At 44.6% G+C, this 72,089-nt stretch overlaps 2 protein-coding genes and 2 pseudogenes across 4 annotated transcripts in view; 2 read left to right on the top strand and 2 right to left on the bottom strand.

The window, feature by feature from the left end:
• The window catches only part of cacna1c (calcium channel, voltage-dependent, L type, alpha 1C subunit), a gene marked incomplete at both ends in the record, with an annotated part of 493,392 nt that extends 485,907 nt beyond the window's left edge, over positions 1-7,485 (top strand). Inside the window, 3 exons of the mRNA XM_083660058.1 lie at positions 582-690; positions 6,205-6,379; positions 7,021-7,485. Of these exons, the coding sequence (XP_083516184.1) occupies positions 582-690; positions 6,205-6,379; positions 7,021-7,485 (749 nt within the window). The remainder of the gene's footprint in view (positions 1-581; positions 691-6,204; positions 6,380-7,020) is intronic.
• Positions 7,486-26,848: 19,363 nt separating this feature from the next.
• LOC310799650 (radial spoke head 1 homolog pseudogene) lies at positions 26,849-27,574 on the top strand (annotated as a pseudogene). The gene has a single exon. The product of its transcript is annotated as a radial spoke head 1 homolog pseudogene (transcript).
• A 2,583-nt stretch (positions 27,575-30,157) lies between these two features.
• Positions 30,158-32,845, bottom strand: LOC310792319 (exocyst complex component 1 pseudogene; annotated as a pseudogene). The gene has a single exon. The product of its transcript is annotated as an exocyst complex component 1 pseudogene (transcript).
• Positions 32,846-36,451: 3,606 nt separating this feature from the next.
• Positions 36,452-53,558, bottom strand: LOC310797665 (uncharacterized protein). Its single transcript, XM_083660079.1, has 8 exons — positions 53,483-53,558; positions 51,514-51,716; positions 50,395-50,505; positions 48,314-48,409; positions 48,005-48,115; positions 47,028-47,148; positions 45,932-46,123; positions 36,452-38,798 (listed from the first exon to the last, which is right to left on the bottom strand). The coding sequence occupies exons 1-8, from the start codon at positions 53,505-53,507 to the stop codon at positions 37,723-37,725; spliced, it is 1,935 nt and encodes a 644-aa protein (XP_083516205.1). The 5' UTR covers positions 53,508-53,558; the 3' UTR covers positions 36,452-37,722.
• Between the last annotated feature and the right edge of the window lie 18,531 nt (positions 53,559-72,089).

Below are 72,089 nucleotides of genomic sequence, written 5' to 3'. Positions count from 1 at the left end.
TATACGTTGCTCTCAATGTACCCACACAGAAAAAAGGTATGCATGCATACAAGCTAAAACATTTAAACAAATGGACTGCTATTTATAAGCATATGTAAACCACACTTAATTGTATACAAGGCTATAAATCAGATATTGTTATTTACCGATCGATATGAGCAAATTGTGTGTGTGTGTGTCTGTGTGTGTGTGCGCGTGCGTGTGCGCGTGTGTGTGTGTGTTTGTTTGTTTTGGGGGTAATTGTGTACATGAGGTAGGTCCTACAGGTTGCTACACAGGGATATTTCTGTTACTGGTTTTAAGTGATCAAACAGTTAAAGTGATTCAAGTGTTCAGTGAAATGTTCCAGTGAGGTGATCAAGTGACTGGTAAGAAGGTATGAAGACAAATAGTGCTGGTCACGACTGAATGTATTGTTGTTGTTGTTGTTGTTGTTCCAGCCACGCCTCCTACAAATGAACGCTGTTATGTTACAGCTTTGTTGTTTATATTTGTTGAGATAGTTTTCTTTTCTGAATGACTGTTGCTGTTGTGATTGTTGTTCCACTGAATGACTGTTGCTGTTGTGATTGTTGTTCCAGCCCATGGCGGCCATGCCTCCTACCAGCGTGTGCCCTCCCTGAGGCTAGATGGCTCCAGCTCCCACGAAAAGCTCAATAGCAGCTTGCCCTCTGTCAACTGTGGGCCATGGTAAGAACAAAGCAGATGATTAAAATCTATACATTAAAATTAAATTAATTGAATTGTACATGCTGCGATTATTATTTTTTACTTACAACTACCTAATATAATGCTTTGAAATGTTTAGAAATCTTTAAGCAGTTATCTTAAAAACATAAGATCCATGGCACATTGAGTTTAACCTGGCTTTACTGTGGAGTTACTTTTTTCCCCTCATTTTCTCCACATGTGTACTTGGCAAATTTCCCCCTGCTGCCCCGGTCGCTGCTCCACCCTCTGCCGATCTGGGGAGAGCCATAGACTAGCACCATGCTTCCTCCAACACATGCACAGTTGCCAGCCGCTTCTTTTCACCTGACAGTGGGGAGCTTCACCGGCAGGACATAGCACGTGGGAGGATCACGCATTCCCACCAGTTCCCTTCTGCCCCAAACATGTGCCCCAACCGACCAGAGGAGGCGCTAGTGCAGCGACCAGGACACATACCCCCAATCTGGCTTCCCACCTGCAGACACAGCTAATCGTGCCTGTATGGACGCCCAACCAAGCCAGAGGTAACACGGGGGCGCATCCCTGCGACCCTCGTGTTGGTAGGCAGGGAATCTACCGCTACACTACCAGGGCACCCAGTGTGGAGTTACTTGTTTATTGCAATTCAGTCAGGAACACTCTGGTGGATCCGCTGTTTACAGAAGATGCCCCCTGGATTAGCCAAGCAGCATGCAATCAGGAAGTGCAATGCAGAATCCCTCATGGGTATACAGGAGTGAGAGGTGTAGCAAAGATCAGTGTAGAAGGGAGCCATATTTAAATGGACCGCCTTGTTGTGAGAATGGATGTTCAAGATTCAAGATTCAAGATTCAAGATTTTTATTGTCACTCCATGGTACAAGTATCACGTGTGAAATTCTTGTGCTGTGGACTCCGTTTACAACATAGTGCAAATAGTACAAATATAACAGGGCATATGGGTGCAAAAACAACAAGAGACACAACAAGCAATAAGGCAGTATAGTGATAAGACAAGTCAGAGACAGTGGCATATTCACTGCACATAGGTGCACGTGTCGGGTGCATACTTTAGACGTGCTTAAACATTTTAAATTCTGCGTATTTGACATACAGGTGCAAATAACATATTCCTTATTAAACATACAATTAAACTCGGCATTTTAAATTTGGCGTATTTGACATACAGGTGCAAATAGCATATTCCTTATTAACTCATTCACCGCCAATGACGTCTTTGACGTGTTATCAGAAATAGCCCTCCCCGCCAATGACGTGTTTGACGTGTTTTTGTTTTTATGAGTGCAGCGCATAGTTGAAACACTTACCCAGCCTGTGACATAGTTTCGGGTCCCTAACCTCAAAGTGAAGCCGACAGCACGTTATCAAACACATACCGCAGCTGTTGTTTGAAATTAGGAAGAAGGTGGAAAGGAAACGCGCTTCCTTGTTGCAGAGGAGAAACGCCATTGAAATGCCCCCTCGCCGCGCTGCAGAGCTGATCGACTTGCTGACATCGAAACCGCGGTAGTCAAACCCGTGACCAACATGATCGATCCTGGTCCCTGGACCCCGTTCCTATGTGCCAGCCTTGCTGCAGGGCGAACCTGGATTGCCTAGTCAAACCCGTGACGAACATGATAGATCCGGTAACAGCAGCGCCTGGTCCCAAAGCCTGTGTCGTGTCGCAGCATTCCTCCCAGCGAGAGGAGGGAAACGCTGATGGGGAAGGAGGGGGAAGGAGGTGCGATCCAGCAGCAGCTGTGGAGAGAACTCTCTCTCTCTCTGTGTGTGTGTGTGTGTGTGTGTGTGTGTGTGTGTGTGTGTGTGTGTGTGTGTGTGTGTGTGTGTGTGTGTGTGTGTGCGTGCGTGCGTGCGTGTGTGTGTGTGTGTCTGTGTGTGTCTGTCTGTCTGTCTGTCTGTCTGTCTGTCTGTGTGTCTGTCTGTACACTCACTCACACTGAGCAAACTGTATTGTTGAATGTAAAAAAAGCACTTCATATATATATATATATATTCTTTTTTTTGTCATTTGTGTCATAATGAATAATATTTACATGTCTGATGTCAATACAGTTCAAAATAAAAGAATTGAGAGCGAGTTCTGCCTGATATTGTGTGCTGTGTACATAAATGCCATTTTCTGCAATTTCTTTTCTCACAGAGACTTTTTGGGTGAAAACAGGGTGTATATAAATGGCTATAAGTAGAGTACAGAACATGCTAAAAGCTAACTTTTTTTTCCCTGGTGAACCCAGAGACGTACATCTTCATTTTGAGGTATTGCAAATCACTCTGGTGCTAATAGATAATTTACTGTGGGTCTTGAAAGATGACCAACAATTATGAAAATCTTTGGCCTGTGCTAAATATTGGCAGTCCTAAACTGGCGGTGAATGAGTTAAACATACAATTAAACGTTAGACATACGTAATGGTAGCAGCTACAGTACGGTACAGTGCGGCTACTACACTATTTGTGTATGTTAAGGAGTCTCGTGGCCTGCGGGAAGAAACTGTTCCTCAAGCGATTTGTGCGTGCTTTCGGAACCCTGTATCTTCTCCCTGAGGGTAGCAGGGAGAACAGGCTGTTGTGGGGATGGTTTGTGTCTTTGATGATCTTCAGGGACCTCCTGAGGCACCGCTGTTTATACAGTTCATGCAGATCTGGCAACTCACATTCTGTTACGTGCTGTGCCGCGCGTCTCACTCTCTGTAGCGCCCTGCGGTCCATGGTGGTACAGTTCCCGTACCAGGTGGTGAAGCCGCCAGTCAGCAGGCTTTCAATGGTGCCTCTGTAGAAGTCCCTGAGGATTTCTTTCCTTAGCCCAAATTTCTTCAGGCGCTTGAGTCCGTGTATTCGCTGTTGGGCCTTTTTGACGACAGTGGCGGTGTGGCCGGCCCAAGTCAGGTCCTGGTGGATATTGACTCCCAGGTACTTGAAGCTGTCCACCCTTTCCACCACTGTGCCGTTGATGGTGATTGGGGGGTGTGCGCCCCCCCCCCCCCCCTCCTGTAGTCTACAATGATCTCCTTGGTCTTGGAGACGTTCAGAGAGAGGTGGTTGTCCTGGCACCATTGTTCCAGGGCCCCTGGAATTCACCAATGTGATTGGTGAATGATTAGAAATGCTGATCCAATCAGCAGGCTGTTTGCTGATTACAGCTGGGGCGTAGCATGATATACCATATACCAGGGGTGCCCACACTTTTTCAGCTTGGGAGCTACTTTTAAAATGACCAAGTCAAAGTGATCTACCAAACATATTTATTTATATATATATACAAACTTGGCTGCCACAGCGAGATCTGACTGGCGCACCTGTACGTCAATCAAGTGGCAAATTCCATAGTGAGGATGGATGATAGGCTGCTAACTTTTGCATGTGCAGTATAGATGAGATCTGACTGGCTACCTGTACGTCAATCAAGTGGCAAATGGGCCTATTAGCCTATCATCCATCCTCACTACGGCACTATGTAATTTTTTTTTTTCTTTTTTTTTGCCCCTCAATGCCATGCGATCTACCACACTACCGATCGACGTATTGGGCACCCCTGCCATATACCATGTTAGAACACGGCTCTCTTGAATACTCGATTCTGATTGGTCAATCAACAAGATTCACCGGTCACTATTTCTCGACAACCGACCACTGCTCTGCCACACCTGGATTAATCAGTTGATAAGAGCTTTTTGTCAGCAGACACTACTAATTAGGCCAACCAGTTGCAGCTGTGGTGTCTTGTGTGCCAATTACGAATGAAACCGCTTTGTCGTTGAAAACGCTATTAACACATTCACTGCCAGCCGTTTTTTTTTTACTGTAGGTAGGTTCTGCCAGAGGGTTTTTTTAAGGATTCTGGCTCATCTTTCAAGACCCGAGGATTATTTTCTGCTAAGATTTTGTGAACACACAATATCTCAAAAGAACTAATAGAATGTGTGCTTTCTCTGTCTAAAATAGTTAGTTTGTAGAGTTAGTAGTTATGTAAGCATTAGCAGTTGAATACAGCATGGGTTCAGCGTCTGAAAAATTATTTTGAGATAAACGGCTTTTTGTGAAATTCGATAGAACAGTCACTTTAACCATTCATTTTTGGCATCAGTAAGACGTCAGACATCTAAACAATAGTTTTGAACAGTAATTTCCTCCATAACAGCAGGAAACACCCCTCTCATTCAAACTCCTCCCTCCGTGTGTGTTCTCCTCCTGCCTCCGTGGCTGCAGCGGGTGTGTGACAAGCGAGTTGCTGTCTATGCTGCCTGTCTGCTGGCGGCCGCTGTGCAAGTCTGGATCGGCTCGCTCGTTTCTTGTGGTTTGTGTTGAGAGCTTTGATGAAGCTTTTGCGATTCTGGTCTTATTTATGCTGCGTGTTTCAAAGTGTGTTCCACCCGTAATCTATTATGCAAATTTGCAATCCCGCACCGCCAGCAATCAGCGCGAAAACGAAAGCGTTTTCCCCCATCCATTTTCATGAGAATGGCTTCCTCACACATGCTTTTTGCTTGCCTTCCTCTAGTCTGGGAGAGCACTGTCGCCACTTAGTGGGTCGGTGGAATGGGTTGTACATGTTTGGTGGCTCCAATAATTATATAAGAGATGTAAAAGGGTTAGATGCACATCCCACGGTCAAAATTTTTTTTTTTCATTTTTTTGACGTAAAAACACGTCATTGGCAGTCAACCGTTGGATTTAGTTTGACGTAAAAACACGTCATTGGCAGTGAACGTGTTAAAAAATCTATTTGAATAATTATTTTTGTCAGATTATTGAATGATTTAGTTGTAGGCCGTGTTCTAAGCAGGATAATGTATATTGAGGCGGTGATTACTGGGAAATAATGACCTTCAGGTGAATGATTAAAGCCCCATTCAGTAAGTTTTCCAAGTTTTGCTATTGGGGAAACTGCGCCCTCTGGGTCCAATAGTATCGATAACGATATCGCCGTTCAAAGTCAACAAAACACAGCGCCAGAAAGCTCTATGTACATGTTGTGACATCGGGTACTCACCACGTGATGAAATAATAATCCATAGTTCCGTGAAACATCATTTTCGTAGCAAATCCGAATCGAGTTACTTCCTTGTTTTCCTGAAGACAGCGCTTCCGCTGTACAGCGCATGCGCGCACCCTTTTCTTTTTTCTTTTTTATTGACACGGGACGTGTCAGAGAAACTGCTGAGTCCCAGTGCTGGCCAATGGAGGGCGGTGTGGGATAAATAAAGACGACAGTCTCCCTATTACAAGTCAATCTACCATGTCATATGACTAAAAAGCTCTTATATTACAGTAAAAAATTTCAAAAATCTTACTGATTGGGGCTTTAATCATCATTCACCTGTCGGTCATTATTTCCGCCGTAATCACCGCCTCAATATACATTATCCCTTACATATACCATGCTTCATTTGTGGGGAGGTTGACTATTTTGTCTTTCATTCAGATGTATCTAAATTAAACTTGCAGTCATACTGTATACTGTAATTTAACTTTAAACGTTATTGTCCCTAGGTACAGTGACAGTAATGGGAACAGCCGGGTGCCCAGCCCTAGCCCTAGCCCCACCCCCAGCGTGTCAATGTCCAATCGGAGAGCGCCTCGGCCGGTGTCACTCACAGTGCCCTTGCTACAGCGCAGAGAGAGCACTTCACTGTCTCACGGTAGCGCAGGCAGTCTGGTGGAGGCGGTGAGTGTGTGTGTGTGTGTGTGTGTGTGTGTGTAGAGTGGAGAAGGTTACTTTCTTACTGTTACAGAGCTGACCAAAATGCTTCAAAGCTTCAACCATTAATTCACTGGACGTTTCCGTCCTGTACTGTACATCTCAGCACACGTGTAGGAGAATGCACTGTATCCAGACATGTCTGGCAACGTGCCAGCCGTCACACATCCATAATTCCCCGAGAACACAAAGCTTGAGTGTAGCAGGGATTTCTGTCACTGTACACGACTACACATGTTGTTCAATGGCAGCTTTCCACCTCAACACACATCCAAACACGTCCGGAACATTTCCGATGATCTCTACCTAGCTTCAAATATTCGCAGATAATTCTCACTGAAGCTTTGAAGCAGCAAAAATGTTATTCAGGACAGCCCTAGAGATAACAGCTTTTGTATTCAGTGATTTTATCATAAACTCAGTAACATCATTTAACCCTTCATCCCTCCATCCCCACCTCCATTTGTCCTTCATTCCTTCCTCATTCCTTCCTTCGTGCCTCCTTTCTCTCCCTCTATGCTTTCTATCCTCCATTTGTTCTCTCTGTGTCCTTCTATCTCTTCGTCTCTCTCTCCCTCCCTCCCTCCCTCCCTCTCTCCATTCTTCAGGTGCTAATATCGGAGGGCTTGGGCCGCTTCGCCCAGGACCCGTCTTTCATCGAGGCGACCAAAGCCGAGTTGGCCGACGCCTGCGACATGACCATCGAGGAGATGGAGCACGCCGCCGACAACATCCTCAATGGCAACACCACCTGCACCTCCCAGCACAGCCCCAATGCCAACCCTCTCCCCCTCCACACGGGGGCAGCGACGCACAGGGACCGAGCGGCCGGCCCTAGTCCTGTTGAGGGCGGGGGAGAGGCGGGAGGGGGCGGGGCCTTCGTCCACGGTCCCTCCTCGCCAGAGGAGCGGCAGGAGCTGCTGGGAGGAGGAGGGGGCGGGACCGAGGAGGAGGAAGAGGGCGGGGCCAGGGAGGAGGGGAATCACAGAGGTTCGCTCCTGATTGGTGGAGGGCGGCAGAGGAACAGCGGGCTATTGGAGGACGAGGATATGGAGTGCGTGACGAGTTTGTAGGGGTCGGCGGCGACGGATTCCATTTGCCGAACGGCCCCTCTGATATCATCAGAGACTGACACTTGTCAGCGGTGGGTGACAATGCCGTGGCTGGCTCTGTCTGTCCCCAACCCTCTCTCACACACACAAAAAAACACACAAAAACACACACACACACACACACACTGCCTCTTTGCCAGATGTAACCTTTCTGGACAATGGCGGCCAGTGACACAAACTTAAATACCTGACCTGATTATGATGATTTTATGGATTTATATGTGTGTGTGTGTGTGTGTGTGTGTGTGTGTGTGTGTGTGTCTCTGTGCGTCTGTGTGTGTGAATGTTTGGGAGTTTGCGTAGTACACTATATTACACTATACACTATATGAGTGTATGCTTGTATGTGTGTGATCTATGATTCTCTCTGTTTGTGTGTGTACGTGTGTGCTTGTGTGTGTGTGTGTGTGTGTGTGTGTGTTCTCCACACATGTCCGAGTGTGTCTCTAAAGTGCCTCACAGTTTTCTCATGTCCTCAAGAGCAGAGTCGTGGAGTGAAGCAAAAAAAGACGAGGGAAAAGAGAGTGAAAGGGAAAATAGAACGGAAAAAAACAGAAGCCAGACGTCTGATTGTTTTTGGAGTTTGGAGAAACATGGTCTGTTTATTGTTTTCATTTCTTACAGTATCTGTATCTACCTTGGTTTTGTTATTGCTGTTTGTCTGGCCGCTATGGTTAGGGGACAGCAGACCAGCTTCGAGGGGGGGGTCAGTTACGGATTCAATTCTGACCACACCCACTCAAGGTCAAATATCAACTCCTCGTTCTTTGTTCACTGATGATGAAGCGCTGTATTGGGTAAACAGGGGCAAGGAAAACCCTCCTCTTCCAAAGCTGGGAACCTTGGAGCACATCCCTGCCAGCCTGGGGGCAGGCTTAAGCTGACAGACCGCCCCTAGCCAAGGGAGGAAGGATTTGAGGGACGGACCTGCAGCCACAACAGGGCTGCTGCAGGGGGCCACTGACAGAGACACTTTCTGGCCAACGGGAAGCCGGCCAGCTCTTGATCCGCTGGCTGATAAGAAGCCGGCAACAGACGAACTAACTTTGTCAGTCACCTTGACCTCCTGGGCCACTTTTCCTCTGCTGGCCATGCCCACTTCCTGTACCAAACAGGAAGTGGGAGGAGCATTTGGTGGCTAAGCAGAGACAGCGAGCCCCCTGTTCTGCCTCATACCTCGCCGTTCCTCACTCCTCCCTCTGTCCTTCCTCCCTCATCTTTGGTTATTCCACCCATCCCTCTCCTTCCACCGCTGGGTTGACTTCCTTCTTGCCGTTCAGCCCTCCGGGAGGCGTGCGTTGGACAGCGCGAAAGAGATGGCGGGTGGAGGATAGAAGGCATGTAACAGAAAAGACTCTGGACATGGATCTACAGAGGATCTGTCCGTCAATCAACCTCACTTCCTTCTCCAAGACCCTCCTCTTCCTCTCAGCGTGGAATCCTATTGGATAACAACCACACACCCTCTCTACAGACCACGCCCACTATGTATTTAACAGTTCAGTATTGTGCAAAACTGGCTAGCCATGACTATTTTGTTTTATATTCATGATGTTATTGGTTTAATTTATCCTTGATTTGTTTGCACAATCGGGGTGCTGGTCCTATAAATGTATTTTTGCTCGGTTTATTTTAGGAGAATTTTAAGAAGTTTTAAGTATCGAAGCCTGTGCGAGCAGGGCGTAGTGTTTGCGTGCGAGTGTGTATACTATTTGTGGGCGCGCGCGTATGTGTGTGTGTCAGCGTTTTAGTACAGGAGGTATGTGTGAGCATGTGAGATAGTGTGTGTATCTAAAAGGGGGTCTCTCTCTCTATCAGTATGCACCTTTTACAGATTGTATCTATTTATTTATTTATTTTTCCCAGAAGAGAAAAAAATGTGTGGGTGAGCATGTGCATTTGTATGTATGTATGCCTGTATTTGAGTGCGTGGGGAATTACGTATTCTAAAAAGCTGATTTTAAGCCTAGACAGTAAATTAAGGTAGCATTATAAGTATGGTGTGTGTGTGTGTGTGTACGTGTACGTGTGCGTGTGCGTGTGTGCGCGCGCGCGTGTGTGTGTGTGTTTGCGTGATAATGGGCCTCCTTAACACAGGGTTACCATGGACAGGCATGCTTCCAGAGCTTGGTGTTTCCTTTAGCACGGTTTTTACTTTTTAGCCAAGCTGCAAAGTCAAAAACCACTCTATCTTCAAACATCAGTTATCACAGGAAAGTACCTTCTTTTGTCTCTATTTAGAGGTAGAGTTAGACGTCTCCAGTGAGGTTGCAGCAGTTCACAGTGGTGCGTTTCGGCATTGCAGCTCGGCCAGAAGGTAACGAGCCTTTGACTGCTGCTTCTTTTTTCTTTCTTTCTGGTGTTCGTTTGCTCTGAATGGTAGAAATACCAAGGTCACACTGCCATAGTGACGCTTTGTGAATGAGTTGGAGTTTCACCATTTAATCAGTTCAAACTTCAAACGACCTATTAGGGCTGGTGGACAGACATCACAAAATGTTTTGCTTTATTATCATAGTTGGAGCTAAAACTCTAAGGATGTTTTTTTTTTTTTATTCCTACAAGTTGTCAAAGACAGGCGTTAAGAGTGGATGTTGAGAGTGTATGTTTGGTTTATGTGGTAAATAAACCACAACGCAGATATTTCAGTTATAATTCTATTTCATTGAAAACATCTATCCGAAAACTTCAATGACATGTTATTCCTATGGATTTCCCCCTTTTCATCAATATGTGACACAATATGTGGACATTTTCATGACATTGTCCAGGATTGTAGGAATAACATGCGAGTTTGCTGCAGATCTTTCCCAGCACCAGGTACCAGCTGTACACAGGTCCATGGAGTATAGACTCCTGTTTTTTGGGGGTATTTAGAACGTGCTCAATAGTCAGACCAATTACCTCTGTACTCACAACCCACGTCCACCTCCCAGCATCCCACTGCACCACTTCTTTCCTCAGTCCACTGCAAGGCGAGAAAGAAGGCCCAGTTTGGGTCTAACATGCACCCGCTCTTGGGAATAGCAGACTGTCATTTTCAAACATTGAACTTTCTTTTGTAGTTTGTGTGAAATGGGTGAATTCAGCTCACTGAGCCCAAAGCTACGGCACATTCCCTGCATGTGATATCATTTGTCAGCAAAACTCCTCCCAACCCTGCTTATGACATTTCTGAGGGGAGGAGTCATCGCTGATGATTGATCAGATGTGATCATTATTTTGTGAATGTGATAAATTATTGGATATAGATCACAAAACTATGAGCATAGAGGGAATTGAAGACCCTGGACACTCCCCTGGTGTTATTAGTTTTCTTTCTTCTCTCTCTCTCGCTCACTCACTTGCTCTTTTTCCCAAACAGATTTCTATTTTTGTTTGATCTTTGCTTTCCATTATAATGATAAAAACTACCATGTGGACTCACTTAGACAAGGTAATGTCACACTAGATATATATGTACACAAATATACCTGCCATAACCAAGGTGTGGTACTCAGGCCTCAGTACATTACACAGCTGTTTCACTTAGATGTTGCATCTTACCTAAAAACATTCACTTGGTCCTGATGAAATAAATACCACATCATTGATAGCAATGCCCAATGGTCAAATTTATCAAAAGACATGTTTTATGGGATTTTATACTGAAATCTTTCAATTCAGCTCTTATAGATGTCATGTGACATGTGACATATTAGCCACCAACCAGTCATCCAAGTCAACTGAACTGTAGGATAGTACTGAAAGTTGGAAATGAGTTCTGTAAGAAAGTCAATGTATGCCCTTATAAAGTAAAGAAACACATTTTTTTAAACCCTCTGTCTCATTTGTTAGTATGAAAACATTCTGGGAATCTATCAGTTAAAGAAAATATGAATAATAATCATAAATCTGTCTTGAGAAATTAGTATGAAAAGAGTACATGTGTTACTGCTATGGCCTTGCACCGTTTTGTTTTTGTTTTTTGCTTTTTTTTAATGAACTGTCTAAATTTAAAATCTCTGAAACGTTCTGGATTTCAATCCAGAGATACTGTCACGTCCAAAAACCTGCTAGTTTTCACTCATCTCCTGGGCGTTCGTTCACAGGGCTAAATACAAAGCTGCTGTTATTATACTACTACATTTTCAGCAGAGCAGGGTTTGGCAGGGAAGGATATGCATGTACAGACTGCCATACGGTGCATCCTGTGCCCGTAACATACTTCTGACATTAATATGCAAACTACATGTGGACCTTGAGTGTATTTTCACTGGTTATGGTCACACTGACTGCAGGCCCAGAAAACTGTGTTGTTGTTGTTGTTTACATTGTAGTCTGTTGTTTTTCTTTTCCAGGAACTTTTAACATAATAGAAAAACAACAACAAATGGTTGGCATTTGTCCCTCAGTTGCGCTAAAGTAGCCTTTAAGTCTACACTTTAGGAAGTCAGTTCCTCTCTCAGTATGGTAAAGGATGTATTTGTGTCTGTTCAGCTCAGGATCTGGTTTCAGTGCTGATATAGGTTGAAGGTACTCACCATTGTTTCCACACTTTGTTGGTTTAGTCAGGATTGTCTCTCAAAGTTTAAGGAACCCAGACTTTAGAAGAAATTAGGCCTATTTAAACTGTCGTTTTTATATCCAAGTTTGAGCTGAACCTTTTTTGTCGGTCAACCAATATTGCAGTGACTAAGTGAAAGTCGATTGTTGTCGACAGTCAAACCTGTACACTTGGTCATCATAACTGATAACAATCAAATCACTTTAATCTAACATTACATTACAATCATTCAAATTGGTAAAGGTGAGGTTTGGCTATATGCAGGTAAATAATGATCCACTGATTGGAATATTTGCGGAACAAAACAGACTCTGAAGAGCATTCCCCCTCTTGATGATATTACACTTTCTTCAACACTATAATTCCCATCACAGGATGCTGTTTGAATCTTGAATCTTGAATTTAATTGTGCTGACCTGTCTGAACTTTGCCACTGCAAAGTTAAGATGGGAAGGTTTACATAAGGTTGTATAGCAGATGGACTTTGCTCATGAAAAATGTTTTACTGTCGTTATTATTACCACAAACAACCTCAGTGAGTAACTAGACTCTAGTTACTCTCTGAGGTTCCTTTAATGTTACTAGAGAACATCTTGCGATGGGATCACACCAAGCGCGATGCTGACTGAAAACCATTGTGGGCCAGGGCGTAAAGTGTGGGTGCCTGTGTGTGTGTGTGTGTGGGCGGGGGCTTGCTCGGATCAGGCCCATTTTCGAACTCATTTTGAAGTAAACTCCACACCTGTAAAGTTTCATACTGCACCATCTGTTCACAAAATCTGTCCACAGACAGACATATGGCAAAGTAGCCTACTCAAAACCACTTGTGTCCCCCCAATACCACATTTTGCCTTGATGACACACACACACACACACACACACACACACACACACACACACGCTCTCTCTCTCTCTCTCTCTTACACACACTGACACACACACAAACACACACACACAAGGTGAAAACCATACCAGTCCCGCTGTTGCAGCTGGTAAAAAGCTGGTGAATAAGATAAATAACACGCACGCACGCATGCACGCGCGCGCGCGCGCGCGCGCGCACACACACACACACACACACACAATGAGTAACACTGTCAGTGTATGCATATCAGAGGCGCCAACCCAGGTTTAGCTGTGCAATCCTACTGTGAGGCGTGGTTTTTCAAAGATGCTGGGGAGAGAGATTCAGAGGCATGTGGCGCCCTCATGTGGACTGGAGTGGCATTGTAGTTTCTTTATGATCTGTCTGTTAGCATGGACTGTGAGATGTTGTAGTATATTATGGTGTGAGTGGGTGTGTTTTCCTGCATCCCACAAGATATGCAAAAACAATGCAATAACTATGACTGTATACAAGGTTCCAGAAGTAAATATAATAGCCTACTTCTGAAAAGTGGGGGGAAATCATAAATATCTTTTCTTTTGTTTGTTTTTAGCTCTGTGGTTTCCACCCCAGTGAAACCTAACATACTTGAAACATTGCAGTGTAGTACAGTAAATATGTATTTATTTATCTCTCAAGCCAAGATGGTTGGATCTCCATGGACAGTCAAAAATGTGTATTGAGATAGTGAGCTGAAGTTGGTGTTCTTGCTTCTTACTGTATGATTTGTACACATTCTGGTGATGAGACAGCAGCAAACACATGACTAACTTTCACTCCCTGCCCCGCCACTTATAGGCTGTATCTTTTTTCCTCTTGTTTATTTCCAGTTACATTTTTCTAAAGGGATTGAGCTACCTGCTTGTACCATCATGCATGAAGTTCACATTTTGACATTTCAGTGTGCCAAGTTTTGCAGTTGTTTTGATCGTTTTATCAGGTAAAGTATGCACATTTTGACATTATGACATACGGTAGCTGTTTCTATTTTAGTGTATATAACAACGTTATTCCTTCTCTAGGGAAAGCATTTTAACTGTGGGCAGCAGTGACAGAGCTCTGGAAGGCGATATTGCATATTGATTGAATTACTCAGTCATAACTATAAGTGTAATGTCTGTTATAATGCAGGTATATAGACTACACTCACCAGCTGATCAGCTCAATAACATTTGACTTACACTTGTGAATCCAGTCCCTACCACACATTCTGTAAACCAGATAGGCTATAAGTATTTATATTTTATTATTGTTGGCCTACTGTGTTTGCAATGCTAATATATTGGCTTTCTCCGCTGCCAGCTGGGTACAAACTGATAGGAACTGATTACTTTGCATTGTGACTAAGTGTTAAGAGAAAGTTTCTCTTAACACTTAGTCATTAAGATTAAGATTCCCCAGAGATTGCTAACTGCCTAGCATTGCTATCAGTTTCTCTGAGAAACTGATAGCAATGCTAGGCAGTTAGCAATCTCATGGGCCATGTGCATCTACAGTACACACACGCACACACACTCTCTTTCTCTCTCTCTCTCTCTCTCACACACACACACTTTCTCGGTGTGTGTTGATGCTCAGATTACATAGAACACAACCATCACAATCATCCTAAACAGAGCTATAAACTAAGTTAAAAAAAATCACATCCAGCTAGAGGGCCTTGTGGACTCTGAGTTTCAATGGATTTAAACTCTAAATTGAGTTTAGAAGATGCTGTAATCAGCTGCAATTTACCCAGATTTAGCCGGTGCCTTGTGCTTATTCCAAACCTTGGTCTTTATTGCCACACCCAGTAGTCGAGTAGTGTTTAGGTTTGAAGCATACTGTAAAAAGGAGGTTTGAAGCAGAGCTAGGAAACATAGGCTTGATTTCTGTGTGACTGATTTATGTCGGACGACAATCTAGTTGGCGGTTGAGGACAATGTGTTTCTGGGAGGAAGTTTTTGGATTGTCTAAGAATGAGGTAGATGGATCCTAGAATGTTTTTTGGGGGGAAGGCGGGTCGTTCAAGGTTTTTGATGGTGTTTGGCTTTCAGGGTGGTATGCTGACTGAAGTGGTGAATTATGTATCTAGTAACTGATCCTGTTTTATGTGCATGGGTTTCACTCTCCAAGGATATCAAGTATTGGTCCTATGTGAATGATAATATCTTTTGTCTCACCACTAGCTGATGATTGTATATTTTTATATACCATATATAGCAAATATATATATGAATATCTAGTATTTAATCAACAGAATGTTAGGATAAGGAAAAGGGAGGAGACTTATTTGGGAATGTATTTAGTGAAAATATGTTATGACTACAACTCAATATGAATTTAATGAACTATGTCCCACTTTACTGACTATATGTTTTGGCCAAAAAGGACCAACAGGGAATAATGTAGTGACATTTAGCGTACTGAGGAGACATTGCACATGTTGAGCTGATGGCATATAACAGACAGGCTTCCCAGTCCTTAGAAATATGTCTTGGCTGGTCTGAACTGATTTGCTTTACCAAAAATCCAACCAGAATAATGGAAAGAATACTAATGTATCTTGTCTTATCTGGTGTATGAATATGTTTGATGTTCCGTTTTTCAAAGGACTGCTTTGGTACAGCTATAGAGATGGCTGTGGATGTCCAGTCTATGAAAGAGTTCTGCTCCATTCAACTCCTGTTACTTTCCAAACATATACAACAATAGAGACTCCAGATTCTGGTTGATAATCTGTCAGTTTACCAGCCACCAGCCAAATGGTAAGAGGCTGTTCATGTCGCACCTTGATTGCCGTTGTTCAGTTTGAAGAGAGAGAGATCTAGTTCTAGCAAGCTATAGCAAAAGCTGAACTACCAGCAACCTCTCACTGCAGGCCAGAGGCTGGACATTGTCTAATTGTAGCACTGGGAGACTTGTCTCTCTGTCACTAGTCCTACATCAGTGACACACACACATCACATCACATACACATTCATAAACACACCGGATGTATATGTTGTTTGGGAGCTACATCTAACCAAAAATTCACCCTATGAAGGACTAGATCTCTCTATGCTTTGAGCCATGTAACTCATGTAGCTTCTACTTTTTCTTCCAAAAAAAGCTTTGGATGGCTTGAACTACGCTGTTTTAGAGAATTCTGATTGGATGCAGACAGGGCGGTAATAGTTGGGCAGCTGGCCAATTAGATAAATTGTTCAGCATTGAGAACCAAGTTGATCTTGTCAGGCTGCATTTACGGCTCAAATCTGATTTTCTTCTGCTAGCCTATATGGCAACTTAGTTGAATCTCAACAGCATGGAATTAAAATTCCATATGTTTTTCCATGTTTATACAGCAGTGAGAGGATCAAATCGTCGTTTTATTAGAAATATTTACAAATCTCATCAGAAGCCCTTTGTAGCACAAATCTGATCTTTTTATGACTATCTGAACAGGTTACATTGATATTCCATATTCCATCTTTACAACAAGAGGATCATGTCTGAGCCACAAAGGAGTCAAAACTCTCAGTTTATATCTGTTGGGAAGAAATCAGATTCGAGTTGCTCAGTACACACTCAAAAAAGCATGTCATTTTCAACACATTGTAACACACATTTAAATGTGTTATTAACATTTGTTGTGTTGAAAAGTAACAGAATTGTGTGTTTTCCTAAACTACCCAACAGGATGTGTTCAAAGTGTCAGAAACAGACAGAGAGCCGGGCAGGTTGGCAGGAGTCTTGTTATTTTTCCTGCAGGTTGATCACTCAAAGATTTCCTCATATCTACAGCACCATAGTTGCAACAGATGTATGTTATATTTTCTTGTAAAGTGAATTGTTTGTTGATCATTGTTTGATCCTGACAGAAATATTTTAAGATGACTATTTTGAATATAGATTTTATTTTCTTTTTTTTCCTAGGAAACATCAGCATAGCCTATTGTAGGACTCTAATTAAAAAAGAAAAAAAGAGCGCATCACCTCTGATGTACAGAAATTATTTTGATGTCGATGCATGTTATCGACACTGAAGAATGCATTTCAGAAATGGAAAAGGAAATGAAAGACGGAATCAATTCTAAAAATAAGAATACAAATGTATTCTATTTTAGATATTCTATATAGAAAAACAATATCAACATTATACGGTATGAAAAAAAGGCAATTTGGAGTTGGATACTGCAGCCTGTAGGATGATAACATTCAAAGAATGTATTTTCTTTATTAAGGAAGATGGCCTGATGGGGTCTCTAGGTGCCATGTTGTGAGGACCGGAGGACAAAAGCCTCACTGGTTTTACCATCAGCTGAATGCTTCCCTGCAGTTGATAGGTCACTATTGATACGTTTCCTTTGTATGCAGATTTCCCTTTGTCTGTGTTTTATGCCGGTGCATAAGCACGATTTTAGGAGTAACACAACACATGCAATAATCTAACTACAAGATGAAAGTGACTGTGGTCCATTACATTTCAGAACATAGAGACACATTACAGATACTTTTGGAAAATTAGGCATTTAGTAGCTGGATTATGATCAGGTAAGCAGACAATAGATTGTGAGATGATGGATTAAAAACTGTTCTTGACCATAATGCACCATAAACACATACAGTACACATTCCATTTACAGCCTGTCAATTGGAATAGCCTAAATTGTTCGACATATGGTCTGGATTTTAGAGGCCAAGTCATTCAAATGTCACTGAAAATAATTGGATTACATTGTGAAGTTTGTGTAATCCTGTGGATTATGCTACTGATTGCTATTATAAAATGGTCATCAGTAATACAATATGTTAAATGGTCATCAATAATACAATATGTTAAATGGTCATCAGTAATACAATATGTTAAATGGTCATCAGTAATACAATATGTTTTGAATGTAGCCTTACCAACCTTTTGCATAAAGTCATGTACTTTGCTGAAGTACTGGTTCATTGCAACATCCTCCTATATAGACTGCTGGTGGTGAACAGAAGGGGATGTAAGGGGCGACACTTCCCCCTCCATCCATTTTCAACACAATTATTTTACATCCCCTCTTGATAACTATCAAATTAATTTCCTGTTTTTATATTTTGAGCCCAGAGGTTCAAGGTGGTGAGCCCAGAAATGAACCACACAGATGAGATGCACTTGTCCAATAGGTACATATAGAAGTAACAGATAGGATAGCCAGATGAAAATGGACCCATTGTGTAACAACACCTCTATATGTGAACATTCAGGATGACTGTTAGTTTTGTCATGCCTTCTATTTATATTCATTCTTCATCATTATCACTAATATGCAGAGGCGGCAAGATAAGTTGGGCGCATAGATCTTTGGCTCTCTTTACCCACAGCCATTGAAAAGAGGAGTTTGATGCATGCAGTTTTCTGTTGCTGCTGATTCTATATTTCTCATGTTTGGCAGCATCCCGCCATTGCTGCGTATCCTCAGCCAACATTTGTAGAGATGTTGCAGCAACGTGGCATATGTGGTTTAATGCTCTATCAGTGGTTCTGGCTTTACTAACACATCGGCTCGTCCTCCATTTTCAGTCCTTTCTGCTTGGAGGGGACTGAACGTCTCTGTCTCTTTGCATCTGCTTCTTCCCTGTAGTTTCATTCAATAAGAGCTACTACATTTTGCACCATGAATGATCGTTGTTTCTACGCCGTTGTCCCTCAAACAATGGGATGCTGTGTCGTCCATATGTTAGTGTTCTACCATATCTGAAATAACCACACTTATGTGAAAGTTATATTTAGACTGTTAGTTTAAGTTTGGACATGTTTCAGAGTCTTTAGCAGCCCTTTGTGGATGTTGGAGATCTAGCCAACTTTCCGGCAATCTTGTTTTTGACTATGATTTCTACAGACATGAAAGGAACTCTTTGCTGGCACAAATTAGATCTCCACATGGTCATCAAGACTGGGAAAAGTTGTATTCCAAGTGGTTTCTTATTTAGACGGCCATGAGGAGATTGCAGCCATGCCACAAAGAGGTCAAAACAAAGAGGTCTTGTACGTCTGTCTTGTATGTAAATGCAGCTTTAATGAATGAGTTGGCCCATTTCTCAGCATCAGACTGTTAGAGCGGTTGATGTGCACATTGTCAGTGTTTCTTCCAGACTTTTTTCTTGCTGTATCTCCACTGAAACCAAGAGTAGACTAGGTTTGATTCAACGGCAGGTTACACAGCTCGTTGTGAAGGCTTTTGTGTTCCATACTGGGTAAACACACTGGTCAGTAATGTCTGATGATCTTGTTCATAGTTTTAGTTCACTACTCATGCAAGGTGTTAAAGGGCCACTGATTGAACTGTTATGTTGTTGTTTTTTCCATTGGAGAAAAGTCTTTTACTCAAGTTTTTTTTTGAGAGAGATATTCACAGAGACCAACAACCTATTTGTTGTAATATTAGTAGTGGCGCTACTGTTAAATGTAGTATTTAATAACAGCACTATTTATGGTTAAAAAATGAACCAGAATGTGTTATTGTGCATATGGTAGCTTTGGAGGCAGGTGGCTATTTTGTAACTTGAGTTCGTTCATATAAGCCACTTCCCCTCCGCCATGTGAGGGATTTCATTGGTTCTGAGTTTGCCAAGTGACACTGGCCGACCTCATTTGGTTTCCTCAGTTACCTTACATGTCTCCTTGGTGACGACTGCATGGTCTCACGGTTGACACACCTTTTCTCCTTCTCTTTCTTTTTCCGTTGGTTCATTCGTTTCATTTTAGATTTTAGAAAGGGAAATAATACAAATGAAATAAATCTGAATATTAATTCAATCACTTTTCTACTCCTATTTTCAATAAAAAGTGAAATGAAAAACCAAACAAAAAGTTGATTTGTAAATAGGTGATGTACAGTTTGTATCTGTAACTTGTCAGTCTGTCATTGGTGACAGAGTCTGTCTTGCTTATAACGCACGCTACCAGTAAATAAAAAAGGAAAAAGTATATTTAGACTGTATGGTCCCTTGAAAGCAAGTTTTAAATTAATCTCTGATGTATATTCCTGTAACATTGCATTTTTATCTGAGGAATGATGTTATTAAAAAATTGCAAATAAATTGCATTTCCTACATCTGTGGTTTTTGCTTCCCCTTGATGTCTGTAACCCATTAGAGGTTCTGTAGCTGTGTAGATATATCATGCCCTCTGGGTGAGGACTGAGGGTTATTGTTGGGGTTGTGCTTAAAACCAGGTCAGGGTTAGCCACATTGCTCCAGGCTACATTTTTGCTGTTTTTGAAAGGAGACTGCTGTCAAATTTAAATGTGTCTTATTGATCTCATCTTGTGAACATGTATTCCATTGCAGTATTAATTAGCCTACGTTTTAGCCCACCATGTGACACACACACACAAAAAAAAACATTTCCCTTATACCATCTGAGACTATAGAAGACCTAAGGAATCGATTAGTACCAACCATGTCAGCCTAGCATATCGGGAAGGGCTAAATAACGTTCCAAATTTAGGCTACATTTTGGCAAAGGAAAAAAAAATTGGTATGGACATTTTCAAAGGGGTCCCTTGACCTCTCACCTCAAGATATCTGAATGAGAATAGGTTCTATGGGTATAGGGTTGGGGTTACGAACCTTGAGTTGCACGCGCTTTCTTTCAGAAAGTCTTTCCCTTAGAAAATGTTTACGCTTTTTCCCCCCAATCAACTCTAAACCTAACTCTAATAAAAGTTTTTTCCCCAGATTATTTTTCTGAGTATTTTTGCCTTTATTTAGATAGGACAGTAGGCAGGCAGGAAAGGTGGGGAGAGGGGATGACATGCTACAAAGGACCTCGGGTCAGATTCGAACCCCCATCGGCCGCGCAAAGGACCGAGCCTCCATCATACGCATGCTATCAGTAGCTCACCTTTGTGCTCAAATAAAAGTTTTTAATGAAAGTTCTAATAACGTTTTTATTATTTTGAAAATATATTTTAGATTTAGAATGTAAATTGTGTGTCTATAAAATATATTTTTTTTTAATGTAATTTCACATAATTTATTTTTGGACCATGGTCCTCCATCCAGATTCATTTTTTACCCTTCATTGGAAAGAATTTTGGCACCTCTGGTTTACACCAAAGGTTTAAGGTGAGTTTACACTAAAGATCCACAATGAAATGCATTTAAACTTACAAATTACTTGCAAAAGAATAAAGAAGGTGATCTGCAACATTCTAAGAACCTGCCAGATTACACAAATGAGAGGAGATGCGTCAGACGAGTATCGTTAATAAGCTGTATTGAGCTGTTTCTGGAATAACAAAATAAATGAATATTGGGAAAAAAGTAGGCTTTTTAATGGTGTGTGTGTGTGTGTGTGTGTGTGTGTGTGTGTGTGTGTGTGTGTGTGTGTGTGTGTGTGCGTGCGTGCGTGTGTGCGTGCGCGTGCACCACACACATTGGAAATTCAGTTAGTGGTGTGAAACTTTTTTAAATAAATTAAAATCATAAATAGAACAAATATTAACTGTATCTCAATTGAGTATTGAAATTGAGCTTTTTGTTCATGTTTTTTTTCTTCAGTGTTTCTGACAGCCTTGGTCACTTCTTCATTTGCCACTGGAATTTTCTTCAGTGTTTCTGACACCCCTGTCCTCTTCTCGCTGCTTTTTCTTCTTATGGCTTTCCGGCAGACTGGATGCCTTGCGGCACATTGCTGCCTCTCACAGTTAGGGAATATTCTTCCCCTTCTTACCCAGACACAGCTGTCTGAGTCTGCCAAAACGCATCCCTCAGTATTTCATCCATCTTTGTTTCAGATACATCTGCCTCCAGCAACCTCTTAACAGCGCCAAGCCCGATCTCCTCTTGGTCTTCCCACTCAAACCAGCCTCCTCTTCTCCCTACTTATACTGTACTCCCACCACTTATCAGCCAGGAAAGATTAGATCACTGATGACATCACAATTGCTCAATGACATGACTGATGACATCACTTCAGTCACAAATTGTGACTGACACCACCACAGAGCAATATTGGCATAGCGAATTTTTGTTTTATTATATGCCAAACATGATGCTCAATCATAATAACAATTCAAGTGTAATAATCATAGACATGCGGTTTACATGTTAATGCAGTTCAGGTTTAGGCTACATGTTTTAGTGTAACTTTAACAGGCACAGAGCTGATGTGATGACTGTAAAAACAAGCGCGAATTCGCAATAGCTGCAGCCAGATATGCGTGACACCTAAAAGCTGGACCCCTACAGTACATCGGCCTCACAAGGTTCCTCCTCAGCCAAGTCACTGAGGCAATCCATGTGGCAATCCATGTGGTGGAAAGGTTTTCTTGCGTGCACTGACGGGGTGCCGCTGTGTCCCGGCCTGGCCTTCTCTCCCACGCCTTATGTGTGTGGGGGCGGGGGCCGGGGTGGGGGGCATCGGTGCTCACCATCACTGGTCGAGGGCTACCGGTAGGTTAGAATAGCATAGGTAGGCGATAGATTAGCTACAGCCTAACTATAGGCTCTAGACCTGTTATAGTGTTCAGGCTAAAATCAGACTAGAGCAGAATAGGACAGGCCAGACTAGACTGTAGATTAGCTAGATCCCCTGTGTCCTAGTTAGTTCTGGTTAATGTCTAGAGTAGTCAGTTTTGACTGTAGATTAGCTAGATCCCCTGTGTCCTAGTTAGTTCTGGTTAATGTCTAGAGTAGTCAGTTTGTCTGATCTTCTCCCCCCTCTCTCTTTCCCCCTTCCCCTGCTCCTTCCCCACTTCCCCCTTCCTGTTCTCTCCTCTCCCACATTTCCCATTCCCTCCCCACCTCCTCTCTTTCCATGCTCTCTCCTCCCCCACATCCCACCGCTCTCCCCCCTCCCTTCTCCTGCTCTCTCCTCTTTCTCCCCTCCCCTGCTCCTTCCCCTCCTCCTCTCCTCCCCAATTTTCCCCATTCCCTGCCACTTCCTTCTCTCGCCTCTCTCACATTCCCCCTGCTCTCCCTCCCCTGCACCCTCCCACCTCTCCTTCTCCGTTCTCTCCTCCCCCACATTTCCCATTCTCTCCCCACCTCTTCCCTCTCCCTGCTCTCTCCTCCCCCACATCCCCCCGCTCTCCCTCCCTCCTCCCCTCTCCTGCTCTCTCCCCCTTCCCCCACTATTCTAAAGCATAGTACCCATTCTACTCCAAAGCATGGCACCCATTCGATCCCCTCCCACTATTCCGCCACTATTTTAAAGCATGGCACCCATTCTACCCTAAAGCTACCCATAAGCTCTATATGTGAACATGTGTTTATTTGGCAAAGGGATTCACTACTAAAGGCTTGCAGCAAATTAAGTTAAGCATAGTTTGGTTGCTAAGAAAGCGACATATGTCCGTTTGCAAAATGTGTTTCTATATTTCTCTATCATATGATTGTTCGATGTGTTATTATTACTACTGTAATTTGTTACTGTTGTGTCAGCTAGCCCTCCTTTCCCTGTTCTCTCCATATAGTCTCTCATACTCCCCCACATTTCCTATTCTCTCCCCACCTCATCCCTCTCTCTGCTCTCTTCTCCCCCACATCCCCTCGCTCTCCCTCCCCCCTCCCCTCTCCTGCTCTCTCCTCTTTCCCCCTTCCCCACCTCCCATACTCTCCAACATTTCCCATTCCCTCCCCACCCCATCACTCTCTCACATTCCCCCGGCTCTCCTCCCTTCTCCTGCTCTCTCCTCTGCTCTCTCCTATATTTCTATATTTTCTATATTTCTCTATTAATTGTTCAATGTGTTATCTTTATTCTGTAATTTGCTACTGTTGTGTCAGCTAGAATTAGCTAGACATATTCTCTGTGAAGCCCTCTGGGACATGCTTGTGAATTAGGGCTATACAAATAAACTTGACTTGACTTGACTTAAAAATGACACGTGCGTCGAAGGAGGGAAAACCTGACTGAATCGAAAGAAAATAACTCCCGCACACTGTCTCCAAATGCAAAATGTTTATTTAACAGAAAGAAGACCTTCATCAGATTCTCAGGACCGAAACCTTATTCTTTCTGTTAAATAAAGCTTTTGCATTTGGAGACAGTGTGCGGGAGTTATTTTCTTTTGATCCACTCCATTGTGAAATTTGACATTGATTTTGACCGACCAACATTGGTTCACAATATCAATGTCGGTCCTGAGGTCATAGACACTGATGATGTCACTTCACACACACAGCCCTCCACACTATGCCGTCAGTATCTATGACCTCATTAGCATACTAGAAAAGTGCACTCAGTAGAGTGCAGATCTCCGCCAGGCACCACTACACCTAACCATGGCCAAACCCAAACCCAACTGCGAAGAGTACCGCTTGCAGATAACATGGACATGAACACTGTTTAATTGAGTTTGGCATATGGCCAAGAGTGAACGGCATGTATCGTGCTTATAGCCTGTCTTACAGTAGCCTATGTATTTTGTATATAACAAAGATTGAAAAGCTTGTTCGATTCAGTTAACGTTGGAGAAAGGGTGTTTTTTTTAAATGAAGCAACAGAATGCAGCTCCCTCAAAATGCAATAACATTAAGTATAGGCTAAAGGATACTATATTCAAATTTACATTGATATATCCTGGTTTCCATTAGTGTGAAATGCCAACATTTTATTCTGAAGATTGGTTTGCGTATCCCATGTTAACGACAGGGTTTTCGCTGGGTCCGATGTCCAGAAAGAATTTGTTTTACCAGACAAATTTGGTTGTCACGTTTCAATAATAGTTACAAAGATACAAAGAACTGGATTGGATTTTTGAAACACGCATTTCAAAAGTCGCTATTTGCAAACATCGCTATGTGTCTCTCTGGATCTCTCCATCCTCCAGACTATACCTGCACTGGGCGTAATATTAGCCACGACAGCCTTGTCTGGCTGACAGTCGCACTGGGAGACAGACGGAGACAATGTGTCTCTCTGGATCTCTCCATCCTCCAGACTGTCCCTGCACTGGGCGTAACCTGTCCTAGCCATGCAATATTGTTTTCTGAAATGCTGTCTAAACATCCAGTCCTTGTATCTATCCTAAACTCATATCAGGGTTCACAACAAACTTTTTCACTGGTAGCACTGGTGCAACCAACTTTTCCACTGGTCGCATATTTGGTCACACTGTTTTTTTTTGTTTGTTTTTGTCTTATGTGTTAATATGTAGAACCAAAGAGGGCAAATATCAAAAGTTCCCTGATTTCAAATTGTCAGACAATAATCTTGAGGTCTGTAACAAGGTTAAATATTTTGGTCATTTTATTACTGATCAGTTGACAGATGATGTAGACATATACAGGCAATGCCGCAGGATGTATTCCCAAGCCAACACTCTTGTGGGCAGGTTTGGGATGTGCTCAGTTTGAGTGAAGGTGTCTTTGTTCAGCACTCCGCTCTATACTGTTCACCTGTGCTCATGCTATAAAACGGCTAGTATTCAGAAGCTTCAAGTAGCATGTAATGATGCAATGAGAATACTCCTCAAAAGGCCCAGCTGGTGTAGTGTGAGTGAAATGTTTGTCACAGTAGGAGTCTGCACTTTTTATGCAGTTTTAAGAAATCTAATGTATAAATAAATGTATGCAACGCCTCGATGAATCAGCAGCATCATAGTGGCGTTGTCTGCCCTTGTTCACACAGGACGCCGAACGTAAGTAGAACTGAAGCTTGAAGCAGGCACAAGCTGATCTGATGCCTAACCGTTCACACAAGAAGCCTTCTCTTTTCCTCTCAGCGCGCCTTGAACCTACCCACAACTCCCATTGACTTCATGCCTGACAGCTTCAAGCTTCATGTGTTACGCCTGGAAAATAGGACTGAATCCTGAACGATCACTCCAGCGTGGCTTCGGCGTGGGGCTAGTGTGAACTGTCTCACCTGTTAACAAGGATGCCGAAATGAAACTGCGTGGGTTCAGCTTGGCTTTGGCGTTGCTTCGGCTTAAAGTGTGAATGGCCACCCTGAGCTTTTCCCGATACACATTCAGGCTTAGGGAGCAGTGGTTCAAGAGCCTGTATGTATCTTATCTCTTATGTATTTTCTATGGATGAGTCCGTTAAAGAAGCTTGATTGATTGATTGCACACTCGCTCAGTGTTTAGAGACATACCTCTCCAAGTAAAGTGTTTCAAGCAGTGTGTGTTGTCCACATCGACTCTAGTTGTCCACACACACACACACACACACACACACACACACACACACACACACACACACACACACACAAGAGATGGAGTAGTGATATTTTCGTTATTCCAGACATCATGCACCAGTGGCTCCTTACATAATTGGCTTTCATGGTGAAGCGAAACAGGTCTGGCCTAGGATACTCTTTGGCTGGGAGACTGGGGCTGGAAGTGGTGTTGGAGGACCAGTAGGAGTTGCTCTTCCCCTCTGGTCTAATGAATAATCTGGTCTGATGAATAATCTCCCCAATGCCCCAGAGCAGAGACAGGGACTGTGAGCGCATCCTTCGGATGAGATGTTAAACGTAGGTCCTGACTCTCTGTGGTCATTAAACATCCCATCGGCACTCTTCACAAGAGTAGGGGTGTAACCCCGGTGCCCCGGCTAAATTCCCAAACAGGCCTTCCTTCAAATCATGGCCACCTAATCATCCCTCGTTACTTAAAGCCCCATTCAGCAGCTTTTCCAAGTTTTGCTATTGGAGAAACTGCACCCTCTGGCTGCAATAGTATCAGTATCGATATCGCTGTTCAAAGTCAACAAAACAAAGTGCCAGAAAGCTCTATGATGTACATGTTGTGACATCAGGTACTCACCAAGTGATGAAATAATAATCCATAGTTACGTAAGTAATCTCATCATCAGTGAGTGATGTTATCAGTGATGTCACTCGAGCAATTGTGATGTCATCAGTGATGTCATAAATCCGTCCCTGCTGAGGTGATAAATTGAACGACTCTTCTCACAAATTTATAATAATTAACATGGCAGATTCAGAAGAGGAGGATTTTGACAATGATGATGATGAAGGTGTTTTCCTCGGGAATTATGAAGGGGACAGAAATGAAGCAGGAGAGAGGCATGGAGACGGGAAGGCAGTGCTGCCCAATGGAGACATTTATCAGGGACAGTATGAGAATGGAAAAAGGTCTGGACAGGGGACGTATTACTTCAAAAAGAACCATGCCAGATACGTGGGAGATTACAAACAAAACATGAAACATGGACAAGGCATCTTCTACTATCCAGATGGGTCCAAATATGAAGGCCACTGGGTGGAGGACCTGAGGGAGGGCCACGGTGTCTACACTTACGCCAACGGAGACACGTATGACGGAGAGTGGAAACAGAACATGAGGCACGGCCAGGGCATCTACCTCTACCATGATACTGACTCAAAGTACAAGGGATCATGGGTGAACGGCAAGATGGAGACAGCTGGAGAGTTCATCCACTCCAACCACAGATACCAGGGGGTCTTTGCAAACAATAATCCGTCTGGCCCGGGGAAGTATGTATTTGACATTGGGTGTGAGCAGCATGGTGAATACCGTCAAACAGAGCAGGACAGGGAGGAGGCCGAGGAGGACGAGGCCACCTCCATCACCGCCCTCAAGTGGATTCCCAAGTGCATCACCAGTCTGACTTCAGCCAAGGAGGCTTCAGTCGGTGAAGAGGAACCAGCTTCAGAAGATAAGGCAGAAGACTGACCTGAAGCTTTGTGACCCTAACTTCTAAATCCACAATCCTGCATGTTTACTACTTTAGTTTGGTTGCCATTTTTATGGCGTGGCCACAAGGGATAAGGGGTCTGTCGGAGGCGTCCGGGTAGTGTAGAGGTAAAAGCACTTGCCTACCACCACGGAGATGCGGTTTCAATTCCCGGGAGCGGTGCTTTCGGCTTGGTCAGATCTTCCTACAGACACAATTGGCCATGTCCGCGGGTGGAAGCCGGTGGGGTATGTGGTCCTCATCGCTACAATACTGCCTCTGGTTGGCCTGTGGGGAACGGGGGAATAGCATGATCCTCCCACGTGGTTACATCCAGCCGGTAAAACCCATCGCTGTCATGTGAAAAGAAGCGGATGGTGACTGCACATGTATCGGAGGAAGTATGTGCTAGTCTACGGCTCTCCCCAGATCGGCAGAGGGGGTGGTACAATGACAGGACAGCAGGGGAATTGGTACAAGTACAATTAGGGAGAAAATGGGAGAAAAAACTAAAGAACGTGATCAAAAGAGGGTCGTATGTCGGTCTGTCCTCACAAAAGAAAGTTGCCAGTTCACTGATGATGTCATACGGTTCTGGACGGCTCAGCCTGGTGGCCAGATCACCACTATAGTGATTTCATAATATCATCGACAATGTCATAAATCACTCATGATCTCACAGACAGTGATGATGTCATAAATCACCAATTATGTCATACAGTTCTAGGCGGCTTGTCCGGGTGGCCAGGACCCCACTATAGTGATGTCATCACCGATGTCATAAATTATGTCACAGTCATGAGGCCTGGTGGCCGAACTGGCCACTACGATAGTGAAGTCATATATCACTGATGATGTCATATAGGGTTCCTACACTTCCATTCATTTTGAAATGTCATACTTTTCCAGACTTAAAATTTCCAGACTTCTCAGTAAAATGTTCAGAACATATTTGACATCAGAGTACAAATAAATAAAATAGCTGGAGGTTTCTTATTTATTTAAATAAAACCAACTGTTGTTTCCCCCCCTTTTTTCTCCCCAATTGTACTTGGCCAATTTCCCCCCCTGCTGCCCCGGTTGCTGCTCCACCCTCTTCCGATCTGTGGAGAGCCTCCATGCTTCCTCCGACACATGCGCAGTTGCCAGCGCCGCTTCTTTACACCTGACGGGGAGCTTCACCGGCAGGATGTATGTAGCACACGTGGGAGGATCACGCTATTCCCACCAGTTCCCTTAAGTAAGGCTTACACCCTGACCAGGCACCCCGACCGACCAGAGGCAGCGCTGGTGCAGCGACCAGGGCACATACCCCCAATCCGGCTTCCCTCCTGCCCCAGACACAGCCAATTGTGCCTGTATGGACGGACGCCCGACCAAGCCAGAGGTAACACGTGGGTGCGAACCTGCGACCCTCGTGTTATAGACAGGGAATCTACCGCTACACTACCCGGACACCCAATAAAACCAACTGATTAACATGTACTGTACGTTACATTCTATACACTATTATGTTGCCAAACTGTCAGAAAATTGTCCACTAGGTACTGCAGCTCATACAACTCAATTAACACCAAACCCAGACAATTCAATAATAAAATTGTATAATATATTATCGCCCCCCCCCCGTATTTTTTTGTCTCTTATAATAACCGAAAATGAGTTGAAAAAAGGTTAACAGAGTCTGTGCAGCCTTGTTTATTTCTATTGTCCATGGAAATGACGATTAACGCATTCATAGAGATACTATGTTTCCTTATGCAGAAAATATGATCACTTTAATTTTCTGATAACTAGGCTCCATCACTACATAACTCAGCAATGTTCTATAATGTTCTGACAATAACATTTGGTTTGATTATTTGTGATGTTATATGCAATTCAAAGATATTGCAGCATTTTCAGAACTCATTTGGTTGTGGATGTCTGGAATTGGTACAGTTATAAGGCACTTGGGACGGAGCTGTTTTGCAGTCTGAATGTACAGGCGTGGAGGCACCTCAGTCAGTCATCGTACAGGCATAGAGGCACCTCAATCAGTCATCATTAGTGATTATGTAATTAGTCTTGACATTGTGACATGATCTACGCACAATTGTTCAACTAGCATGCTCAGCCCAAGTGACATCACTGATGATGTCAAAGTCAATGCACTAGTCACACTTGACATTGTAACATCACCGGTGCACAATTGCTCAAGTGAGCATGCCCACATGAGTGACATCACTGATAAGGGCATGCACTGGTGTGTGTTTGTGATTTTGTGGACCGGGGACGAACAGACTGACTTATAGAGCTGCTGCCCAGCTATGCTGCCGCAGCTAAAAATAGTTTAAAGCCTTAGCTGCGCTTACCGGCAAAGTGATTAGGCCTATATTCACACAGATATACACAGATGCAAAGTCTGAATTTTGATGGGAAAGGGCGCAATTAGCAATTTTGTGGGCCGTAACGAAATCGTAATATAACGAGCAGTGTAACAAATTACTGTTGGCAGGGAGTAAAGTAATTACTTTTGAAAAGAGTAACGAGCACAACACTTAACAGTAGTGATAAATATGGAGCCGTGCACAGCAGCTAGACTAATGAGATTGGGCAATGCTAGAGAAGTACTGCAACATGTCTGTAATGGTAAACTCCATAGTAATTCCAGATCCAGGATAGCAACAGCCAATCAAACCTTCAAAGTGTTTGTACTGACGGATGAACTCATCTTGCATGGAGTGCCACACCACCTGTAGCAGGCTCTCTTCTTCACACAGATGTTTGTCAACTTTCTTGTAGAGGCTGTCAAGCCCATTTTTCACCTTCTTGCCTGGGTATTCTTTAATAACTTTACGTAGTTCTTGTTTGCTAAAGGCCAGCCGGTAGCTCACCTGCTCCTCAGGAACCCCCTGTGCCACACACGCCTCAACTCCTTCAAAGAAATGATTGAGCTTCTCCAGAGGCCGACCCAGAGAGTTGATAACATATGACTGCAGATGGTCTTTGTCCTTCTGCTTGGCCTCTCGCCTCTCTGCCTCCAGGCAGGAGATCTTCAGACGTGACAGAGTAGAGAGGATGTGGTGGAAATTCTCCATCATCACAACATCCCGCGGCGTCTTCTGACTTTTATCTGCTATTTTTTCCACATTCATGTAGACAGCTCTGATGAGATTGACATAAGCCTGATCCAGGTCCCTTCGGCACTCCACATTACGGAAGATCATTTCAGCCAGCTCAGCAAACTCCTCAAACCTAGTGACAAAAGGCAGGATTCCCACCCTGCTTTTCTTGGAAACCTTCACTTCCTCCATCTGTCTGATCCGACCAGAAATGCATTTGTCAAAGTTCCTCTTGACAGTGACCAGCACATTTCCCAGAGTGATGCTGAGGTAAGAGGCAGGATCAACATTCTCAGCTGTCCACACATGGTGACTCATCTTCACCAGCATATAGAGAGAGTGGAAGCTGTCAATCTTGTCACCCAGGGCAATGAGACTATTGAGCTCTGTCTCAATGCTCTGGAAGATTGTATTCATCATCAGCTGCACCATGTCTTTTTCTGATGACATGGAGTGTCTGTGTTGAGCCTGAGGAGGCATTCTAGACATCAACACCCCATCTGTATTGTCCATTTCTGGCTGAGCAAGAGGGGGCGTGACAATCGGGTGCTGCTGCAGCTTGAAGAACTTGCTGACAAAGTCTTGTTCTGCTAGACACAGAAGCTCCAGCTCACTGAGGACCTGCTCAAATATCTTATCAAAATTGGTCCTGTCATCCACATTGAGATCAGAGGCCGACATGTTGCCCATGTCCAGCACTGAGGAAGAATGGGAACACCTGCTTTTGGAGCTCTGCACTGTCAGGTTATTCAGGCTTGAGGTGGAGCCTGTCAGCATCCCAGAGCTGCCATGCAGGCTTTCTGTCTCCTGTTTGAGTGCACTCTCTTTCTGCAGAAGTGTGGCAAACTTGCCCTTCGCCTCCTTGGTTGTACCCACCATCTTTATTTTGGCAACCTCGAAGAAATCTTTGATTTCTCGTTCATATAATCTGATCATATCGTGAACATAGGTCCTTGACAGGCCCTCATACTTCTCCCTATAGGTGTTCTTCAACCACTCAATGAGCTTGGCATAGCGCAGCAGGTCCTTGTGGAGCGGGCTGTGTTTGGGCAGAGTCAGCTCGGCTGTGTGCTGAGACAGGGTGGAGCTCTGGTCATGGCCCTGAAGAGCAAACAGATTGTTGAGGTGATTGGTGAGGCGGTGGGCAAAGGTGTCTCTCAGCTCACTGAAGAGGTGCTGTTGCTGTTTCACAGCCATCAGCTTGTCATGAGCTGGTCGGAGCACCACATTCATGCACTGCAGAAGAGCTTCGGAGGCATTGATGCAGGCTTCAATACCTTCAGGGGAGGTCAGGTCTCCATTCTGCAAGGCTCTGATGTGTCCCTTTGACAAGTCCATGTAGTTCAGTAGGAACTGGATCTCATCCAGCAGTTTGCCATTGTTGGTGTTGCTGATTTGGATGAGGCAGTTGCTCTGGGAGATCTGGTCCATCTGCTCCTTGACGCTTTGGAGTATTTCCTCATATCTGCTCAACTTGCCCTCGATGGTGTCGACCTCCCCCAGGGCCTCGTCCAGCAGCTGCATCAGGACATTTACCTGCTTTTCTGATGCCATGATTGACTGGATATTGTCCCCATCTAGAACCTGCAACTCCCTGCAGAGCTTCTCTGCAAAGGCCTCAGCGTTGGAGATGGCATACTCACACACCTCCATCATGCTTTCAATGTCCTGCTCTTCACGGGCATTCAGCTCCTGGTAGTCATCCTCATCGCCCCCGGCAACACTCTGGTTCTCACCACTTGGCACAGACTCTTCCACTAGCTGAGAATTAACATTCACAAACTCCACCTTCTTCCTCAAGTATCGCTGGTTGAGCTTCCAAATGCAGGAGATGAAGGAGTTCTTCTCAGCTGTGCTGCTGGCCACCCACCGGTACACCTTCTCAAAATGAAGGTCAAATTCAGGGGTTTCCTTGCTGGCATCTTTGGCATCTACTTTTGCAAAGTCCCGAAGCTCCCAGGCCATTTGACGCTTGTAAAAGTCCCCTTTATCTGACTTTTTCACTTTTACTACTTTAACCTGGACAGGCCTCTCTGTTGTAACCGTTGCACACAGGAAGCAGTTCTTCTTTTTCTTCCCTGCCTTGCAGACGTTAACAATGCCGAGGAGACGCTCATCGTTGGGTGTGAAGATGTCCCTTTGGAGAGCATGCTTGATGGCTGTCATGGTGGATCCTTTATGTTAGCAATCATCCTCCAGCCCTCTGAAAAATAACTGAACTCATCACTGATGACGTCCCTCACTGAGTGACATCAGTTGCTCGAGTGACATCATTGATGAAATCACAATTGCTCGAGTGACAGATGTCACAATTAGTGACATCACTTATGACATCACAATTGCTTGAGTATCACTGGTGAGACTAATAGCATGATCCTCCCATATGCTACGTCCTGCCGTTGAAAGTCCTCACTGTCAGGTGAAAAGAAGCAGTTGGTGAGTGGTGACCAGAGATGAAGTAACTAATTACAAATACTTTGTTACTGTACTTAAGTAGGATTTTGAAGTATCTGTACTTGCTGAGTATAATTTATTTTTCAGACAACTTTTTACTTTTACACCCTACATTTTAACACAAATATCTGTACTTCTACTACTTACATTATCAACACAGTCTAGTTACTTTAGTTTTAATGCAATACAAAAACAATGCAATGTCGTTTGTCTGTCTCTCGCTCTCCCAGCTTTCACGCATTATGTGCACCTTTTTCGTGTGCCTGTTCAGGGGGAGGGGAACTGGGGTGAATAGCCCGATCCTCCCACGCGCTACATCCTGCGGGTGAAACTCCTCGTTGTCAGGTGAAAAGACGCAGTTGGCGACTACATACAGTACGTATCGGAGGAAGCATGTGCTAGTACTCTACAACTCTCCACAGATCAGCAGAGGGGGTAGAGAAACGAAAGGGACAGCAGGGGGAATAGAGAGCCAAAGTCGTGTAAAGTCTTGTAAATCACAAGTTTCAACATGATACAATATTATATAGTTTATTTGGACAACAATGATATTTGCTGATATCACAAAGTCTGCCACGATACGATATCGATTCAATTCAGGGGTCTGCAATCAATATGGGATGATATTATGCTCATTAACACCAGCAGCACAATAGCTACAAAGTTGAATACCTCTCAAATGACAAAATAGATAAAAGACTTTTTAATACTTTTTAAGGGCCTTAATTTTCCCTAAATTGATTTATCAACTTTTAATGCTTTTCAAGACCCCGCGGATACCCTATAGTCAAACCAAGTGATTCAGCTGTATTTAGAATCACGAGAGACCACCGACCAAAACTTAAAAACAAAATGTCTAAAAAGTGTTTTTTAATCTGCTATTATTTTGTTTTTGTTTTGGCCCGAGTTAAATCTTATATTGTCTCTTGTGATTCTAAAAAGAAAGAAGGATGGCAGATGAAATCCCTTGGTTGTACTCATACAAGCACAAATACCTCGAAGCCAATGGCGCATTCAGCCTTATGGCACTTTAGGTACAGTAATGGTTGGGGGTACCTCAATCTGGGAACCCATCGCTTAAAAAAAAAAAAAAAAAAAAATCTCTAACCTCTGGGGCAGCCCCGTTTCAATGTGGTGCAACAGGAACTCAAGAGGCGCGGTCGGCAGCCGAAGAAAATCCCTTTCCGCTCCCTGCAAGCTCTGCCATTGGCTCCAACCGACCGGCTCTGCCCATGAATGGTTTTATTTTCCGCTCCTTGCGTGTCGCTCTCAAATCCATCCGTTGCTATGAAACAACAATAACTCTAGCTCATTGCAAGTAGCAAGTAGCAACTTGCTATACGCTGAAAATGGTAAGTTTTGACTACACACTGGTCACATTCACTTCATTTTGATCGGGTAAAATGCAGCATGTGTGCGAGCGCTGTTACACCCCTTCTGACGGGGCCTGCCGACAGATTTTCGATGCAAGTCGAAAGTCTGTCTCGAGAGATTAGGCCTTAGGGGTACCTCAACAACAGATAATCATTTTCAACATGGAAAATGGTCCCCCTACCCTAAACCATCCACATCCCCCCATCCACTCGTATGACCTAAGAGCCAACCTCAAGAGTGAAAGTACACCCTCAAACATGATGTACTTAGCTTCTTAGCTAAGTCACCACATGACCTAAAGCTCGAAACATGGTACAAGGTCAGCCTTGGAAGTCCCCAGCAAAATGAGTAAATTGTGTGATTTCACTATAGGATTCAATGAGTAGAAGTTAGCCCAAGGAGAGAATGTAGTGCATATACTTGGTAATAGCGTTCGCCGTTCACTCTCTCCTGTTTATCTCCCCAAGAGTCCCCATCTACATTATATTATACTTGTGGTGTTCACGTCAGCTGCGTCGAGTCACATTTTCGGGGAGCTGCACCCCAGCTGCGACGGCAGGCTCGCCAGCCGTGGCATATAGGCGCATACGTCGATGGCTTTGACGTTTTGGCATGTTTTCCGCTCAAGAGCCAATTAGCCATGGCCCGGCCCTGGGCCAGTAAAACTTCATGCAGGGCAAGTTGATTGGCCAGTCACTGGCCAGCTGGGCATGGCTGTGACAGCCAATCAGAGTTTGCGACGTTTAGATGTCATCGTTTTCAAGACATGTGACCAGGGGCGGACTGGGATCATAATTCAGGCCGGGCTTTAGATACCAAGCAGGCCAGGCCGATATGTGAAAAATTTGGGCCGTTTGAAGCTCAATTTGGGCCGTTTGAAGCCAGATTTGGGCCGTTTGAAGCCCAATTTGGGTCGTTTAAAGCCACATTTGGGCCGTTTGAAGCCCGATTTGGGCCGTTTGAAGCCCAATTTGGGCCAAGTCCAATTTTACAATGAGATGCACCCACTTTAAACCTGAATAAAGTAATAAAACCACTAGTAAACCAGTAGGCGGCGCCTGGCCTGCTGTTCAGTGAGTGGCCTGGCCTGGCCTGCAAAAAAAAAAAAGTCCGCCCCTGCATGTGACCAAAGAAATGCATCATGATTCGTTGAGATGCATGTGGGGGAGGCGCTGCCTCTACTCGAAAGAAATGTCAGCAAAGCACAAATCACACTGAGAAGCGTTGGTACAGGCGCATTTGCTTCAAAAGCGCCTCGGCAAACTGCTTGGGGGAAACAGCTTGGTGTACCTGTGAAGCACTGAAGAGCTGCATGTGTGACCGTGAAGGCGGCTGTATCAGCAAGCCGCTATTCCCTACACATCAAACTGCATCAAAACAGGAAGAAAAGTCAGCCTTCTGCTTGCTTTGATTTACTGCCTGGCCCAACTGACATTGAACTGAAAAATGGCATTGACCTGAAAAATTGAAAGTATTTTAACTTTTAAAAGCCATACCACACTAAAGATTGAGCAGGCCCATGACCACTTATGACACGATGTTCGCTCTTTTAAAGAAAGAACGCAGTGGACGTGGGATCACAATAATATCACCATTGTGGCATGTCGAAGGAGAGAGACTTATGACTTAGGCCAGGAGATGCATCCAATGCATTTGAGACTTAATGACCTTTGACCCTGTGTACCATCTGAAAACGGGTTGCACTGTTTTGCTACGGTTTTCGGGTTGAACGTCATGTTTCCTCGCATGTTTAAACCACCGTTTCTCTTTAAATAAATATTCTGCTACATTTTGCCACATGTTGTCACGGGCTGAAGAACTCAAACAAATAAAGTCATGTGAGTGAGTGAGAAACTGAGCAATAATGAGTCTGTTAGGTTGCATTTGCAGGCCATTGAGTTTATTATCAAGGTCATCCATACTTGCTGAAATGGTATCATAAATTCTGTTCTCTTCTCCCTATGTACTCTATACTGTATGGCTTTACACAAAATATGAGAAACATACATTTACCTCATCCATTTACTGATCTAATATGTGCCAATTTTTATATTTGTGTAAAATTACATATAACTAAAGGAAAACAAGCAAAACTCTAAAGGGAACTTCCGATTTTCAACCCACTTTGTATCAATATAATGTCAGTAATTATGCAGATGGACAGCTTATACCTTGTCTTCATGTTTTCCTGCGCAAAGAGCTCTGCAGTTTATTCCAGCACTTCCGTGTCCAGAATGACACGTAATGCATCATTCTGGATGCGTTAGTGAAAAGATGTTGCTCGAGTGCGGTTGTTAATGTTTATTTTTTATGTATGTGCAGTTGGAGAATCGCATTGAGAGCCTTAACGAGCCTTAATGACTCATAGCAGCTGGTGGGGGCAGCATGTTTGACTGCAGGCAGTCAAACATGGATTACTCGATGCAGAAAACATACCGAAGCACTGTCCATCTGCTTTGTATTACCGAGATTATAATGATACAACGCGGGTTGAAAATCGGCAAAGCCTTCCTTTAAGTATAATAAATCACCAAATCTAAGGGGGGGGGGAGTTATATTATTATTTATTTTTTGAAAAGATACAAGGGGCCAGTGATCTACTGGCCAGGTTGGCCAGTGGGGAAAAAATATGACGTTGAACACTGCGAGTACCTCGTGCACCGGTACTACTTCAGTAGTGAGCAGTTAACTGGACTCTTCACCCCCCCTCCTTGGTTATTTTGAGCCAGAAGCAGCGACGGGTTTCCCACAGAGCCGCCTGCTATTGGTCCGCGATCGGCGAGCTGGGCCATCACTGGACAGGCGACCTGTCAATCACGCCCCAAAGCATAGTCTGCTTTATCGTCTATTTACTTGAGATGAGATCATAATTTACAAAATAAACATCATGCTGTATTAAAGACTTTCAATTAGCTATTGAGACCACAAACTCATTAGGAAAGTCTTTACTGAGGTCATAAATCATGTGAGAAGTATGGGAATTTTCCCATTGACTTTCATACATTCAGACTTCTTTTTGGAGGCAGTGGAGTCATAACCTGACGCTGCCAGATGGATGTAAGTTCGTTCACATTTGTTTCACAACCAACATTGGTGGGAGGTGGGATTGTGAATTTGTGGAACAATGCCGCCCCCATCTGGCGGAGTCAGGCTAGTGGAGTCACCCCTTGCAGACCTTTTGAAAGAATGCAGGTTTAAGACACTTCCATGTTGGCTTAATTTTTCAGAACCAGAGATTGCCCCTTGCTGTCAGCGTGGTGAGTCATCAAATGTCTTTTCAAATTACCCTGCTGGGTGAATTCCTTCCCACAGTTCGAACACTTGAACGGTTTCACCCCGTCGTGGCAGAACGTGTGTCTCTTGAGGCAGTTCAAAGTGAGGAAGCGCTTGGGGCACTGGGAGCAGGGGTATGGACGCTCACCAGTGTGAGAGCGAATGTGAACGTTTAGGTGACTCTTGCAGGAGAAACCCTTCCCGCAGTGGGTGCAGGTGTAGGGTGTCTCCCCCGTGTGAGAGCGGATGTGCAGCCGCAGCTCTCCCGAGGACAGAAATGACTTGCCGCACGTGGTGCACAGGTAGTTCCTCTCCCCTCTGTGCATCAACATATGTCGCACAATGCCCACTTTGCTGAAGCGTTTCCCACAGACCACGCACAGGTGGTTGGCGCCCTCGGTGTGCAAGGTGCGCTCATGCTGCTTGAGCGAATAGGCGCACAAGAATCCCCTGTGGCACTGGGCGCATGGGAATATCCGTCCTCTCTTGTGGAGCCTCTGGTGCTGGTAGTAGCCGGACTTGCTGGTGAATCCCTTCTCACACTGGCTGCAGTGGTAGGGGAGGGTGTGCAGCCTCTGGTGGGTCTTCAGTTGATTGGGAAGCTCAAACATCTTTTCACACATTGGGCATTTGATCTCCTCCACTGTGAAGTTCTTGTTCACTGGTCGCGCGCTCAGAAACCTCCTGTCTTCCCCCGTGGGTTCTTTCCGCTTGCGTTGCACCTTCTTGTTTTCAGATTTGCCTTTGTTCTGTTTGCGTTCCCTCTTCTTTTCGAGGGTGTCTTTCTGTTTGCGATCCACGTTTTTCTGCAAGTCGCTTTTCCGTTTGTGTCCTTTCTTATTTTCAATGATCAAGTCTTTATTTTTTTGCTCAGCCCTTCCACTGGCTTTTCTCACAGATTCTTTTTTCTTAAGGGGAGCGCTCGTCTGGTGCTCCCTCTGGATGTGTTCTTGGACCTTCCTCTTTATTCGGTGAGCAAATGGACACTGAGGACAGGTGAATAAACTGGACAGGTGACCTGGGAACAGCATGCAGAGCAGCATGTTAGTATGACGGAGCAACAATAATGTTCACAATATTATCCAAACAGAGAGAATTATGGATGAAGACTAATAATGTGTTTGGAGAAACTGCCATTGTCTAAGGCTGCCTTCCGACAGGGTCCGTCGCTCTGAATTGCCTCTTCCGCCCCGGCTGTGTGAAAAACACGCAGTGGTCGTAATACGAGAGAGCTCAGGGCGATCCAACTTTTGGGGGGATGCAACCCGACGTCACGCTGCAGCTGGCCAATCTAGACGCCACACACATACAGCTCTGCTCCGTTTCACTCGTCTCTTCTTACTTATTTTCTTCTCGCTCTCTCTCTCTCTCTCTCTCTCTCTCTCAAAAGTCACGGCTGTATATATCTGTTCTTCACAATAAAAATCCTCCAGTTAGTTTGTCAATGAAAGAGCCTGCCTGCCTCAGCAGGAATGCTTCAACATGCTCCATACGAGTGAAAGTGATCTGCATGAAACTGTAAAATAGCAGATATCAAACCGAAACTAAACTAAAGCTACAAAATAGCCTACAGCCTTTTAACACATTCACTGCCAGCCTTTTTTTTTTACTGTAGGTAGGTTCTGCCAGAGGGTTTTTTTGAGGATTCTGGCTCATCTTTCAAGACCCGAGGATTCTTTTCTGCTAAGATTTTGTGAACACACAATATCTCAAAAGAACTAATAGAATGTGTGCTTTCTCTGTCTAAAAGAGTTAGTTTGTAGAGTTAGTAGTTATGTAAGCATTAGCAGTTGAATACAGCATGGTTTCAGCGTCTGGAAATTTATTCTGAGATAAACGGCTTTTTGTGAAATTCGATAGAACAGTCACTTTAACCATTCATTTTTGGCATCAGTAAGACGTCAGACATCTAAACAATAGTTTTGAACAGTAATTTCCTCCATAACAGCAGGAAACCCCCCTCTGCTTCCAACTCCTCCCTCCGTGGGCGTGTTTGGTGGCTTTCAGCAGCGTTGTCACAAGCGAGTGTTCTGCTGCTGCTGCTGCTGCTGCGAGTTTGAGCAGCCTCCCTCCCTGGCAGCGAGTGTGGATAGGGCTCACTCGTTTCTTGGGTTTGAGAGCTTTGATGAAGCTTTGTGCGATTCTAGGCTTTATGCTGCGTGTTTCAAAGTGTGTTTTCCACCCAGTCTATTTTTGGAATCCCCCACCGCCAGCTCCCAGCGCGATAATGCGCGAAAGTGAAAGCGTTTTCGCCAATCCATTTTACAGTAGAGAATGGTTTCCTCGCGCGTTCCCCTACAGTTTTGGCTCTGCCTTTTCTAGTGTGGAGAGCATGGTCGCCACTTAGTGGGTCCGTGGAATGGGTTGTACACGTTCGCTGACTCCAATATTTTTATAGGAGACGTGGGGAGCGTTGATCCACGTCCCACCGTCAAAAAAAAAAAAAAAAAATTTAAGCCGAGATAACTCGTCATTGGCAGTGAACCGTTGGATTCTGTAAGCCGAGATATCTCGTCAATGGCAGTGAACGTGTTAAAAACATATTTTCCTGGTTCGCTCGCACACATGTTTGTTTTGAAGGGGAGAAGGCAGAAAGGGGGGGTCAAGTGGGACACTCCCAGATCGCTGTACGACCAGCTGCACTACATGCAGCGGCAACTGCGTCTCGTCGGACTCTGTCTGAATGTACCCTAAAGCCCGAAACGCATAGGGAGCGAAAACTGACGCAATTTCAATTTCTGTCCCTATAGCGCACTGCAAGCATCAGATCTGAAATGTAGGCTACACCACAGAATGACAGAACCATCACTATTTTTGGGGAAAGGCCACTAATTTATATGTAATCAGGCACAATGACCGATGGAAAAAAGTTGTAATACCATCGTTTTGAGCCCCTGTCATTCAGAGGCTGTTGGATCATCCTACCTGTCTGCCGTACAGAGGGGGAGAAAAAAGGTAATTCTCCGGGAGAAAATTATGAAATCATTCTGTCCAAACTTTCACCAATCTAATCTCATCATGACATCCAGGGATAGGCTATATTTTGCTAGCCGATGCGCTTAGAACACTATTCTCACTTTGTAGTCTTGCTATAGTATAGCGTATTAATGCTTGCTGTATTTAAACTGCAATGAGATTTGTTTGAGGAGCATATCGATATCGATACAGACGGGGATGGAAGTGGGCAGAGAGGGAGGGGGGGGGGAGCTCAGAGCGCTTTGGTCGTGGCTGCTGGAACCTCATTTGATGCTCCAAAATCGAAACAGGTTCGGAGTACGGGCGTCAAGGCAGTTTGACGTGCGTCAGAATGCTCTTGGTGCGTGTTCGGCCGTTTAAAACAATGGGTGGACTCCCTGTGCATTTGGGGCTTAAGGCAGGGAGAGTAGCGGTAGCTTCAGGGAGCTCCCTGCCCTTCCATGTGTTAACATGGAAAGCCTAAAGGCCCTGACACACTGAAAACACTTGAAAGGACTAGCGGCAAATAGATGCCGACCGATACGTGACCTCATGTCTCCTGTGTCGATACGTGACCTCATGTCTCCTGTGTCAATACGTGACCTCATGTCTCTGTGTCGATACGTGACCTCGTGTCTTCTGTGTCTCATGTCTCCTGTGTCGATACGTGACCTCATGTCTCTGTGTCTCATGTCTCCTGTGTCGATACGTGACCTCGTGTCTTCTGTGTCTCATGTCTCCTGTGTCGATACGTGACCTCGTGTCTTCTGTGTCTCATGTCTCCTGTGTCTATACGTGACCTCATGTCTCTGTGTCGATACGTGACCTCATGTCTCCTGTGTCTATACGTGACCTCATGTCTCTGTGTCTATACGTGACCTCATGTCTCTGTGTCTATACGTGACCTCATGTCTCTGTGTCTATACGTGACCTCATGTCTCTGTGTCTATACGTGACCTCATGTCTCTGTGTCTATACGTGACCTCATGTCTCTGTGTCTATACGTGACCTCATGTCTCTGTGTCTATACGTGACCTCATGTCTCCTGTGTCGATACGTGACCTCATGTCTCTGTGTCTATACGTGACCTCATGTCTCTGTGTCTATACGTGACCTCATGTCTCTGTGTCTATACGTGACCTCATGTCTCTGTGTCTATACGTGACCTCATGTCTCTGTGTCTATACGTGACCTCATGTCTCTGTGTCTATACGTGACCTCATGTCTCCTGTGTCTATACGTGACCTCATGTCTCTGTGTCTATACGTGACCTCATGTCTCTGTGTCTATACGTGACCTCATGTCTCTGTGTCTATACGTGACCTCATGTCTCTGTGTCTATACGTGACCTCATGTCTCTGTGTCTATACGTGACCTCATGTCTCCTGTGTCTATATGTGACCTCATGTCTCTGTGTCTATACGTGACCTCATGTCTCTGTGTCTATACGTGACCTCATGTCTCTGTGTCGGGGCCAAAAAAGTTGCATTTGAACCAGGGGCGTATCTACAGGTGGGCCTGGGTAGGCACAGGCCCACCCACTTCTTGCCCTGGCCCACCCAAAAAAAAAAAAAATATATATATATATATTTTTTTTTAATTGGTTGTTTTCTAGAGGCAAACTTGCTGCTGCCTTGCTAGCTAATGGTTTTGTAGCTTAAAAACGCAGGGCACATCATCTCCAGAGTCTAATGCATGACAACTTCATGACATCTAGGAATTTTGCGCACAAAATTTCGTCATGCAATTGCCCCACCAATTTTATCCAGGCCCACCCAATTTTATCCAGGCCCACCCATAATTGAATTTCTGCCTACGCCCCTGAGAACACACCACAAACACAGCAGCCGACGGGCAGCTAGCACAGTTGTTTCTCACAGCTGAAACTGACAGCTGTTTCTCAATCACTATTATACAATTGGTTTTAAAACATAGATGATTGCAATTACTGCTAAAAGCTGCAGGTCTGGGGGATGGTTCCGTAATACGGATATACTCACAAGAGAGTGAGGTGATGCGTCAGGAGGGATGCACGTGTATGGGAAGCTTAAAAGAGGACACCGTACCTAGACCTGAGTTTTATGTGTGTGTAGTCATGTTTCTTATATAGTCATGATGTCGGGGGACTAAATATAGATAAATTGATTTATTCTATTATGCAAACCCAATGAGTCCTCTATAGGTTTTTAGCTCTTTTTGCAACTGCTGTCCATTTTATTCTCTTCTTTTATTCTTTTATTTTCCTGTCAACCATTTTATGTGAAGCACTTTGAATTGCCTCTGTGTATGAAATGTGCTATACAAATAAACTTGACTTGACTTGACTTATGTTATTCATGAAACATTAAATAGAAAGTAGCATTTGCTTACCATTTTGCTCACTGAAATAGCTTCATAATGTAGCTACTTCCAACCGAGAATATGTCTGATACAAATTTGCAAATGACACTGGCTTACAGTATGTCAGCCCTTGTCTGGTCTTTTACTGTAAGGAAGAGGAGGAGGCGGAGAATAAGGAGAAACCGCACTAAATGGGTGATATCATGCAGCGAGAGGCTCGAGGGACTTTCCTAAAGGCACGTCGTCATGAAAATATAGAAGTTGGAAAATGAGCAGAGCGTTTTGTGTGCCCTCTGTCCTACTTCGCTACCCCTGACCAGCCAATCGGAAGCCCATTTCAGACATCCCCTGGAATTCAGGAGTTATGTAAATGTTACCCAGGTGGGAGTGTATGTATGAACACAATTGGCCATGGTATGCGTGCTCCCGCGACGCTCCTTTGACCCGGATCTGTGACTAGGCTAGGGGGTAGTCATAGGATCTGTGACTAGGCTAGGGGGTAGTCATAGGATCTGTGACTAGGCTAGGAGGTAGTCATAGGATCTGTGACTAGGCTAGGAGGTAGTCATAGGATCTGTGACTAGGCTAGGAGGTAGTCATAGGATCTGTGACTAGGCTAGGAGGTAGTCACAGGATCTGTGACTAGGCTAGGAGGTAGTCATAGGATCTGTGACTAGGCTAGGAGGTAGTCATAGGATCTGTGACTAGGCTAGGAGGTAGTCATAGGATCTGTGACTAGGCTAGGAGGTAGTCATAGGATCTGTGACTAGGCTAGGGGGTAGTCATAGGATCTGTGACTAGGCTAGGGGGTAGTCATAGGATCTGTGACTAGGCTAGGAGGTAGTCATAGGATCTGTGACTAGGCTAGGAGGTAGTCATAGGATCTGTGACTAGGCTAGGAGGTAGTCATAGGATCTGTGACTAGGCTAGGAGGTAGTCATAGGATCTGTGACTAGGCTAGGGGGTAGTCACAGGATCTGTGACTAGGCTAGGGGGTAGTCACAGGATCTGTGACTAGGCTAGGGGGTAGTCACAGGATCTGTGACTAGGCTAGGGGGTAGTCATAGGATCTGTGACTAGGCTAGGAGGTAGTCATAGGATCTGTGACTAGGCTAGGAGGTAGTCATAGGATCTGTGACTAGGCTAGGAGGTAGTCATAGGATCTGTGACTAGGCTAGGGGGTAGTCACAGGATCTGTGACTAGGCTAGGGGGTAGTCACAGGATCTGTGACTACCCCCTAGCCTAGTCACAGGATCTGTGACTAGGCTAGGGGGTAGTCATAGGATCTGTGACTAGGCTAGGAGGTAGTCATAGGATCTGTGACTAGGCTAGGAGGTAGTCATAGGATCTGTGACTAGGCTAGGGGGTAGTCACAGGATCTGTGACTAGGCTAGGGGGTAGTCATAGGATCTGTGACTAGGCTAGGGGGTAGTCACAGGATCTGTGACTAGGCTAGGAGGTAGTCATAGGATCTGTGACTAGGCTAGGAGGTAGTCATAGGGCCGGGTTGGAGCAGCAGAGCTTGTGTGTGTGTCACACAAGCTCTGCAGAGCCTGTGAAAGACAGAAAGCCAGCGAGAGAGATTATTATTATATTATATATAAATATATATATATAGTTGATGTGAATGAGCGAGCGAGCAAACATCAGGCAGTTTCAGTTCTTCCAAATGAAGGTCGAAGTGGAACCTGCTCTCCGTGTGTCAGCCAACAGGCGACGTGTTGCTTGATTGAAAGGCTCGCCTTGGCTCTATATCTGCAAAGCTTTGTGCACCACACCACCTTTAGAGCATTTTTGGACACGATGGTCGTCCTGCTTCTCAGTATTGGATATCGACGCTAGGTAGGATATCTGGACCTATTCTCAGAATAAAGCGTTAAAGTTTTTTTTTTTTTGTCATGGAGTGGAGAATTGCTTTCTATCTCTGATGTAATCTAAATTGAAAAACGTTATTAAAAGTCTGTCTTGATTTTTTTTAAGTCCGTCTCAACTCTTGCATAAACCCCGCAGCACACTACGTCATGCCCCAACTCCCCCCACCCTCGCCCCCCTCTCTACTCGACACCGGGGTTGTTCCACATGTGTGCAACAATGCCTAATTTATTTTTTTGTGTGGCATTTTGCATTTATTTAAATAGGACAGTAGGCAGACAGGAAAGGTGGGGAGAGAGAGAGGGGATGACATGCGGAAAAGGACCTCGGGTCGGATTCGAACCCACGTCGGCCGCACGAAGGACCGAGCCTCCGTGGTACGTGTGTTACCAGGTGAGCCACCAGGACGCACGAACAATGCCTTATTTCTGAAAGGGTAACTCCAGATAAATCCCAGGGAATGATTTCCCTGAGCTACCCTGAGAAAATACTGAGTCCATTATCTGAAAGTGGCTAGAGTGATTTCTATCACTAACGACCCAATGCTGATTCAACATGTTGAATCGGCCAGAAAAGCCGTCGCAAAGCAGATTAGAGCCAACGGTGCGGGACACACTGCAAATACTAGAGCGACAGTCGCCTAAAGACGAATGGGCTTGGTGTGTCATGGGTTTTAAGACAGCAACAAAGACCCCCAGGTACAGAACAGAGCAAGCAACAATGACAACAGAAATTACATTGTTTAAGTCAGACACAGCATGCAAAGAGGAGCTGTGGTGGAGGTGGGTTGCAAATGGCTTGCAGAGGAAGCAGAAAAAAGTAGGCAGAAAGGTAGCAGCTGTAAGGCGCCCTGTATGAGATTTACCAATTGAATGCCTAGAAGGAAATCAGCATAGCCATCAGCTGATGTGGGCCGGGTTTGTTGAGCTGAGCTTGACTTTGTGGCCTGCCAGAACTAACGCTATGCTCAATTTTTGTCTAACCTGATTTCTTTGTTGGCGACCAATCGTCACTAGCGATGTCCGAGCTTTGACTCGAGTCGTCATCTTCAGAGTCCCGCACTGCCTCATCGTCATCATCATCCTCACTGTACTGCTCAGGGTATTTCTCCACTCCCAGTTCTGGAGGGAGGGCCATTGTGTTGAGGATGATATCTTCCCGGCTGCATGAAGGACCTATAATAGAAGGAGGAATATACATAAAAGAAAGAGAAAAAATCACCTTGTTCCTTTACACATACATACAGTACATTATATAACTGAATCAGTCAACTCTCTTAATCAATGCAAAAAATACAGCAGAGATTGTTTTTGGGTCTCCACCTGACACACACAGCACCTCTGTTACTATCCATAACGAACAGATCAAGCAGGTATGCTCCTTCACATACCTAGGAGTAACAATAGACCACCTGCTGTCATGGAAAGACCACGTAGACTCTCTGTTTAAGAAAATGAAGCAAAGACTATACTTTCTTCGCCGATTAAGATCTTTTGGTGCTAGTAAACAGATTCTTCTATTATTTTTTACCTCAGTGATTATGAGTGTTTTACAGTACTGCAGTACCACCTGGTATGGATGCCTGTCTGTTACCTTAAAATCACAACTACTTAGACAGATGAATATTTGTTCAAAAATTGTAGGTAAACCACTGCATAGTCTATATGAGTCTACATATGTCAACAGTGTATTGAGGTTAGCTAGAAATATTGCCTCAAACACTAATCATGTGTTACATGAAGAATATGAACTCCTGCCCTCTGGCAGGAGATACCTAATTCCAACTTTCAAGAAGGTCAGACTAAGAAAGTCCTTTATACATCAGTCGATCCTGAGGCTTAATCAAGAACATGGCCGAGGGTCAGTGGAGCAGTGACCAGTGCTCTCTGTGTGCTGTATGTGTGTATGTATCTTTGTATTTTTGGTTTTGTTCTCTTTGTCATGTGCTTGTGCATGGGACTGCCGCTGTCTTGCAAGACAAATTTCAGTGTGAACTGACAATAAAGTATATCGTATCGTATCGTATCGTATAGTCATGACTTCTTCCTTTTGTGAGAGACCAGGCTCTGTGAAACTCACGGGTGCAGAGAGTCCCTAGTTGTCTGTGGTGAAGCAGCAGAGTCTTCAGGGCAAAGGGGTCAGATAGATGGCGGGTGAAATCTTCTGCTACGCCGCTTGTTTCAGCAAGCCATGCTGCTGTCTATGGCACAGAGAAGACCAAAGAGATGCAGCTTGACAAGAAAGACTCCAAATGTGATTCTTCTAGTGCAGATGGTGGTGATGCATCAGAAGTAAAGATGGGCAGTATAAGTAATTCCAATATTCAAGTATCCTCCTTCTATTATGAACGAGTAACCAGGTACTCGCCAAAAACAAACAAAAAAAACACACGGGTGGTCCGCATGGAGAAACGCAAGCTGAAACAACGTTTGGCTACCGTTAACAATTAATTTTGTAGGCTATTCGCCTTATGTAGCCCCGCACACTTGACCCATCATGTCCACGACTTCCTGTTCAAAACCCTGGCTGTTTTACCTGCTCAAACCAATTTGACTCACCTGGACAAACCTAGTTTGACTCACATATGAGTCAGACTAGGTTTATGAGTGACAGGAAGTGTAAACACAATCAGAACTTCCGATTGTGTTTACACTTCCTGTTACGGCATTTGGTATGATTCTAGAGATATGCTAGATGTAAAAAATAAATAAATTCTGAAATAAAGTATCGTTTCCAAGATGAATTTTTTCCAATTGCATCTGTAATTGTTGTCTTGTTTGTATAGAATTTGTGATTATTTATGCTCTTTGGATATCTGTAATTGATCTGCTTAATGGTAACTCATTTGTGCCTGATACCTGAGGAGTGTCACCTGTGTCTACTCATTCATCAGCTAACAAGTCTAAATAAGGAATGAAAGATTTTTTTTATTTGACCAGACGAAGATCTACCTCATATCGAAACATTGTTGCATTAATAAAGAAGTCGTGTGCGGGCTCTGTCTTTTTAACCAGATTTATTATGTTTCCAATTTTCTGACAATTCTGTCTCTGTACCTGTGTGTAGTCTGGTGCTGGCAGCAGCTGCTCCAGCCTGGACAGGAACTCAGACACCAGATGCAGCAACGTTTGGTCATAGGCAGAGCCGTAGTTTGCTGGGAAAACCTCCTACAAAGATGTTTGGATCAAGGGCAAAAGTGGGAAGGAGAATTTGGGGATCTACTGTATACATCACTGTCTTTAAGCTAATTAAATTAATTTTAAAATCCATTTAACATCAAAAATCTATCATTAATATAACAGGTCTATTTTCCTACTCCTATTATATATATATGTTTTACAGACAGAAGATATAAATAGACTCACTTGGAAGAAGTATTCCTTTTCACATGATGGAACATTCAGCAACTTCTGAACCAGATTAGAAAAGTTGATGTAAGCATTCGGGACTTCGGTGCTGATCTGTCAAGAGGAAAGGTCACATTTACATTACATTTCACATTTTAGGTGTTTAGCTCATGCTTTTAACCACAGAAACATACAAACAACAGACAGAGAGAAGTGTAAGGGTCAAAACACAGCAACCTGAATAGATGTAACATTCAAAGTGTAATCCATTACTCATTACTATCATGATAGCTATATTACCCAATAATGAAAATAATTGTTAGTTGCATTCCTAATAATAACAAATTACAATCACTGGAAGTAATTTGTTATATCGTGCTCTAAAACGCCTGTTTAACTTGAAATATATTCAGAAATACAACATGGCAGCACCTATTTCTAAGTACCGTAAATTCCGGACTATAAGCCGCGGCTTTTTTCCCGTTTTTTGGCCCCTGCGGCTTATATAACGGTGCGTCTTATCTATGGATTTTTTCAGAAAAAAAAAAAAAAAAAAAAAAAAATCTCTCTTTTTTAGCACTCTTTCTAACTATAAATCCACTTCTGTTTTAATTTCCTCTCTTGCCCTCTTTTCACCACACCGCGGACACTGTGTGCACTGTAAAAATAAACAACGGTGGTGTTGTGTTATGTTGTTTTGTTGAAATGTTGTAATACGGTAAATGGGAGCTTCCTCAAACAGCCATCTCTTCCCGACAATCCCCTCTGTGCGTGACCACTTACATATGGTAATTACGGTAAGCAAACGGCCACTCGGGCAACAACTCCCTCCCCCGACTACCAGGAGAAAATCACAAACTTCGGCGAATTCACACAAAGGAAGATCAAGGAATATTCACAACAAGACGAGCAGTAGAAGCAACACTCTCACTTACCATGGGGAAGGTACGCAGAAATTCACACGAGGCAGCTTTCAAGTTGAAAGCAGTCAATCTCGCATTAAAAGAGAGCAGCCGCCGATCAAACAGAGCAGCCGCGCGTAACCTGGGCAAAAGGGACTGTCCGTCCGGGGGAGAACTACTGAACAACTCCCTCCCGACTATCAGGAGAAAATCACAAACTTCGGCGAATTCACACAAAGGAAGATCACGGAATATTATAGGAGTGTGAAAACATCCACAATTACCAACGGGTTCCAAAACGCTGGACTGCTGCGGGATGAAGAGGATGACGCCACGGGGACTGCCCCCTAGTCCGATACCTCACGAGTCCGATACCTCACGAGTCCGACACCTCATGGTTTTGGGTTAGGGTCTGGGGGAGGTTAGGTTTAGGCGTGGGGGTGGGAGAGGTTAGGTTTTGGGTTAGGGTCTGGGGGATGTTAGGTTTAGGCGTGGGGGTGGGAGAGGTTAGGTTTTGGGTTAGGGTCTGGGGGAAGTTAGCCTCTTTTTTCGGACTCGTGAGGTGTCGGACTCGTGAGGTATCGGACTCGTGCCATGGCACCTGAAGGAGAGAGGAGAGTGGTTGACGAAGCCACCCTGAACCTGTTCGTTTCCGACACTGAAGATGAGGACTTTGGTGGTTTCAGTACGCAGGAAGAAGAGGAAGACGAGGATTAGTGACTTGACTTCTCTGGTTACAGGTTTGCTGCACATATACGGTAGCCTATTGTTGTGTGATTTTGTCTGGGGATTAGTGACCTGACTTTTGTTTTGTTTTGTTGAAATGTTAATAAATGGGAGCTTCCCCAAACAGCGATCTCTTTCCCGACATTCCTCTCTGTGCACGAACCCTTTCATATGGTAATTAAACATCAAAACACCCGCGGCTTATAGTCCGGTGCGGCTTATAGAAGAAAAAAATAGTCAATTTTGGTCCCGCGGCTTATACACCGGTGCGTCTTATAGTCCGGAATTTACGGTATCTGTAATCTGATTGCTGTCTTTTTATTATTATTTTGGAGTCAGATTACAGTAATAATGTTACATATCATTATATTTGCATGACTGTGAGAGCACCTGAGATTTTAAGTCTGTGGATCATTCCTCCATACGGAGCAGCTGTGAATGTGGAGCTTCAGATTTGTTGAGCAGACCCACCTGCCAGTGAGTGGAGCTCAGGTCAGCGCTGCAGGCTTGGATTTGATCCAGGTGGGTCTGGATGGTCTGCAGGTTGGCCAGACCGTCACTACGACACAACTCCAGAACCAGCTGCAACAGAGCAGAGGTGGGAGAGTCAGCAAGAAACACCATGGAAAACTGTGCCTCTCATAACAGATATAAGATGAGCTCCACTGCAAGAGACAACCGACACGAACAAGACTAGGTAAGTGTAGTTAAGCTGGAACCAGACTTCTGCCACTCAGTGTTGTGAAAGTTCAAGAGCTAGCTCAAAGCTCAGTTCACGACTTCACACATCTTAAAATGAACTACTTCACGTTCATAGTTCGCAATTTAGAATTTTGAAATAAATTCACATCCCAAAAAATGAGCAGTTCACATTAATTTCTTCTTTTTTAATGTGCTGCTCCGAGTTATTCTTTTTCAATCACCAATATTGCAGACGATCTCATAAACAGAGAAGGCTACAGCATTCAGCGTTAACAGACTCCAATTGTCAATGCATGGTAAGACTGAAACTATGATCTTTCTAACTGCAGATTACGTGCATAATGTGTGTGTGACTGTGTGTGCGTGCGCTGTGCATAACCAGCACTTGCGGTGGTGAAATGTGGTCCGAGCCCAGCTCTAGCTCTCCTCTTTCATTCAGCAAAAGTCCCACGCAAAAATACCCCCAAACATTTTAATGGAAAGCAAAGTTAAGTATTCCAAGAGTTATTGAGACAAAGGGATACAGTAGAGGCCGTTTCACTGCTACAACAAACATAAAAACATTATTGTAGCCCCAAGATGCACACCTTTCTCAAAGATTTTGTGTCAATATTATTGCAAAAAAGAGAAAAAAAAGTCTAACTTTATACTATATTATCAGTGCATCCTTAAATGAATATATGCACCACTACATTTACAAAAGGCAAATATTGGCCAGTAATATTTGTACGCAGGCGTGTTGAACCTGCTACAGCTAACAGCTTGTGGCAATGCAAAGCTGCAACAATCATATGAAACCATTGATTCTTACCATTTTTGAGCTGACTGCCAGATGATAACATGAACAGAGGAGCAAAAAAAAAATCTCATCTCAGATCAATTGCTCACCTTTGCCCTCAGTCCCAGGATGAGTTCAGCTCTCTGACTGGAGCTCAGAAGCTCTGGAACGATCTCCGTCACCACACTGATAAACTCCAGCAACTTGTCATACTGCATCACATTGCCCTGCTGTGCTACTTGCCACATGAAAGCAGACATAAGACGCACAGGGGGAACTAGGAGATGGAGGGAGGGCAGAGGAAGAGGGCAACCTGGAAAGGAGATGGGAGACCAGATAGATTATAGCAAAAACAAATCTTAACTGAATTTCTGTTGAACAGGGAGATGATGCATGCAATTACTTAGTGCTACTACTGCCCTATCCATCATGTTTTTCACTTGTGGCTAAAGAAAGATTGGTGAGATAAAAAAGTAGAGCGCGCACATCCACTCAAAACAGCAGGTGCTGGACAAAGGAAACACAAAGGAAACAAATGTAGAGTCCGCACACTGCTGGTAAAGATGTCTCCCAGTAGATATATTTTGACTGGGAGACATCTTTACCAGCAGTGTGCGGGCTCTTCTTTTTATTCCTAAAGAAAGATTGGTAACTGTATTTCAAACAATTTGTATTAACAAGCATAATTCTCACTCGTTGTATTATTGTATTTAAATATTCCTGTTCACTGGTACACCCTGGCCACTTGCAGACAGATTAATTGATAATGTTACACTTTCAAAACTTTGTGAATTACTTTCTACTTTGGACGATCTGGTACACTTTATAATAACTTTAATCTATAAGCCATTTACAAGCAGTTTGTTAATGGTGAATTAAACAATTACTTATACCAAGGATCAGCCGAGCAGCATTTTGGTAAACAAACCACGTTTCTGGGGGGAAACTGCAATGGGACCCTATGGAGCCAGCCTCTCAGCCTCTCAGTGCTCACTCTAGCCACGGCTGTGCGGTGTACATTTTAAAAACTGCGACAGTTACCCATTTAGCCTACCTCGATGAGGTTAGGGGCGATGATGGGTGACTTGCCTGGCTGGTTTCTCATGGACCCCTCGCGCAGTATCCCATGTACATTTCTTTTAAGCACATAATGCCCCTTATGTGGCTGGTAGCACCACGTTGTAAGATTGAATGTGGATGATGTTTGTATGTTTTTTCTTTCTTTTCTTTTCCTGTGGCCTGAGCCTGTTTGTTTTGTCTTGTTTGTGTACTGCTCTATTAAGAAATTGGGTGGTGGGGGGGCTGCGAAAGTTCACACAACTTTAACATGCATAATATATCACAAAGGAGATGGGGGACTATTTGGGGAACCCTGGTGTACTGCCTGGGTCAGAGACGTTCGAATCCGAGTTGAGTTTGTACGAGTTGACAATTCAGTCTGATATCAGGCTATGTAGGCTACTGTACCAAAGTTAAACATGTCATGTGTTGTCATGTTGAAATCTGTATGTAAAAAGTGGACAATAAATGATAGTTTGATAGTTTGCATTGTTTCTCTCATTTCTAGGCCATGTACTGTATGAATTCATGACCCAGAAGGCAGAGGCATGTCTGCATTATGTTCTGCCTAATTACTGAGGCTACTAGGCAGAACATAACTGTCACTCAGAGAGGATGGCTACAATACGTTATCTCCCTGGTTAGCGTTAACGCTAGTTATTTAGACGTTAGGACAACGCATTAGTTATACGTTAATATAGTAGCTAGCTAGCTAAATGGTTCCTATTCTGTAGGAGCACGCTGCAAGGTTTCTGTCAAAAGTAGCTTTACGTTACAGTAAGAACCAAGATACATTTATCTTCAGAACAAGAACACCCGCTTAGTCTCTCTTCTAACGTTATCTTGAGTTTCCACCATAAAACTAGCAGCAGATAACGCTAGCTAGCTAACGCTAGATAGATAGATAGATAGATAGATAGATAGATAGATAGATAGATAGATAGATAGATAGATAGATAGATAGATAGATAGATAGATAGATAGATAGATAGATAGATAGATAGAGATAACTGCACAAACCTTCGCTTTTCCACACGTTTTCCATCGTATAAAACGTTCAACATTCAACAAAAATATAATTTCTCCCACAGACAGAGTAAAGGCGGAAACATTAAAGAACCTCCGGGTTGAAAACAAGGGAGTTTAACTTCAAAATAAAAGCCTCAGAATAAAAGTATCAGGCTTCAGTGGTTCTCAAACATTCACATCACAGACCATAGACACTGCGGAGCGCGTCATCATTCAGAAACCACGCCCAAAACGGGGGAAAACACAAACTGGTGTTCTCCTATGTCGCGTAACCTCGCGCTAATAGTCTCTTAAAACAGACTGTCTCATCTACATCCACAGTACGGCAACCATTTTAGGGCATCCTCGTCAGTCAGAGTATAGGCTATCGTTCCTCAGTCTAAAGCGTTGTCAGTTGTCATGTCTCCTATAGTAAACCGTCGAGTGTGCTCTGAAACACCTTCAGTCCTCACACGAAAACGCTGTCATTCCTCCTGCCTCACTAAAAACGTTGTCGATCCTCCTGCAGACTAGCTGTCAGACATCACTCAAACTAGCTGTCAGGCATCACTCCTCATGTCTCACACAAAAACGTTGTCGATCCTCCTGCAGACTAGTTGTCAGACATCACTCAAACTAGCTGTCAGGCATCACGCCTCACACAAAAACGTTGTCGATCGTCTTGCAGACTAGTTGTCAGACATCACTCAAACTAGCTGTCAGGCATCACTCCTCACGTCTCACACAAAAACGTTTGCAGGAATGTACTCCCGGCCACTAGGGGGCAGTGCAGTACTGCCTTTGGAACAGTTTAGGTTAGAGTGAGTTGTTGTGGCCACGTCCTTTTCCTTCCGGTCGTGTGAGAGTGTGCACTTGGTCTCTCCTCTCTCTTCAGCATGTGATTGCTTGTTTGATGTAAGTCTGCTAATATTTATATGCTTTATGTTACAAGATTTATGTTAACACATTGAGTGCCAGCGACGCCATATGGCGTCAAGAGAAATTTACCGTAGGCTGCCAGCGACGCCAAATGGCGTCAATAACTCCAAATTCATATTTTGACGGGGGGATGTCGATCTAAGCCTCTTACATCGCCTCTTACAATATGGGAGCTATTGAATGTGTCTAACCTATTTTACAGAACCCTTAGGTGGCGACAGTGCCCTCCCGATTAGACAAAGGCCAGGAGAAAAGAGAGAAGAAGTCATGAGGAAACGGAAATCGCCATTGATATGCTTGAAGCATAACGTTACTTAGCTGTGCCTGTGAACAGCAGTCATCTGCTGCCACAATTGAGCCCCATCCGTGTCCGCTGCGATAGTCCATCCATATGATTTAGTTGCCGACACGGCGACACCAGCGTCTTTCTGAAAAGTTACATTATTCTCAGCTGGGAGCCGAGGACACGCTGTAAAAAAGCGGGGGATGCAGGCAGCGGACTTTTCAGTGCAGATCAAACTCAGAGCAAACCACAGCAGAGACACTCGACTCCTCCCACCACGGAGGAGGGGGAGGAGGGGGGTGGGGCACGCAGGGCACTAACAGCATACAACCATTGACAGTACACACACACCCAGGCAGCAGCAGGCTCGAACTCAAAGCAGAATTCATTCTGTCGCCTTTCTAACATAAAGATGTGATTATCTCAGAAACTAATTTCAGCATGCTCTTTTCGGTCGAAAACACTCTTTTTCAGAGGGGTGTATTTCCAAAATGGAACGGTTTATAAACACAGTTTTTTTTTAATGAAACAGAAGGGTTCAAAGTTTCATTGAGGCTATTGGTTGTCCATATAAGAGGAACACAAAAAATGATATGGCTATATTAAAATGCATTGCGGCCTATGTGGCACAGTACAGCACCTTTTGCCCAAGGGCCGTGGCACTCAAAGTGTTAACAGTGTTCACTTATGTTATAGTGTTATGTCATGCATTCGCTCACATGTTGTTATGTCACCCGCAGGGTGTTCTCATCTTTGTCAGAAATAAAATTGCTACCAGACATTGAGGAGTCTTTCTTCATGAGAACACCATCATGCTGGTCAAATGCCCCTTCCCCGGCTGCGACTTCGAGACCGGAGACGTTTCAGAGGGACTTGCCATCGCGCTGCTGACGGCCCACGGACATGCCCATCGGGATGCAGCGGCCCGGCCCCCAGCTCACCAAGGCCCGAAGCTGGAGCGGCCTAGGGTCGACACCGGCATCTCGACAGAGGAATGGAATGTGTTCGTCCGGCGTTGGAATGTCTTCTGTGCAGGCTCGGGCATAGGAGCAGCCCAGGCCCCGTTCCAGCTGTTTCAGTGTGCGGGGCCCGAACTTGGTGACAGCCTACTGAAAGCGGACCCGGATGCCGCCTCCGGGACTCTGGCTGACCTACTCGCCGCTATGCGCTCGTTGGCCGTTGTTCCGGTCGCCACATGCGTCCTGCGCACAGAGCTGCTTCAGTTGCGTCAGGAACGCGATGAGACATTCCGCGCCTTTACCGCCAGAGTGCGTGGGAAGGCAGAGACATGTTCCTACGTTGCTGTCTGTGAATGCGGCAGGGATGTGAGCTACACCGATCACATCATCCGCGATGTCCTTGTCAATGGGATCTACGACTCAGACATACGCCGCGAGGCGCTAGGCACACCTGACATTCTCAGGAAGCCCGTGAACGATGTGATCGCGCTCGTTGAGGGCAAGGAGATGGCTCATAACGCCCTCCCTTCATCCGCCCTGTCGGCTGTCTCCTCATTCCAGCGCTCGAGGAAGAGCCCACAGCCAAGCCCACAGCGGAGCCCCTCCTTGGCCCCGAGCCCAGCTGATATGGTGAAACGAGCCGCGTGCCCAGGATGTCAGAACACCTTTCCTGTCTTCACAGAGGGGTCTCGTGGATGGAATACCAAGCCTCACCAGCTCTGTATCGACTGTTTCAGGGCCCGCCGACGCTAGCGGCGGCCGCCGCCATTTGACGGTCAGCAGGCCACCATGGGATCCGAGGAGCGGTTGCAGACACCGTCTGACGGTCAACAGGCCGCCCTGGAGTCGGAGCCGATCTCCCAGCTCTCGACCATTCAGTCTGAGGCGCACCCAGGCCACTATCGCGGGAGCCGTCACCAACGCCGCACGGCAGCACCAGTCAGACTCGAGCACCATATCTTCTCCAAGGGCGAATGGAGGCGGGCCAGGCTGAGGGAACACCCCCGGGCACTGATCACTGTCTCGGTTGACAATCCAGTCAGTCAGGGGGACGGCGCCAGCTGTCGGCCATCGGGGATCAAGGTGAAGGTGTCTGCTATCGCAGACACAGGTGCGCAGTCGGACATTTGGTCTCTAGAGGAGTACCTCGCCTGCGGATTCTCGCGTGACGACCTACGCCCTGTCAGCCTTAGCCTCTCGGCTGCCAACCGCTCCCCCATAGCCATTGATGGCGCATTCTTCGCTAGACTCTCTGCGCTCCCCAAGAGCGGCGGGGGGTCGTCCTGCCGCTCCATGGTGTATGTAAGCAGCTCGGTCCGGGGCATGTACCTCTCCTATGGGTCGCTGCTCAACCTCGACCTCCTGCCCAAGGACTTCCCGACAGGTGGTGCGGGGCAACCCAGGGACGAGCGCGATTCCGCCACCCCTTCCTCGCCGGACCTGCCCTTGTCTGTCAATGCAGTGAGGTACGCCAACGGCGGCTGCGACGGCCATGACCCCCATGGCGCCCGGTGCTCGTGCCCACAGCGCGTTGTCCCTCCGTCGCGCCCCGCGGCACTGCCATTCCCCTGCACGCCTGAGAACAACGACCAGATGAAGAGGTGGTTGTTTGAGAGGTACGCCTCGTCCACATTTAACACGTGCCCCCATCGGGCGCTGCCTTGCATGGAGGGACCGCCCATCGAGATGCACGTGGACCCTGCCGCCACTCCTAAAGCATGCCACACCGCAGCCGGTGTGCCTCTCCACTGGCAGCACAAGGTCCGCGACGACCTTCTCCGGGACGAGGCCCTCGGTGTCATCGAGTGCGTGCCATACGGCGAGCCGGTTACATGGTGCCACCGCATGGTGGTTACCTGGAAGCACGACGGGTCCCCCCACAGAACCGTGGACCTTTCCCCTCTCAATAAGTTCTGCCAGCGTGAGACGTTCGCAACTGAGTCCCCATTCCACCTTGCACGTCGTGTTCGGAAGGGCACCTGGAAGACTGTCACGGACGCTTGGAATGGTTATCACAGTTATCCCTGTGCGAGTCTGATCGTCATCTGACAACCTTCATCACTCCCTTTGGCCGGTGGCGTTACACCAGGGCGCCACAGGGTTTTCTGTCGTCGGGTGATGGCTACAACCGCGGGACTTCCCCCGCTCGGGCTCCACGACGGACATCAGGAGCTGGTTCGGCCTCGTCAACCAGGTGACTAACTACGCCCAGTTGCGCGACACTATGGCCCCTTTCAAGCCCTTCCTCAGCCCGCGCTGCAAGTTCTCGTGGTCACCTGAGCTGGAGGAGGCCTTCCAGGCGTCCAAGCATGTCATACTTGGGGCCATTCGCGAAGGTGTGGAGATCTACGACATGCAGAAGCGCACCTGCCTCCGCCCCGACTGGTCCAGGCGAGGCATTGGCTACTTCCTTCTCCAACAGCATTGCAGCTGTGCCTCAGGCGTGCCGGACTGCTGCCTGGGGGGTTGGAGAATCACACTCGCTGGGTCGCACTTCCTGTCCCCGGCGGAGCAGCGTTATGCGGCCATTGAAGGGGAGGCCCTGGCCGTGGCCTGGGGCCTGGAGCAGACACGATACTTCACGCAGGGATGCGACAACCTCGTCGTGGTCACCGATCACAAGCCCCTGGTGAAGATCTTCGGGGACCGCACTCTCGAGGAGATCACGAACTCACGCCTGTTCAGGCTGAAGCAGCGTACCCTCCCGTGGCGTTTCGAGGTTGTGCACCTTCCTGGCAAGAGCAACCATGCCGCTGACGCTGCCTCGAGGCACCCTTCCCTCTCGGGCTCGGCTAACGGCCTCTCTCTGGAACCGCCAGGCGTGCCTGACGCCGTGGAGTTGGCGCTCATGGCTTCGATCCGCACCGATGCTCAGGAGCTCGGCGCCATCTCCTGGCCCCTCCTCGCACAAGAGACAGTGGCTGACGCGTCCCTCGGCCGCCTACTGGACATGATTGAGCACGGGAACGGGGTGGACGTGCATGACCCTGCCGTGGCGAGTTTGTCACCGGTCTGTGACTCCTTCTATGCGCAGGACGGGGTCTTGCTGTACCAAGATCGCGTCGTGGTTCCCCTGTCCCTCCGCGGGAGGGTCCTTCGGCACCTTCATGCTGCCCACCAGGGGGTTTCAGCAATGGAGCAGCACGCCCGGGCCATAGTCTACTGGCCTGGGATGTCAGGGGATATCCGCGCTGTCAGGAATGGGTGCGCAGACTGCAACCGCAACGCTCCATCACAGGCGGCCACGCCCCCTCTGCCATCTCCGCCAACGTCCGCCCCATTCGAGTTTTTTTTTTGCTGACTTCTTTGACTACGGGGGCCGCCACTACCTGGTCGTCGGGGATCGGCTCTCGGGTTGGGTGGAGGTCCTGGGCGCTGCGGCCGGGACTGATGCTGGAGGCGCGGCTGGCCTCGTTCGCCACCTCCGCTCATTCTTCCGTACCTTTGGTGTGCCTGAGGAGCTTTCGAGCGATGGCGGCCCGGAGTTCATGGCGAGCCACACTCAGGACTTCCTCCACCTGTGGCAGATCAGGCATCGCGTGTCATCCGTCAGTTTCCCGCAGTCCAACGGGAGAGCTGAGGTCGCTGTCAAGACTGCGAAGCGCCTTCTGGTGTCCAACATTGGCCCGGCGGGCAGTCTCGACCAGGACCGCTTCCTGCGCGCGATGATACAGCTGCGCAACACACCCGACCCGGACTGCGACCTCTCACCGGCGCAGATTATCTTCGGTCACCCCCTTCGAGGGTCGCTCTCCTTCGTCAACCGGCTTGAGAAGTTTTCGAACCCACATATCCGTCCGCTCTGGCGTCAGGCATGGGCTGCGAAGGAGGATGCCCTTCGTACGCGGATGTCCCGCACTACCGAGTCTCTGGGGGCTCATTCGAGACCGCTCCGCCCTCTGGCTCTCGGTGAGAGGGTGTTCGTCCAGTATCAGCAGGGCCCGAGCCCCAACAAGTGGGACAGATCCGGGGTGGTGGTAGAGTCACTTGGCCACGATCAGTATCGGGTGAGAGTCGATGGTTCAGGACGTCTGACTTTGCGCAATCGGCGGTTCCTCCGTGGCTATACGCCGGTCGCCCCCTATACCCAGCGGCTGCCGTCGACGCCTCCTCCGCTTCCTCCCTCCCTGGAATGTCTGCCCCCGGCTACCCCCCCTGGCCCGGTGGTGCCCCAGGGTGACGCACGGCAGTGGACAGACGGGCCCCGTGATGCAGATTTGGGCCCCTCTCTGCTAGCGCCCTCAGGCGGGGCGCCGTCTCTCCCCGCGCCCCTTGTTCCTGCTGGTGTGGCCCCTGCTACACTTCTCCCAGCACCGTCGCCGGTGCGGCACGCCCCTGCTGCATCTCTTCCTGCGCCGCCGCCGCTGCGGCCCGCCCACCCGGCCCGCACTAGGGGGCCGCCCAAGCGTTACGAGCCGGAGACCGGCCGATGGACTTTGGACTGAGACCGTTAACCCGCGGTGGTTCGTGGCTTTCCGGTCTGGGGGGGATGCAGGAATGTACTCCCGGCCACTAGGGGGCAGTGCAGTACTGCCTTTGGAACAGTTTAGGTTAGAGTGAGTTGTTGTGGCCACGTCCTTTTCCTTCCGGTCGTGTGAGAGTGTGCACTTGGTCTCTCCTCTCTCTTCAGCATGTGATTGCTTGTTTGATGTAAGTCTGCTAATATTTATATGCTTTATGTTACAAGATTTATGTTAACAGTGTTCACTTATGTTATAGTGTTATGTCATGCATTCGCTCACATGTTGTTATGTCACCCGCAGGGTGTTCTCATCTTTGTCGGAAATAAAATTGCTAGCAGACATTGAGGAGTCTTTCTTCAACGTTGTCGATCGTCCTGCAGACTAGTTGTCAGACATCACTCAAACTAGCTGTCAGGCATCACGCCTCACGTCTCACACAAAAACGTTGTGGATCCTCCTGCAGACTAGTTGTCAGACATCACTCAAACTAGCTGTCAGGCATCACGCCTCACGTCTCACACAAAAGCGTTGTCGATCGTCCTGCAGACTAGCTGTCATGCATCACTCAAACTAGCTGTCAGTCATCAATATATATATATATCAAATATAAGATGGGTAGGCTAGCTTACTATTATTTAACATGCATACAGTCACTGGTGTCATTTTTTTTATCTTTGCACTGACTTGCAATTATTGCACGGTTGCACGATTAATATGCAATAGAAATTTGATTTAAACTGCAACTGCACACAAAAAAGTGCTTGAACACCACATTGTAAAATCATATGTCACATACTGTATTTGTTGTGTTCTTTTCATAGGTGGTGAAGGCTCCTACACCTGTGCTGCTGCTGAGTGAGAACCCCTTCAGTGCCGAATGTGAAATCTCCCTCCACATGGATGGAGTTGACTTTGCAAGGCCAGATGACATCTCAAAAGGAGTTGGTGCCCTACTGGGGATCTACATCATCTTTGGAGTGAAGTTTCCAGAGACTGTGAGAAAGACTCAAAGTTTGCACCAGAGGAAGTGTGTGTGTGTTGGGGGGGGCGGTGTCATTTTAGAAAGAAGCTACTGGTTGAAAAATTCACTTGAATGGCAAGTCCTGTTTGCCAGTTGTTTCCACCACCATCTGTATACTTCTCAGCAAGACCCATGAGAGCCCTTTAACAGCTTTGTCCATGTTGAATGCTCGGTTTAGAACAGTGTTCCACTCAAATGAAATAACTGAGCTCTTGTAACAAGTACTGGGTGATTTGGGAGCTAGACATGAGTTTAAAATGTGTTCTAAAGTGGTTATTTATGTTTACAGTGTGCAATGTTTGTATATTTTTGCACCTGGTGTAAACTGGTTTTTGAAGTGGTTTTGATGAAAGTATCTGCACAACGCTTAACTGTCCACTTGCCTTACCCTTCCCTGGGAACTGGTGCATATAAGGCATACAGAGCTCACTATAACCATGATAAGGTTATACAGTAGTGTTGTTATGGTCACCAACAGCTATGCTTCATTGGTTGACTTAACCCTTCATTTAACCACCCTGGTTACATTCAAAAGCTATACAAAGTGTCACTTTGGAATGTTTTTGTTGACAAAATAATTTATTGTGTTTTTGTAGTGTCTTATCCCTGTGTAATGTGTATTTATTGAGTTTATTACAATTCTGAAAAATAAAACCTTGCTTAAAAGACAGCTGTTGTTTCATCACCATCAATTATATTATTATTATTATTATTATTATTATTATTATTATTATTATTATTATTATTATTATTATTAACAATAATAATAATATTATTATATTAAGAACATCACAGCAGACATTTTTAAAGGTTCTTCAAAGAGCTTCAAAAGGTTCCTCAAGTAACCCCAAGAATGGGTTCTTCGAAGAACCTTTTCTTGAAGGTTCCTCAAAGCACCTAGGGGTTCCTCCACAGCGACAAGCTGAAGAACCCTTAAAGGTTCCTCCAGGAACTTATAGTTTTAACAGTGTAGCTACAGACCTGTCACTGTAAAAACTACAAGTTCCTTGAGGAACCTCTAGGTTACTCCAAGAACCTAGGAGTTCCCCCAAGAACTCTGAAGTTCCTCAACGCTCCTCAATGCTCTCAGAGGTGCCTGCAAGAACCTTTACTTTTTACGCAGTATGAATATGGTTCCTCAAAGAACCCAATTTGAATGAAGGTTCCTCGAGGCCCCTTAGGCTGTATTTTGATATCATATGATATCCAAATATATGTAGCCTAAAGATATGTATAATGACTTGTGAGCATCTCTGGTATATATAACAGAAATGCTCACAAGTCATTTTTGCAAGTCCAAGTCACTGTATGTGTGACTTAGCTGTATGTGCAACACAAGTTCAAGTCTCAAGTCCAAGTCCCCATATACTGTGAGGATGTTTTTGAATTTATCTCACTGAAAGAAATATTTGGTCTGAAAAGGCTTTCTTCTCCCAAGCATGTCTTTTGGTCATTGAAAAACACTATACAAATTAAATTATTATTATTTTTATTATTATTATGTATTTGAACTGTACAATAATGTCAGAAAGTTGGAACTTTGTGTATAATCAATATGCATTAGAAGGTTCGGATATTCAGGCCATGGTTTTCACTATACACGTGTATCCATGGTTTTCACAGCCAGTCAAGCTGTCATCTCGGCATCAGCTTGAGGTTTGATATGATCCCCATCTAATAGCTGTCTAGCAATGTTCTAGCAAGGCATCCTGCCAGAAAGCAAGAAGAAGAAGAATGTTTGCACATCACTCATTGTCAATAAAAAAATAAAAAGTAAATATATAAATAAATCTCCGTCTCTGCCTCTACTAGTTGGTAATTAAACTGGCAAATGGGAAGGAACTATATTTCCTCGATTAATGGGGGCTGATCTAGCTTTGAGACATGGCTTTCTTTCTGCCAGTCCAGTAGGTGGCGGTAATGCACCTCTAAAGGCCCAATTATACTCAATTTTCATCCGTAAATAAGGGCGTCCGTTTCAAACGGTGTAATCGTCACTGCCCACATACTTCCATGCGTCTTTCACGTTGGTATCATGTTAAGCAATACATCCACCAGTGGGCAGTAGAGAGTCAAATGCATGAGTGTGTGTGTGGTTTTCCTCCGTTGCATGCGTATCCGTAAGCTTTCAGATGACGGACAGAAAACGGATGAAATTAACGCAGAGTACGGACAGAAGGCTCTGTCCGTCTCCGTCTCCATCTTTAACGTTGAGTATAATTGGGCCTTAAGCTGGCCGCCCAAAAAGAAGAAGAAGCACATGGACTCTTCTGGACTGGACGAAAGTTGCGCGAGCCAGCAGGTCACCGTCTCACTAGTTTTGTTTGCAAGCAGAGGACAAGGCAGGACGGTAAGTACGACCAAGACAGGCACATAGGTTAATTTAAAACTTTTGAAGTTGAGTTTTGTCTTCAGTCTGTATGAAGCAATAGGTTCATGGGAATAAAAGGTTACTTCGCCCACACGTTTGGTCGCAAAATAACCCCCACTTGATAAATAAATGGACATTAGCTAACTAGCTTTAGCTAGCTAACGCTAACATTAGCTAATTAGCTAGCGTAACCGTGTCCTGCAACGGACACCTGGACGCCTGTTTCGTCACGTCCGGGTCAGAGGTCTATCGACGTGGTTTCCGGTACTTTAGCAGGCATTTCAGATGCTGGATCGCCGCTTTGTGAAAGTGGAACTAATTTATACATCTATATGTGTCAATATGTGGAATTTCATATGAATATGTGCATGGTAACATGTCAAATTACTTTAGGAAAGTGACTTTGATGACAGAAAGCCATAAGACGTGCTTGGGCGACGAGAGTTACTGATCGTTAAAGTTGCTAGCTTGCTAGCTAGCTAACGCTAGTTTTGTCTAAAACACAACAAGGCCAGCATGTGGCAATAATGCAGCAAAATGGGACTCAGCGACCACTACAAGCCACTCTTTGTTGACTATTACTGGCTTGCTAACCACTGGCTTGCTAGTCTCGCTAGCCAGAGAGGCTGGCTAGCGAGACTACTGGCTTGCTAACCAGCAGAGCCGCAGAGTGAGCTGTCCGTTACAGGACAAGAGCAGCTTTCAGTTAAGACGCCAGCGGTAGCGTCCGTTCCCCGACTCTGGTAAATCAAAGACACAACTAAAATAAATTATTTCAATGGTATGTTGCTAGAAAGAAGTTCGACTTAACGTTTTCGCCGTTAAACTACACGGAAACATGACATGATCATTGTAGCAGTGTTTGAAGCACAATTTTAACAGGAGTTTTGTAAAAATATTGTCCGTTGCAGGACACGCTTCCGTTACGGATGGTAACCTGCTCCCCTTTTAAGTTGAAAAGGCTAATGTATGTAGACTGGTCCGCCGGCAACATTACTATCATTCCTCTTTTCAACTGAGCTGCAGCTAATTTAGTTTGCCATTTTAATGTGTGGGGACTACGTAAGTTAGTGTGCAGTGCAGTTATATCATTTTTAGTATTATGCATAGATGTAGATGTTTTTCATTTTGTAGATGTTTTTCATTTTGTATTTTTGTACTGACTTGCAATTATTGTACCAAAATACAAACTAGCTCTGTCATTTACACAAGGCTACTTTTAATTTTTCCTTTCTGGCTTGTTCCCACAGAAAATGGAATTCCACGCTGGGACATTATCCAATAGGTAAGACATTACCTGTGCCTTTACATATGTGTATTTTTGTTGTAATGATGTAACTTCAATGTGTCCTGAGCAGTGTTGGGCACGTTACTTTAAACAAGTAATATATTAGTAACGTGTTGCTGCCCAACAACACTGGTCCTGAGTCTGACACTCACTGCTATTATATTATATTATGATGTTTTATTTAGTGTTTCGGGACCATATCTCATGGTGATTTTACACTATAAATAAAACTGTAATGTCTGCCTTCTCTCGAATACAATGCAACTAGAGATAATACCAAATCATCACGGTTATTAGTATTACCACAGCATTCTTAACATGTGGTGAAAAATTTCAAAAAGTACTGATAGACTCACAGAATCATTTCACCAAGGCTGCACGCCTGTGTCTTCGAGACTGTTGCTAACTTTGGTTGATGATGGGCAGAATTTACTGTGTTTTTGAAATATGACATGTAGATTGTTAGACATGTCTAAAGTAATTCCACAACACTAGCTGGTGTTTGCTGAAATGAAAAACCTCACAAAAAGACCAGAAAATGTGTCAGACTCAGGGCCATAATGTCCTACTCAGGACACAGTTCTGCAGTCGATGCTGTATAGATTGACGCTCTTTTTCTGAGTTAAAATCAACAAATTATTTACAGTTTTCTGTTGTTGTGTGTTCTTAGAGTGACTGACGTGTCAACATGGGCTGTCAAGGATGTCATACGTTGGCTTGAGATGAATGGATTGAAGGATCATCTATCAACATTCCAAGGTTTTTAAAGGAGCTATGTGCAAAAAAATAATTGCTAGATGTCATGCTAGAGCATCAGCATCAGACAAAAACAAAAAACAGTCTATGAAACAAGTCTTCCAATGCTACTGTATCCCTTAACATCGTCCTCCTAGCTGGCTGCTGTGTGTGCACTTAGCAGGCCGCTTCCTTTTTCCATTGGACCATTCACAGCTCGATCCACAACTGCTCGCAAGCCTCACATGGACAGTCGCTGACTATTTATAAAGACGAAGGGAGGCAACTACTCGCATGCAGGAGCGAGCAGACAGACTGGCACTTGGACAGGCTGGAAAACCTGCCTGGTTTTCACAACACAGGAGCGTGGCTTCCTTCACTGCTCAGAACAGCATCACTCGCCTGGCTCGTGAAATATAGTAGTGTCTGCTCTGAGACTGTGGACCTTTCTGCTGTTGTCAATTGAAGAAAAGGAATGAAGAAGAGGGAGAACAAGGAAGAGACAGAAAGACATGTTTATTTCTGTGTGATTATTCTGGACTCAACCACTCCATTTCTTCCTCTTGTGCCCGTGTGCCATGTTTGAGCTCAGAACTACACACCTGTGTCTGTGTGTGTGTGTGTGTGTGTGTGTGTGTGTGTGTGTGTGTGTGTGTGTGTGTGTATGTATATGTGTGTGTGTGTGTGTGTGTGTGTGTGTGTGTGTGTGTGTGTGTGTGTGTGTGTGTGCGTGTGCGTGTGCGTGTGTGTGTGGCATTTGAGTTTCAGTCACCAAGTGTCACTTGGGAATGTTTTTGTTGACCGTTACTGTATTTTATTGTGTTTTGTTTTTTAAGTTATTGTATTTTATCCCTATATTTAATCCCCGACATAATTGTTAGTGTGTGATGTATGTCTTTATTTAGCAATTCTAAAAAATAAAACCTTGCTTAAAAGACAGCGGTTTCATCACAATCAATTATATTATTATTATTATGAACATTACAGCAGAAATTATAAAGGTTCCTCGAAGAACTTCAAAAGGTTCCTCAAGTAACCCCAAGAGCGGGGTTCTTCGAAGAACCTTTTCTTGAAGGTTCCTCAAAGCACCTAGGGGTTCCTCCACAGCGACAAGCTGAAGAACCCCTAAAGGTTCCTCCAGGAACTTAGGTCAATGTGCAGTGACGTAGTTTAACAGTGTGGCAGCAATGCACCAACCCGTGCCTAGTCTGCCGGAAATCTAAAGAAGAAGAAGAAGAAACTGCTACTACCCAAGAAACAGGAGAAGAAGAACATGCTAACGCAACTTAAAATATCTAAACATGGATAAAAAGAAACCATTTGTCGTGACAGCTTCATCTGTGAGTCAGCCAACTATGCAAACATGTAGCTGCTGCATGACGCTTATTAAATTACCTATAGGGTAACACTTCATAATACTGTAACACAAAAAATGTAAGCAAGTGTAAGCAAATGTTAAGGAAGTAATCATTACTTACTGGTTCGTTAACATGGTAACTAATGGTCAGTTCTTAAGTAACTACCATGGGAACTAATGGTCAGTTCTTAAGTAACTACCATTAAGGATCTTTAAGGAACTACCGATTAACTATTAATGAACTAGTGAATGAAAACAAATGAAAAAAAGTTTTTTTTAGGGAAGTAACTAATCATTACTTACTGGTTCGTTAACATGGTAACTAATGGTCAGTTCTTAAGTAACTACCATTAAGGAACTACCTATCAACTACTCATTAACTAATCATTAACTATTCATGAACTAATGGTTCGTTCCTTACTCGTTCCTCAGTAACTACCCATTTTTTGTGTTACAGTATTATGAAGTGTTACCAATTATAGCCTTGCCTTGATAAACACAGCAACTCGTAACGTTAACATGCTAGCTAATAGGCTAACGTTACATTGCTTTGCTAGCAAATAAACACTGCTTACTTCAGCCGAGTTACATTTATTGTCACTATTAGTTACATAGTTACTAATAATAACCTCATCGTTACGTGGATAATGCCTTGTTTCTTACAGCTAGTAGACCTTAAAGCAGAATTGTACAGGAAGCAGGAACAATTCAAACAGCAGAAACTTGGGCAAGATGCTGGTGCTGGATTCAAAGCAAAATCCAAAGACAAGGTATGTGTTTTATTGTTTGATATGAAATGACATTATTCCTTGCTTTCCCTATAATTGCAGATGCACTTCATAACCCACATGTCCTTTCTCCGTGTTCTGTGTAGAAACCTAATGTGTGGACCAAACAGAATGATGGGGTTTCAGCGCGAGCTCAGAAAGATGTCGAGCAGCTGGCTGAGGAGGAGAGCAACCTAGACAAGGCCAAGTGAGTGCAACATCTAAGATTAAAAGATTAAGCAGGACGGACAAACTGTGTCTTTATCTGTCACAGACGCCACACACACACACACACACACACACGGCAGCCACCTGAGAGACACACACGGCACACGTGCTCTGATGCACTGTGAGGTTTTGTCCTCCACATTTGACCCATCCTAGCTCATCATCCTCCATTGGCTGGCCAGGAGCAGTGGGCCAGGTGAGCACATACAAACTATGCGCTTCTTCTTCTTTTGATTTGATTGGCAGCCACTTACCGGACTGACAGAAAGAAAAGCCATGTCTGAAAGCCAGATCAGTCCCCATTAATCGAGGAAATATACTGTAGTTCCTTCACATTTGCCAGTTTCATGAGCAACTAGTGTATATGGCAGTGTTGGGGATAACAAAAGTAACACATTAGATGTAATATTATATAACCTTTAGCAGTAATTAAAAAAAGATACAATCATTTCCTAATCAAACTGTGTTTTTATGCAAATAACCACTATAGATGACATAATAATAATAATAATAATTATTATTATTATTAGTTTATAGTGTTTCAATGACTCAAAGACATGCTTGGGAGAAGAAAGCTTTTCAGAGTAAAGTTTGATTTCAGTGAGATAAATTCAAAAACATCCTCACAGTATGATAAAGATGGGGACTAGTCACACATACAGTGACTTGAGACTTGGCTTGAGACTTGTCCTCAAAGACTTGCGACTTGTAAAGACTTGAGACTTGACTTGGACTCTAGCTCAAAGACTTGAGACTTGACTTGGACTTGCAAAAATGACTTGTGAGTATCTCTAGTATACAGTATACTGTATACCAGAGATACTCACAAGTCATACATATCTTTAGGCTACTATATTTGGATATCATATGATATCAAAATATAGCCTAAAGAGCCTCCAGGAACCTTAATTCAAATTGGGTTCTTTGAGGAACCATATTCATACTGCGTAAAAAGTAAAGGTTCCTGCAGGCACCTCTGAGAGCATTGAGGAGCATTGAGGAACTTCTGAGTTCTTGGAGGAACCCCTAGGTTCTTGGAGTAACCTAGAGGTTCCTCGAGGAACTTGTAGTTTTTACAGTGTACAAGGAAGCGAACTACTTCCCTAACCATATTTATTTGTGCCACCCCATCACCCAACAGTGTTTTAAGGGAAAAGCTTTCAACTCCCAGTTTGCCCAGCTCAATAAATAGCTCCCTCCTTTCCTCTGCATAGTGTGAACATTGCAACAGTACATGCTGCACAGTTTCTGGGCAAGACGCTTAACCCTCCTTGCTCCCGATGGTGTGTAGGCACCCTGCGTGGCAGCCTGCCGCCATCGGTGTATGAATGGGTGAATGTAGACTACCTACTGATTGTAAAGCGCTTTGGATAAAAGCGCTATATAAATGCAGACCATTTACCATTTACCATTTTCTAATACTCCACAATGCTCACACTTGCCATCTTTGTGTTTCCCCCATGGACTGTATATAATATCCCCATAATCATCAGCCCACTTGCCAGCCCACAATGCCCTGGTCAGTTTAATGTCGTCATTCTTCTTCTTTGGTGTTTTTACCAGCTGGCATAATGTTGCTTTAGCACCAACTAGCGGCTGTGTATTTAAGATATAAAATAATCTTAGATCTCCTGAAGTAAAAAAACAAAACACACAAAAACAAAACAATGTTTTAAATATCCCTGAACTCCCCAAAATCTAACTTTGTGTCTTATCCAGATTTGTAATGTGCCTGTCAATGATGGTTTGCTATAATACACCATTGCATTTTCATTTCCTCTCCAAATACCCTAATTCACATTACTGTTGGTTAACTATGGGTCTATACGCTCACTTCCCTTTTACTTCAGAAGATAAACACTCATATGTTCTATGTTTTTTTTGTACCAACGGATTGTAAGTGGGTATCAACTTATGGAAATAGCCTTGTGCTGTAATGCTTATACTAATATACTTATATATTTTCCATCCCAGTCTTCAACTAAGAGTCATGTCCATCTTCAAACAATGTAGCATATTGAACTTCTGGGGCCAAAGTCTGTACAACAGTAAATCCAGTTTTACAACTGATTGGAAAATGACATAAGGGCCTGGTCCCATTTGATAAAGTCATGAAATAGCACATAATTTCTTTCAGGGCTTTAATTTGTTGTACATGTTGATGTAAGAATTTGCTGATGTAGAAATGTGGACTGTGACTACATAAATTTGATGCCATGACATCAAATCCTTCAAAGAATTTAATCAATTCTGGGTTGTGAGTACTGTATGAGACTGAGACAACGTTGAAATGTCATACACTTGAACACCTGTCCAGTGAGATAGGGTCGTGCATGGCCCTGGACATGATAGTTCAAATATTCCTTGGATAAGCGTAATATGGGCTATGAATCCCATTCAGCAATATCTCTATGACAGCAAAGCTATTGTTTCCATCGCCCCTTTGTATGGATAAGACCATGATCAGGTCACAACAGAGCAATGCCTACTTTATTATCAATTCAAACATTTGAACAGCCAAAGTAACCCAATCACTACCAAGATATGTCAATAACTGCAGCAGTTACTTTTAAGATGAATACATTTCAAACCCATATGAACAATTATGATGAAAGGAAAGGTATATAAGTATGGCAAGAACCTCCCAAACCAAATCACATTTCAAGGTAAGGACTATAAGGTAGCAGCTTAATTTATTAATTGGGGACAAGCTCAATGATTTCACAATAGAATTTTAAGATGTTTAATAGCATAGCATTTTTTCCCTTTTGTCACAATTGTGTTGTAGTACATAGCAGTGTATTTTCTTGCAGCCACCATGCCTGTGAAGAGAAGCACCAGTCTGATGATCCTCCTGCTGTGTTCTCTGGCCTTGTGGTGCAAGTCGACCAGCGCAGGCTCCAGCTTCCTCAGCCCGTCTCAGAAACCGCAAGTAAGATGTTCTTATTCTGCCATTCTTATATTAAAAAATATCATATTGTATGACCCTTTAAAAAGAAATGGAAGGTATACTGAACATGCAAAAATAATCTTGACAAGCTTTAAACCTTTACTTGTGTAACAGGCACCCAATTAACTTGGGAAGTCTCTTTCCCATCAATGTAACTTCATACAACTTAAACTTAAAGACTTGGTTGTTGGGCTACTTGTGTATTTGTTTGTCATTTTATGCTTTCACATGCAGTGCCAAAGCATTTATCATTATTTTACATTTAATCATGTTTCTTTTTTATGCCTCCGCCGGCGATAGCCAGGCCGGAGGCATTATGGATCCGGGTTGTCCGTCCGTACGTACGGCCGTCCGTCCGTACGGCCGTCCGTACGAACGATGTTTGTTAACGCGATATCTGAGGAACGCCTGGACGGAATTTCATCAAATTTGCCTCAAACATCGACTTAGACTCAAGGATGATCTGATTAAATTTTGGTGGTCAAAGGTCAAAGGTCAAGGTCACTGTGACCTCTCCAACGCCATTTTCAAGCTTGTTAACGCGATATCTCAGGAATGCCTTGACGGAATTTAATCTAACTTGTCTCAAACATCGACTTGGACTCAAGGATGAACTGATTAGATGTTGGTGGTCAAAGGTCAAAGGTCAAGGTCACTGTGACCTCTCAAACGCCATTTTCAAGCTTGTTAACGCGATATCTCAGGAATGCCTTGACGGAATTTAATCAAACTTGTCTCAAACATCGACTTGGACTCTAGGATGAACTGATTAGATTTTGGTGGTCAAAGGTCAAGGTCACTGTGACCTCTCAAACGCCATTTTCCAGCTTGTTAACGCGATATCTCATGAATACCTTGACGGAATTTCATCAAACTTGTCTCAAACATCGACTTGGACTCAAGGATGATCTGATTAGATTTTGGTGGTCAAAGGTCAAAGGTCAAGGTGAGCTCTCGAACGCCATTTTCAAGCTTGTTAACGCGATATCTCAGGAATGCCTTGACGGAATTTAATCAAACTTGTCTCAAACATCGACTTGGACTCAAGGATGAACTGATTACATTTTGGTGGTCAAAGTTCAATGTCACTGTGACCTCTCACACACCCAATTTCCAAGCTCTGTAACGCAACATCACAGGAGCGCCTTGACGGAATCTCTTCCAATTTGCCTCAAATGGCGATTTTGACTCCAGAATGAACTAATGGCGGAGGCATAAGTCCGCGTTGCGGTCGTTCTAGTCTTCAGTAGTAATAGAG

Source organism: Poromitra crassiceps (assembly GCF_964638095.1).
Source record: "Poromitra crassiceps genome assembly, chromosome: 2".
Lineage (NCBI taxonomy): Eukaryota > Metazoa > Chordata > Actinopteri > Beryciformes > Melamphaidae > Poromitra > Poromitra crassiceps.
This window is presented reverse-complemented; position numbering and strand designations above follow the sequence as displayed.

Bases quoted from the DNA above. Each gene is read 5' to 3' on its own strand.
- LOC310797665 (XM_083660079.1), bottom strand. From the start codon at position 53,507: ATGGAAAACGTGTGGAAAAGCGAAG. The intron at 51,717-53,482 runs GTTTGTGCAGTT...TCTCCTTTCCAG, and splicing joins AAACGTGTGGAAAAGCGAAG to GTTGCCCTCTTCCTCTGCCC. The intron at 50,506-51,513 runs GTGAGCAATTGA...GCTCTGTTGCAG, and splicing joins TCCTGGGACTGAGGGCAAAG to CTGGTTCTGGAGTTGTGTCG.